At 34.1% G+C, this 70,396-nt stretch overlaps 7 protein-coding genes, 3 long non-coding RNA genes and 4 pseudogenes across 17 annotated transcripts; 8 read left to right on the forward strand and 6 right to left on the reverse strand.

Annotated features, from left to right (window-relative positions):
• The first annotated feature begins 266 nt into the window (after positions 1–266).
• LOC147947008 (uncharacterized) lies at positions 267–815 on the forward strand. The gene has a single exon (XM_087507325.1). It carries the CDS (start codon positions 267–269, stop codon positions 813–815), a length of 549 nt encoding a protein of 182 aa, XP_087363451.1.
• Positions 816–5,152: 4,337 nt separating this feature from the next.
• LOC147947009 (uncharacterized) lies at positions 5,153–5,500 on the forward strand. Its single transcript, XM_087507326.1, has one exon. It carries the CDS (start codon positions 5,153–5,155, stop codon positions 5,498–5,500), a length of 348 nt encoding a protein of 115 aa, XP_087363452.1.
• A 4,041-nt stretch (positions 5,501–9,541) lies between these two features.
• LOC104777458 (RING-H2 finger protein ATL34 pseudogene) lies at positions 9,542–11,167 on the forward strand (annotated as a pseudogene). The gene has a single exon (XR_015593671.1). The product of XR_015593671.1 is annotated as an RING-H2 finger protein ATL34 pseudogene (transcript).
• A 9,561-nt stretch (positions 11,168–20,728) lies between these two features.
• Positions 20,729–23,040, forward strand: LOC104777460 (uncharacterized). The gene is made up of 7 exons (XM_019243830.2): positions 20,729–21,054; positions 21,127–21,195; positions 21,285–21,404; positions 21,498–21,572; positions 22,087–22,224; positions 22,343–22,484; positions 22,623–23,040. The coding sequence occupies exons 1-7, from the start codon at positions 20,878–20,880 to the stop codon at positions 22,781–22,783; spliced, it is 882 nt and encodes a 293-aa protein (XP_019099375.1). The 5' UTR covers positions 20,729–20,877; the 3' UTR covers positions 22,784–23,040.
• Positions 22,622–27,548, reverse strand: LOC147947010 (uncharacterized; annotated as a pseudogene). Its single transcript, XR_015594670.1, has 2 exons — positions 27,543–27,548; positions 22,622–23,549 (listed from the first exon to the last, which is right to left on the reverse strand). The product of XR_015594670.1 is annotated as an uncharacterized LOC147947010 (transcript).
• A 27-nt stretch (positions 27,549–27,575) lies between these two features.
• Positions 27,576–28,674, reverse strand: LOC147947011 (uncharacterized). Its single transcript, XR_015587135.1, has 3 exons — positions 28,245–28,674; positions 27,992–28,153; positions 27,576–27,904 (listed from the first exon to the last, which is right to left on the reverse strand). It is a non-coding gene; the product is annotated as an uncharacterized LOC147947011 (long non-coding RNA).
• A 3,636-nt stretch (positions 28,675–32,310) lies between these two features.
• Positions 32,311–33,318, forward strand: LOC147947012 (uncharacterized). The gene is made up of 2 exons (XR_015593692.1): positions 32,311–32,497; positions 32,591–33,318. It is a non-coding gene; the product is annotated as an uncharacterized LOC147947012 (long non-coding RNA).
• A 161-nt stretch (positions 33,319–33,479) lies between these two features.
• Positions 33,480–34,880, reverse strand: LOC147947013 (uncharacterized). The gene is made up of 3 exons (XR_015593690.1): positions 33,997–34,880; positions 33,828–33,911; positions 33,480–33,742 (listed from the first exon to the last, which is right to left on the reverse strand). It is a non-coding gene; the product is annotated as an uncharacterized LOC147947013 (long non-coding RNA).
• Positions 34,881–37,481: 2,601 nt separating this feature from the next.
• On the reverse strand, positions 37,482–38,900 carry LOC104777461 (uncharacterized). Of its 2 annotated transcripts, XM_010501722.3 has the most exons (3): positions 38,742–38,900; positions 38,411–38,569; positions 37,482–38,343 (listed from the first exon to the last, which is right to left on the reverse strand). In XM_010501722.3, exons 1-3 carry the CDS (start codon positions 38,768–38,770, stop codon positions 37,731–37,733), a joined length of 801 nt encoding a protein of 266 aa, XP_010500024.3. In that variant the 5' UTR covers positions 38,771–38,900; the 3' UTR covers positions 37,482–37,730. The 2 variants fall into 2 exon arrangements, with proteins under 2 accessions (XP_010500024.3, XP_087362214.1); XM_087506088.1 differs by lacking the exon at positions 38,742–38,900 and having other exon boundaries at positions 37,578–38,327; positions 38,411–38,537.
• A 757-nt stretch (positions 38,901–39,657) lies between these two features.
• Positions 39,658–43,512, reverse strand: LOC104777463 (phosphate transporter PHO1 homolog 8). The gene is made up of 12 exons (XM_010501724.3): positions 42,577–43,512; positions 42,202–42,484; positions 42,065–42,113; positions 41,908–41,979; positions 41,688–41,817; positions 41,491–41,611; positions 41,138–41,396; positions 40,915–41,019; positions 40,784–40,828; positions 40,271–40,696; positions 40,056–40,192; positions 39,658–39,965 (listed from the first exon to the last, which is right to left on the reverse strand). The coding sequence occupies exons 1-12, from the start codon at positions 43,103–43,105 to the stop codon at positions 39,866–39,868; spliced, it is 2,256 nt and encodes a 751-aa protein (XP_010500026.1). The 5' UTR covers positions 43,106–43,512; the 3' UTR covers positions 39,658–39,865.
• Positions 43,513–56,556: 13,044 nt separating this feature from the next.
• LOC147947014 (uncharacterized) lies at positions 56,557–57,285 on the forward strand. Of its 2 annotated transcripts, XM_087495881.1 has the most exons (3): positions 56,557–56,822; positions 56,994–57,077; positions 57,120–57,285. In XM_087495881.1, the coding sequence occupies exons 1-3, from the start codon at positions 56,557–56,559 to the stop codon at positions 57,283–57,285; spliced, it is 516 nt and encodes a 171-aa protein (XP_087352007.1). The 2 variants fall into 2 exon arrangements, with proteins under 2 accessions (XP_087352007.1, XP_087352005.1); XM_087495879.1 differs by having other exon boundaries at positions 56,958–57,285.
• Positions 57,286–60,483: 3,198 nt separating this feature from the next.
• On the reverse strand, positions 60,484–63,308 carry LOC147947015 (glutathione S-transferase T3-like). Of its 4 annotated transcripts, none has more exons than XM_087506159.1 (4): positions 63,088–63,308; positions 62,841–62,929; positions 62,371–62,491; positions 60,484–61,595 (listed from the first exon to the last, which is right to left on the reverse strand). In XM_087506159.1, exons 3-4 carry the CDS (start codon positions 62,405–62,407, stop codon positions 60,946–60,948), a joined length of 687 nt encoding a protein of 228 aa, XP_087362285.1. In that variant the 5' UTR covers positions 62,408–62,491; positions 62,841–62,929; positions 63,088–63,308; the 3' UTR covers positions 60,484–60,945. The 4 variants fall into 4 exon arrangements, with proteins under 4 accessions (XP_087362285.1, XP_087362276.1, XP_087362289.1 ...); XM_087506150.1 differs by having other exon boundaries at positions 60,830–61,742; positions 63,088–63,248; XM_087506163.1 differs by having other exon boundaries at positions 60,830–61,595; positions 62,841–62,932; positions 63,088–63,226.
• Positions 63,309–66,543: 3,235 nt separating this feature from the next.
• Positions 66,544–67,025, forward strand: LOC147947016 (putative ubiquitin-conjugating enzyme E2 16 pseudogene; annotated as a pseudogene).
• A 2,192-nt stretch (positions 67,026–69,217) lies between these two features.
• LOC147947017 (uncharacterized) overlaps positions 69,218–70,396 on the forward strand; it is a 1,929-nt pseudogene continuing 750 nt past the window's right edge.

Here is a 70,396-nt window from a genome sequence, read left to right on the forward strand (position 1 = left end):
TCGAAGCCACCTTTCAGCCGAAAAGCATTGGTGGAGGCAGAGGACGCCGAGGGGGATGGCGTGGTGGACGATCTAACGGCAGCCGCGGCACCGGCGGAGGACGAGGCCACAACGGTCCGACCAACGGAGTTCAACAGCCGGCTAACCAAGTACTGGTGAACCATCAAGAGGAGATGCTCCAGGCGGACGAGCTGCCTGGCCCACCCAAGCGATAGAGAGGGCAAAATCCCGAGCGGGCCAATTCTCCTGTCCGAGGACGAATAACCATGATACTTGGCCCACCAGAGGACTGCGCAGACTCCGTCCGCGCACTAAAGAAGAGGGCGCGTCAAGTTTGCAGCCTTCCGGCAGCCCCAAGCGAACCTCCACTTTGCTCGGACCCCATATCGTTTACTTCGGAAGATGCCAAGGGAATCCAACACCCCCATTCGGACCCTCTAGTCATCGAAGTCTCCACGGGCGATTTCGACGTTGAACGGGTTTTGGTCGACACGGGAAGTACCGTCAATGTGATATGCTGGCAAACGCTAGAAAAAATGGGTGTCACGCCGGATCAACTGAAACCCGAATCTCGCACACTGACGGGCTATGATGGGGTCACCAAACTTTCGATGGGCGACGTGAAGCTGCAGGTGCGAGCCGGCGGATTGTCCCGGAAGACCAAGTTCGCAGTATCGACGCGCCTCCAGTCTACAATGCCATTTTGGGGGTACCGTGGATATACGCGATGCAGGCCGTACCATCGACCTATCACCTCTGCCTCAAGTTCCCAACCACTACGGGAATCTGCACACTTTATGGTGACAAGAGGGTAGCCCGAACTTGCTCTGTTATCGAGAAGAAGCAGAGGAAGACTGAACAGGCGTAGCAACTATAGAGCGGGGACCATCTTATCGGTCCCCATAAGCCGGAAAGAGATCGCCTCAAGTCTCCGGAGTGCCGAATCTTACAGGTGAACATCGATCCTGTAACACCCGCGTCCCGCGATCCGAAAGGAGGGGCAGTTTGTTTAAAGGAAATCGATAGCTATATGAGCTTAAGTAGCTAAGCTACTAGCTCAAATAGCTGGAATACAAGCTGAATGAGCTGAACAAGCTCGATGAACAAGTAGTTCAGCTGCGGACAGCTATCGGCCAGCTATGGACAGCTATCGGCCAGCTATGGACAGCTATAGGCCAGCTGTGGACAGCTATGGACCAGCTGCGGACAGCTAGGCCAGCTAGTATCAGCTCGTCCAGCTAGCGTCCAGCTAGCGTCAGCTCGACTAAGCTCGACCAGCTGGACGGTGGTGGACAGTCTCCGGGCCAGCTGGGGAGCTCGTGGACGGTAATGGGACGGCATGACCGAACGGGCATGGCCGGACAGGCACGGACGGACAGGCATGTCCGAACGTGCACGAATGAAGGGCCATGATGGACAGGTGCCTTTTGGAGCCTAGACTTCGGCCAGGGCACTATAAATAAAGGGCAAGGCCTTCATTCCAACACACCATCATCCTTCCATCGTCCATCTAGGCCTAAGAAGAAAAGGGGGTGCGGCTCGGCGAGTATACTCGTCCGAACTGATGCGCATGCTACCTCTCTATCGAAGGTACGATGAGACGAGCGACGGTTCGGCAAGCGGGCCGATCCGATCGTAGGATAGGCGGCGGTTTGTCCGGGAAGACGAACCGATCGCAGGATGATCGACGGTTTGATCAGAGAGTCGGACCGATCGAAAGGTTATCGACGATCCACGTCAATGGACGGATCGATCGAGAGTTGACCGGTGATTCAATCGCTAGTCGGATCGGTGATCAAAGGATCGACGATACGAGCCGTAGGTTGGATTGATCGGTCGGGTGGTCAAGTGGTCGACAAGTCAGTCGGAAGTATCGGCCCAGGTCTGTGGTTGATCAGCGATTCGATTATGGGGTCGGATAGTTGATCGGACCTGGCTCTGATACCAAGACCGACGAGTTAATCGGGGTATTAATGGTATGACCGATGGGTCATTTAAACGGTACGTCCGATACCGAGCTTTGGGTACGCGAGTGGTTCGGGAAGCCGATAGAGCAACCGTTCACCGTGCACCGAAGGGACTATATGTCCCCATCCCTAATATGTGCAAGCCAGTGGGGTTGGTTGGTTGTATGGCTAAGCACAATGGGATGGGTCAAGGTTAAAGTTATATTCCGCTGCGTAAAGGGGTCTACGAAGCAAGGCCATGAGCCAAAGCTTAGTGACCAAATCAAAGGATATTCGGCCGGGAATGGGGCCGAATGGAAGCCGTAACCGCGGACGCTGGGACGTCCGGGTCGGGGTCTTTCAGATCCCTCCGACCCCTCACAAACTGTTGGCATCAGTGCCGAACTGGAGGAGCACATAAAGTCAAAGCTGATCGCTTTTCTGCAATCTTGGTCCTCCACATTTGCCTGGTCAACGAAGGACATGATCGGGATTGACCCTGATGTTATCTGCCACAAGCTCAAAGTCGATCCCACATTCAGACCAGTAAGGCAGAAACGACGACGCCTGGGTCCAGATCGGGCCAAAGCAGTTCAGGACGAGGTCGAGCGGCTGCTCAAAGATGACCAGATAATTGAGGTCCAGTACCCTGACTGGCTGGCCAATCCAGTCGTGGTAAAAAAAAAGAACGGTAAATGGAGGGTATGCGTGGATTTCACCGATCTCAACAAAGCTTGCCCCAAGGATAGCTTTCCTTTGCCACACATAGACCGTCTCGTCGAAGCCACGGCTGGAAACCAACTGCTCTCATTCATGGATGCCTTCTCAGGTTACAACCAGATCGCCATGAGTTCAACTGACCGCAAAAAAATGGCATTCATAACGGATAGAGGGACCTATTGTTATAAGGTCATGCCGTTCGGGCTAAAAAACGCTGGAGCAACCTACCAACGGCTGGTAAACATGATGTTTGCTAGTTTGCTTGGAAAAACCATGGAAGTTTACATCGACGATATGCTGGTTAAATCTTTGATCGCAGAGTAGCACATCGAGCATCTCGCTGAGTGCTTCGATATCTTGGATCATTTCTAGATGAAACTGAACCTAACGAAGTGTACATTCGGAGTCAAATCAGGTGAATTCTTGGGGTATATCGTCACTGAGCGGGGAATAGAAGCGAACCCTAAACAAATCGAGGCCATATTGGGATTGCCGTCGCCGACCAGCAAACGAGAAGTGCAACGCCTGATCGGCCGCATTGCAGCCTTAAATCGCTTCATCGCTCGATCGACAGATAAATGCCTCCCTTTCTACCAACTCCTCCGCGGAAATAAGGATTTTCACTGGGACGAGGAATGCGAGGCCGCCTTCCGGCAATTGAAGGAGTACTTGACTTGCCACCCAGTATTAGTCAAACCAGAAGACGGCGAAACACTGTACCTCTACGTCTCGGTCTCCAGTTCGGCTATCAGCGGCGTGTTGATTCGAGACGACCGCGGGTATCAAAAACCTATTTTCTATACGAGTAAAACATTCAACGACGCAGAGTCACGATACCCCACGCTGGAGAAGCTCGCACTCGCAGTGATCACCGCCGCACGGAAGCTCCGACCCTATTTCCAGTCACATTCCATCGTCGTGTTAACCGATCAACCACTCCGAACTATCCTCCATAGCCCCCTCCAGTCCGGACGCATGGCGAAATGGGCAGTCAAGCTAAGTGAGTATGACATCGAATACCGCTCCCGTCCAAGCTTGAAGTCGCAAGTTCTGGCCGACTTCATCATCGAGCTGTCTCCTGACCTTGACGACCCCAATCCTAGGGAAGAGCATTGGACAATGTTCGTCGATGGTTCGTCGACGAATGAAGGATCCGGAGTGGGACTCATTCTCCGGTCCCCCACCGGTGAAGTTCTCGAGCAAGCATTAAAGCTCAACTTCAGAGCGTCTAATAACGAAACGGAGTACGAGGCCGTCTTTGCGGGGCTTCGGTTAGCACGAGGACTCGGAGTGACACATTTGCAAGTCTTCTGTGACTCCCAGCTCGTAGTCAGCCAATTCAGTGGAGAGTTCGACGCCAAAAATAAGCGAATGGGGGCGTATCGGCAGTTGGTCCGAGCACTGTCCGGGGAATTCACATCTTTTTCTTTGACGAAGGTCCCACGGAACGAAAACGCGTCAGCCGACGCCCTCGCAGCCCTGGCAAATAGCTCCGACCCTGACAATTAGATAACAGTAATCAACGACGACTCAGTTTCGATGGAGGTCAGCGAACCAGTAGAAGATCTGACGGACGTCACGAAGCCTCCGGACGACTGGAAAATTGAGATCAAACTCTATATCTCCGACGGCGTCGTCCCACCAGACCGATGGGCAGCCCGACGCTTAAAGGCTCGAAGTGCCAGATACATCCTCTTGGACGGGGAATTATTCCGCCGAAACGCATCCGGAGTTTTCCTTACCTACGTCACTCGGGACAAGGCCGAGCGAATCATGATGGAGGTGCACGAAGGCGAAGGTGGCAACCATTCCGGCGGACGCGCACTCGCCCTCAAAATAAAAAAAGATGGACACTATTGGCCGACCATGATGGCCGACTGCGAAGCCTTCGCGGCAAAGTGCGAAGCCTGTCAGCGCCACGGACCAATGCGGCACATCCGCCCGAACTGCTAAACACCGTGACAGCTCCATATCCTTTCATACGCTGGGCCATGGACGCTATAGGCCCTCTGACGGCGTTAAAATCCAAGAAATACGACCTGGTGCTGACCGATTTTTTCACCAAATGGGTCGAAGCAGAGTCCTTCACAAGGATCCAATCCTTGGACGTAACCAACTTCATATGGAAGAACATCATATGTCGGCACGGACTTCCATACGAGATTGTCACCGATAACGGCACACAGTTCACCTCGATGATCACCAGACATTTCATGACGAAGTGGCAAATCCGCCTCAGTACTTCGACTCCCCGATACCCGCAAGGAAATGGACAAGCTGAGGCCACTAATAAGTCGATCGTCGACTAACTAAAAAAGAGACTTGGTCGAAGAAAGGGGGCGTGGGCAGACCACCTTGATGGCGTATTGTGGTCCTATCGAACAACCCCGCGGCGGAGTACGGGACAATCTCCTTTTTCTCTTGCGTATGGCCTCGAAGCACTCGCCCCTGCCGAAGCAGGAGTCCCGACACTCCGACGTACCATGATGGTCAGCAATCCCAAACTTAACAACAGGATGCTGATTGACCACAACGATCTTGTCGAAGAACTGCGCGATCAAGCCCTAGTCCGAGTACAGCACTACCAAGATGCAGCTGCTCGGTATTATAACAAATCTGTTCGTCAGCGACGTTTCAACGAAGGCGATCTGGTTCTACGGGAAGTTTTTGAGAACACCAAAGATGTCAACGCCGGTAAACTCAGTGCTCGGTGGGAGGGTCCATACCTCGTATCCAAGGCAGTTCGCCCAGGCGTCTACGAACTTGTAATCATGGCCGGAGAACGGATCAAAAATCCATGGAACGCAACCCACTTGAAGCGTTATTACTGCTAAGTCGTCTTCACGATCCTAACTAGGAGTTTTCGGGAATCCGGACTCCATTCATCTTTCCTTTGTAATACGAACTACGGTTGGCTTGATCCCCGTTTTGGGGTACGTAGGCAATTCCTTGTCTTTTCAAGATTAAGTGAATACAGCTAAGATATTAATAAAGTCTTTATTTTGAATACACTTTGGATCGGCAGTACGCCAAATTACGCTGAAAGTCGTTTGGTGCGGGATTTAGCACCCCCACATACCGAACTAAACCAGAAAGACAATTTGGTTATTTAACTGGAAATCCGGTTAGGTACTTAGTTAGGTCATTTAAGCCCACTTCGGATAGAAGAAGCCCAGCCTCGAGGATGAAGAACCGACTTCCACTTCCCCCGGCGGCCAATCTAAGAGATAGAGTAACTTTTCTTATTTCAGTTCGTCTGATAAGGAAAGTTAATATATTGTGCGATTCATGAATATGTATAAAGGGGGAAGGACTTCTCCATTGTAAGGCATCGATTTTTGAATACAATTATTGAGTTCTTTTCTTGTTCTTAGCAATAGAAACCCTAATTCTTCTAATATCAAAGCTTAGATTAGTTTTCTAAAAAAGTTTATTTACTGAATTTGTTTTCCCCATAAACAAATTTATTATGGAAATCCAGTTTCTACGCTATTCTTTGTCATCACTTTCGTACAAGCTGTAAGCTGTGCTAATCCTCTGTTCTTATCTTGTTCTGCAGGTAGTTGTTGGATGATCTTGGGCTTGAGCGTTTGTTCACTAGCCTTCACATTCTTATTGGCCTTGGTACATGTAAGGCCTTTTAACGAAACTATATCGTTTTAGTTGTTAGTCTTGACAAATATAACATAAATACATAGACTAATTAACATTTTAATTTTTATGAACCTATCATTCAATGATAACGAGACAATCAGACAAAGGCATTAAAATTTATAGAAATCGATTCATATTTGGACTACAAGGAAATTAACAATTATAGGTTAGTTTGCATAATGTAAGTTTAGATTTCTCTATGTCTACACTTTATCTCTTTCACTATTGTATAATCGTAAGAGGGGGAATCTCAATTACTTCGATCAAGAACCTGCAACGTGATCTAATGAATTCCACAGAAAATCTCAGCTCCGGTTTGGAGATAAACTGGTTAAAGTCTCGTGTGCATGTTCTTTCTTGCTTTCTATTTTGTTCTTTCTTAATCTTTGCAACTGTACAAACAAGTGAACGAAACAGAGTTGTGAGGTGTATTCATGTAGAGATGAGGTGTAGGTCATATAAATTGGTATTGGAGCTCACAGTTGTGGAAAAGAATCGGCTTGATTTGAATATCTCAAACACGAAGCTATAGAACCGGATCGATTCGTGTAGATGTTTTGTGAACAATAATTCAATGTTTTTGAAAGTAAAGGATTAAAAACGCTCTCTAGAATTTGATATCATTCAATACCATACCATAAAAGTTCAGACGTTACAATCATATATGAGAACTAAACCAAAGTACACTCACCGTTACAACAAATCCTACTAGACATAATAATACTAACTAGTAGAAAACCGGAAGGACATACTTGTTTGTTACCATTTTCCTATGATATCTGAGGTAGGAAAACATGATGTTTTCTTGTAGTATAAATGAACCTAGCTCGGCAACACCTTACATAAGAACAAAATTATCAGTGCACCAACTCCATAAGCATAACCAAACTAGTTTCTTCTTCATCCACTTCATAGTTTCAGTATGGTTCCGTTTGAGATCAAAATAGGCATTAGTAAACAATTAGACGGATTTAAAGATTTATCGCTCAGAAGACAAGGATGTTCGTTCATATAAGGGTTATAGGGTTAAATGATACGCTTGTTGAGCAAGCTCCGCTCTTGCCGTAAGCAGAAAAGGAAGAGGCAAACTCAGCGAAGAAAGTTCAATGGATTGAAGATAAAGCGACAAGGATATTATAGTGTGATAAAGCGACGATGGACATTATCTTCTTAAACGTAAAAAATAAGGTCTTGAGAAAGATCGATAGATGCAACTTTGCAGCAGAGACGAAGTCGATGTTAAAGCAACTGTATAATGGTGAGAACCTTGCCTAATAGAGTATATCTATGGTTAATGGTATACACGTTCAAGATGCAAAAATCAAAGTCCGTACATACCCACGATCATAGCACTTGGCGGACGTTTTAATCATTTTTTTTAAGAAGTTCCGGGTTTAGGCCCACATATCCTCTCACATCAGGACCAAAACAGTTTATATGGTCATTTCTCAAACGCTGTCCCTCGAACCCGACGGGCTTTACGAACGTAGAATTCTCATATCCCTAGTAATAGACTTATTTTGGGCCTCCCTTCCGCATAACCATGCCAGAGTAGACCATACAACGTGTACTTGACTATGAGTGTAGTAACAGAAAATACTCTGAATCTCGAGATCACTAAGAATTTTTGGAGAATCAAATGAAATTTATAAAAATATCTTAGCACCGACATGACTACTTTATATATAAGTATTCTTGTAGACCCTTAAACTGAACCTTAAAAGATGTGTTATTAAAATGAAGGCCTACTAGCTGATCTGTTTAAACAGAAACTTGGAAACAAAGAATTTTTTGGCACAAAAAATAATTTATTCAGAGAGATATCATCAATACAATAAAACTTGTATGTTTTCACCAGAGCATGACACATCAACTTTAACATTCAAGTTGGTATTGACACATCAGTTAAAATCAATAGCCAATAAAAACATTTGAATTAATACAGCTAAAATTTCTAAACCAATTAAAAAACTATATCTAATAGAGGAGAATAAACAATGAAAAAAGGCCATTGGACCATTATTGTAGTAAAAATACATATGTGTAATAAAAATATTACAATAATAGAACATAAAACATGTGTATTAAATATATTTTCAGTTAGTCAAAAAACTTGTAGTTGAAACAAACATTGCAAACATCATTAAAATTTCCAATGGTACATCATTCATCACCTTCGGTTTGAGTTAGAAGCATATTATGATGTCGATATTGCATGACACTCAACTTTAGAACGACATAATGACATTTTAGTTGGCAACCGATAAAATAATTATACTAAATTCAACTAGATAAATAAAGAAAAAAAATAATTTAAGAAGTAAAATTTACAAGTAAAGATAACTCATCAAATTCTAAAAAAAAATATATATTGTCCAAATTATATTTATACTAAAAAAATATTCAAAATAGTATCCCGCTGTTTGTCATATTTTACATGTAAGAATGTAAAAATTTGTTGTAAAAAAAATGTAAAAATTTGATTTGTTTTTCTATTTTTTCTTTAAGATGTTGCTAGATTAGCATATATAGCTTGAAAAACTTAATCATAAGCTTGTCAAGTGACTGATGAGCTTCCAACTTAATCATAAGCTTTTCAAGTGATTAAATGGGTTTGTTTAGTTTTAGGTGTTAGGTTAAGATAAGAACAAGTAGAAATATGTTGTAATGTTGTAAGAGATAAATTATGTGAGATTTAGGAGGCGAAGGTTGAAGTGCCTAAACCTAAAGTACTCTAAGAGATCTATCAAAAAAATTTACAATATAGACATCAAAGAGTAATCTCTCTTACTGTTCTAAAGGGTTTCTGAGTGAGAAACAAATCAAATATTAATGGTTTGTAATCCCTAAACTTATTTGGTAATAAATTTAAAATATATTCCAAAACTAAATTTATGAAATAAAAAACTCAAGTATCATATGATGATGTAAATAACAAAAAAAAAGACTATAAAATTATTAAAAACTTATGAATTGATTCCAAATAACATATTAAATTATAAAATAAAAAAAACAAAACAAACAAATATAAGAAAAATAAAATAAAAAATCAATCATACGGCGTAGCACTGGTACCAACCTAGTTACTAGTTAATGTATGAATCTTTCAATTTCAACTTAATTAACCATCAGACTAGGTAAAGAAAAAGAAAAAAAATAATAAACTTTTTCGCCAAAGAGTCAAGTTGCTTAACCAACTCATTAGTTAAAGAGGGTGAGGGAAGGTGAAGTTGTATTAAAAGCTACGACCTCTTCAAAGTCAAAACGTCAGATGAACAAAGCCGAACCAATCATTACGACTAAACTAAAATGAAATATTCCAAAATGATAGATAATAGAATTAATACTTTCAGTCATGATCAAACGTGCTAAGCACTTCACCCAAACATTTCATTTTTATGGCATGAAACATGGACTTCTTCCCTACCTTGGAACATGGAGTTCAAAAGATGATTGTGTAGTAACACAGCCACACAAAAAAAGCCCCTTTACATGAGGACAATGGGAAAGACTCCGGTCCTGCCATTGCATCATGTTGTCTTCTTATTTCTGCTTGTTCTCCAAGCCACTAGCCAGCAGCAGCCAGGACTCACCAGTCCATATATTGCTCCAAGAACGAATCAAGTACCCGCGGTAATCATTGGAATGTTTATGTTTACACTCTTATTCAGCATGTTGGCTTGTTGCGTTTGCTATAAATACACAAGCACATCTCCTCCTGGAACCAGCTCTGATGATACCGAAGGAGGTGGTGGAGAAGTAGCGTGGACGAGGAGGACAAGCCGTGGACTTGAACCGGATGTGATAAAGTCGTTTCCTTCCTTTCTTTACTCACAAGTTAAAGGGTTAAAGATAGGCAAAGGCGGCGTGGAATGTGCCATCTGCCTGAATGAGTTTGAGGACGAAGAAACGCTGCGTTTGATGCCTCCTTGTAGCCATGCATTTCATGTTGTTTGCATAGATGTCTGGCTCTCTTCTCGGTCTACCTGTCCAGTTTGTCGTGCTAATCTCCCTCCTAAACCAGGTAGCGATCAAAGCTCTTTAAATCCATGTATACACCCACATGATAATCAAGATATGGATCTTGAAGATGGAAACACGCGAAGAAGTATATTGGAATCTCCAGAAGATGTACGTTTGTTAGATAGATTGACGTGGAGCAATAACACGGGGGCAAACAGACCGCCTCGGTCGAGGTCAACAGGGTTATCAAACTGGAGAATAACAGAGATTTTGTTCCCAAGATCTCATTCAACCGGACATTCTCTAGTTCCACGTGGAGAGAACCTTGACAGATTCACATTGCAGTTACCAGAAGAGATACGTAGGCAATTGAGCCGCACGACGTTACCACAAGCTAGGAGTTCAAGGCAAGGCTATAGGAGTGGTAGCGTTGGGAGCGAGAGGAGAGTTTTACCTTATGGACGCCGATATAATCGACGAAACATTTCTCTTTCTTTCTCTTTCTCTTTTCAGACTGCCTCTCTCCAGTCAACTAAAGGCAGCAAGGAAAAAGAGCTTGGAGAAGGGTCATTTGAACGCCTTAGGCCAGAGATGGTCTAGTATATATTTGTTGATCACTACATCAACTTTTCTTATTGACAAGGTTAGATTATAGAGAACGTAAACACGAGCACAAGAGAGCTATATTGTATGTAGGTGTGTCTTAACCATGAAACAATATATATATATATATATGTAGGTTTTTATACAAATTGTGTGGAGGTAAACACGAGCACAAGAGAGCTATATTGTACAGTTTCTATGTGAATCGAAGGATTTAATAGTATACGATTGTGAACTTTGGATTATAATTACGATTGATATAAAATCCTCTTCTTTATATATAACAATTCTTCCGAGTTGTCCTATGCAGCTATGCTCTGTTCATGTGATAACTAGAATAGGATGCTAATGTTCATGTGATACTAGAATGTTAAATACTTGACTCAGATCAACTGATAACCACATAACAAAAAACTCCTAGAGTAATTTCTGAGATTTTTTTAATTTCTGAGATTTTTTTTGTTGTTAAAAAAAAACTTGGTTCTCAAATAACACACCAGATCGTAACACGTGTTAGTTTTAACGATCAAATATCAAAGTTGAAAACTAACCAGATCGTAACACGTGTTAGTTTTAACGATTAAATATCCAAGTTAGTACGATCAGAAATCACATATCAAAGTTAGTAACTCATAATATCGTGACACGTGTCAATTCTAACGATCAAAACTCAAAATTTCAAGCTTGGTAAAACGATGCATAAGATAATTGTAATATCTTATTATATTAAAAAAAAACTTTGTTAATTCTAAAAGGAAAAAGATTGTAAATACACCACTAATAAGCAAAGAGATGATGACCTATTTTTCACCAAACAAAATAATTTCGACTAGCTTTTTTTTTTCTTGGTAAAATGTTTTACTTTGTTTTTTTATTAACCTTTTGTTTGACATATCATTGTTGTTGAAAAAGTCTCGAAGACAATTTGTTTGTTGTCTAATCGAAGCAACTATATAAAAAGATTCCTAGGTATTACCACGTGTTTTCGTCGTTGTTTCTTTGATTTCATTTCGTTTCTCAATTTCATAATGCATACTACGCAATCTTTGACTTTGAAGTGTTAACAAAGTTTCTTATGCATAATAACTAAGGTTTTTGAGATTAATAAATTTGTCACGGTGTTATTATTATCCCTATATTAGTAAAAGAGAAGTACAATTTTAGTTTAACCCGAAAATATCCCTATCGAAATTAAATATAAGACAAGTCATTAAGGTTAAAATTGACATTCGAACAGAACGGGTCGGGTTTTAATTTAGAAATAACCCGAAAATTATTAATCGGATACTTTACGTAAATCAGTTTGTCCGCCAAATGATTAATGGGCTACTATGGGCTGCAAAAAACTTAATGGGCTGCAAAAAGTTAAAACATTATTTATGGAAAAAAGAATATTAAATTAGTCTCCCTTCTAATCACGTCAAACGATTAAAGCCATTGATTACACTATTCAATCTTTTTACTTAAATTACTTAATTTGACAGATAATCTCTTAATAAAATTCCAAAAATCTTACTGAACCGCGTTTTTAGTAATCTACTTGAATATGACTAAACTTCTTTCCTTAACTGCACCAAAAAATATATATCGTTATTGTTAAGAATATATTACCTAATTAACTACGAAGATTTCCACCCAAATTCCACTAATATACCCTAAATTATACTATAAAATCATACCTAAATCTTAATACTTGAAGACTTCCTATATAAATAGGATGATAGTAAGAAGGTTACATCATCATACCTTCTTAACTTTCTCCCCTTTGTATTCTTTCAAGCCTTCTTCAATGGTTGCCGCTCTCCATAAGACCATTCAAAACAGCCAGGAGAATTCAAGTGAAAAATCATTCATTCTTGAAAGCAATATACTGACTACTCCGGAGGAGACAGTAAGCTTACCGAACTCTTTATTTCAAATTTTTCAGGTCACATATACTTTAGATGATTAGTGTTTTGAAGTTAAATACTTTTTCTTATTAAAATAGTGTACCTTATTAATGCAACTGTTAAGAAACCACAGTTTGGAAGTTCCAGAAAATGATCATCCCTGCACAATGGGTAATCACTGAAACTTTCACATTGACTAGATTAGCGGAATAATTCATCCTTACTTAAGGATAAAGACATTAAAGATCCATCATTTAAGCCTTTGTTCGATCTCAACTTTAATTGTGAAGTTGCAAGACAACTCACTTTCGAGGAGCTGCTTGTGTTTCATACTTAAAAACTTCGAAAGAAGAAAGAGAACAATCAACAATCGGAGAACCTATATTCCAAGTAAGTTCAATGGTAATTTATGTCATTGTTCAGTTGTTAAAGTTTTAAAATAAATGAGCAAAGGATTCGTTTAAATTGTTTATCTAATATTTTAAGATCCTATATTATTCTATCAACCAACAAAAGTTTCATGTAGTCTATGAGAAGTATTAGTAAAAAACATAAATTAGTATGACTTACAGTTTATCTTTATTCTTCTAAGACTACTGCCCTGTCATCAGTATCTGGTCTGTGAATAACGTACAAAACCCTATCCTCAAAAATGTAACAAAACAGATACATAAAACAAGTCATATTGCAAAAGAATGTCAATTCAAATGGAAGGCAAAATAGGACGTATTCATGTATATCTTTGATTAATATTTACACATTTATTTACAATACTATAGTCTTGAAGATATCACAATCGGTTACTTCTACTACTAAAGTAATAAAAGTTAAAGATTAGTAACTAACCTTTTTGGTTATCTCTTCAAACACATATACCGTACAGGAAAGTACATGTCATTTGGTATCCTGCAGTTAAAAGGAAAACAGTTTAAACGATAAATATAACACCTCTTTTAAATTAAATAATCGTACATGTTAAAGAAAACAACTACATATCTAAATGATATTATGATGTCTTCGTTTATATGCTTCGGTTGGATTGGGTGAGAATTCCAATATTTGACCCCTTTCCCTTTTTTTTTTTTTGAGAGCAAGCGCCTAAAGGAAGGGAAGTTTGAAACTTTGGCCTCTCATGTCAAATCTCTTGATAACCTAAGTTGCTTAAACATGTACTGCATTAAAATATAAATGATGTCAAGTATTCATATATATCATAATGTTAATCATCTATAAAGATTACAATTATGCTATGCGAAACATAATTGTCAAATTTGATATAAGAACATGAAGAGGATAGATAAGCAATTCGGAAGCTATAGGATCCGTAAAATCTTAAAAGTAAGTACTTCAGAATAATAAGCAACTTACCAACTCAATTGGTTTGATTAGTCGAGTAGATATACTCATGGGTCCAAACGTAATCCTCCCGACTTGCATATTTTATCAACCCCAAAACACACATCGATTGGATTCGACTATTCAGATTGCTTCTCCCCTTTCCGGATGTAATCGTTTACCAAAATATGTTTGGTTGAATCAAGTAGTGAATTGGATTATATGGTGTATTTCGATAATGTAATCTCTGAAAATTATAACTGAATTTAAAGTCAATAGGAGGAAAAATGGTGGTCGAAACGGAGAGACAATGATTTGAGAATCTGCAGAAGAAATGTTAAGTCAGATCTGTAGAGAGAGAGAGGGGTTTAGGAAGAGGATAAAAAGTCAACAAAAAAAAAAACCCAACGTAGGCCCAAACGAAATTGTAAGTAATTTTTTTAACCCAGACCACTTACTTTTATAAACAAACCCAATTTAAAATATAGGTAAGTTGGTTTTCGAATTTAGTTAATTAATTTTGCCTACCACAAATTAAAATCATAAACTAAAAAATCATTTTATATATTATCATCACCAATTTGTTAGATTACTATGTGCAGTTATATGACGCGTAGACAAAGAACTAAATGTCTCACTATTATATACTTCACTCTCTTTTGTTCTTTTAAATTGTATACAATCCCAAATATACACATATAAAAGATAGTTCCGCTGATTGTCAAAAATATATATATATATATATATATATATATATATATATATATATATATATATAGTTCTGCATCAAATAATAAAACCATACATAATGGAACCGCTAAAATAAATACTAGATTATTCCTCGCGTCGTAGCGCGGATCCGGTCCTAATTTCTATTAATTTACTGGACATATAGCATAAAAAAGATGAATACACAAATGCAAGATAACAACATAGATTATATAACACTAGATCAACTAAACAGAAAACATTCTTATCGTTAAACGATAGTACGTCTTATAAGAAAGTGGGAAGCAATAAACTTTTAAAAAAAAAATAAGCTCATTGGAACAATTTTTCTCTTAAACTAGAAAAAAGATTAAAGAAAATATACATAAATTTATTATTCTAAAAAATTCAAATGCTCACTTCTATATAAACATAGTCTGTCTCATATTATTCATCTAACAAAATAATTTATTCAAAAAATTGTTTTCAGCTTTGTTCTATTGGTCAAACTTTATTTAATGGGAAGACTAATTTTCTTTATTTTTTAAAACCAAAATATTCTCCTACTTTCTACTTTTTCAGTTTGGAAGAGGTAAGATTAATATGTTGACCCAATTTAAAATGGAAGATTAATATATGCATCTTCTTTTTCTAATACTGTATTTTAAAATTTATTGTAGTATAGTTTTAGATTGTTTTATTTAATTTATATTTTCATCTTTGAATTATCTGAGATTCATATATTACTGTGCTTACAATTTTCTATGATTTCATTAATTATGTCAAATTAGTTTTCTTCTAATTTCTCAACCTTGATTGGTTGGTCATAGACATTTTTTTGTGCAAACATAATTGTTACCATTCGTTCAATCTCAAAAGGAGATCGAGAGGAGAAGGTCATTAACCCAATGGTTAGATAAAATATGCTAATCAAACACAAGCCTACAACAAACATAGATATATTGGAAAAACATAAATCATTGTTGATAAAACCATAGGAGCTTGAAGACAGAGGCTACATCATGGTATGTCAAAGAAACTTCCATGAATGCATTGGGAAATATAACATTAGTTACTATCAAAAGATTTTGTGACATTGGAAAAAACTCTTTAGTTTCATTGGTTGCTGGAGAGCAAGCCACTTTGAGATAGCTAAAAGACGTGAATATGTTCTCTCCACATAGGAGGAGAGGCAGAGCCGAGATTCTCTCTATGGTGGAGTAGGTTGAACGCAAGGTTATCTCCCCAAGGGAGGAAGGTGGGAGAGGTTAGACGAAAAGTTATCTCCCCAAGGGAGGAAGGCGGAACGAAGGTTCTCTCCATGGTGGAGGAGGTTGGACGTAAGGTTTTCTCCATAAGGGAAGAGGGCAGAAGCGAGGGTTGTCTCTATGGTTAGACATACACTATTGTGATGTAATTTATTTTTTATTCAAAATGTTTTTTGAGCCACCAATTTTAGTGATTAAAGAAACTATGCAAAAGTAAAAGTAAAGAGATATATAATAGTTAGTTTAATTTGTTTATATAGACATTTTCTAGGTGGTGGTAAGTAACATATTTGTAACATACAATATACCTACGTTAAAAATATACTTTTAATGTTAACATACATAAAAGATTTGTATATGAATATAAATCAATGTATTATAGCAAAAAAAATTTAAATAATGTACAATAAATTTTAATATATTTTTATTAAATTTTATTTTATTTACAAAACTTTAAACCCGCGCATCGGGCGGATCCTTATCTAGTCTTCTTATATAAACCTTTGTTCTCAAAGTTAGTAACTCACGAGATCGTGACACGTGTTAATTTAAAAGATTAGAGATCAAAGTAAAAAACTCACCAGATCGTGACACGTGTCAATTTTAACGATTAGAGATCAAAGTTAGTAACTCATCAGATCGTGACACGTGTCAATTTTAACGATTAAAAATCATAATTTTTAAGATTAGTAAAACAAAGCATAAAAGAATTGTAATCTTATTATATTAAAAATAAAACAACTAATATAAATATACTATGTGCCAAGTTTCACTGTTACAAAGATTCTCAACCACTACATGGTAAAATAAATATATTATGTGTCATCCATATTTGGTCGTATAATTATACTATATAACCTAACACAATAAATTTTATGTCTTTGTTTGCACAAAAAAATAAATAAATAAAATTTTATGTCTCTATGGTTAGCCAATTTGTGAAGGCACATGCGAAGAAAACGAAGATCATTAAGAATCAATTGGGAGTCTTACGAAAAAAGCTTAAATAGAAGTCTGAACTAATATTTTTATTATATTTAAAAATTTAATATATATAGTTGAGTTTTCAAATTACTCATTAACATGATCATGACACGTGTCAAGTACAATGATGGGATGTTGACACGTGTCAAAAAATTATTATTTTTCAAAACAGCTAATTAAGAAAAAAACATCAAATCAAAATAAAATTTACATGTTTTTATCTAAAAAAAAATTAAATCAAAAAAGAAAATTAACAAAACCAATCTATTTTCCATTGTACGTTACTTATATTATACGTGTTTACTCAACAAGATTTTGACATGTATAAACAAAAAAGTAATTCACTAAACATGTATATTATTATTAATAAATAAATAGTGAATAACAAATTTAAAAAAAATAACATAAGTTATGTCAAAAGAATTTTTTATTTGAAACATATTAGGACAGCTAATTAAGAAAATAACATTATATCTACATAACATTACATGTTTATATAGAAAGCTTTGATCTTTGATTTTTTTTTTTCTGATATAATTTTGTCGATATATTGCATGGGTCTTTGATTCATGCGGTTTTTTTAATGGAAGCTATCAGATACAATGAAATGAAATCGAAATATATAAGCCCGCTAATTTAATCGAGGATAGAGACACTGATGGAGGTTCCAAAAGTGATTCTACAGTTAGTAGCATTATAAGTTTGGAAGATAAGTCGGTCGTTGATGTTTTTGGTCAAAATTTAGAGTTGTATTTTCTGAATAATGTTGATGATTCCGGTACTGAAACAAGAGCTGCTTGATCGAGTAATTGAGAAGCGGTTTCAAATTTGAGAAATTGAAACGGTATACCATTTTAAAATTGGTATCAAATTGGATTTGTGTTGTTTTCTATCGGATTAGGTTCGTAAACCGTTTAAACAAGGTATATAAAGAAATATATGAGAAGTTTTGATTTGGGTAAAAATAAGTTGTGAATTTATGATTCGAGAATATTTGAGACGAGGTCATAGCTTTAAGTTGTTTTGGTACAATTGGATATTTCTGAAGAGTAAATAGGTCGTTGATCCTTAACGTGATTATAACATATGTCATGTTTTAGATTGTATATAAAGTTTATTTTGTTGTATATATGAGTTATAAATATACCATCATGATTATAATTTTCAAATTTTTATTTTTATTATATTATATTAAGTTTCTTTCAATTTCTCAACTTTCCTCGAGTTGTTCATCCAAAATATCTTTGCAGTAAAAAAAAATTTCATGGTTAAAGAAATTATGTCACAAAACAATTTTAGTAATTATAATAACTATAATTATGCCAAAATAAAAGTAAATCAACATAAAACTTGTTTAATTTGTTTAGAAGACATTTTATAGGTGGTGATAAAGTGCATACTTTAACAATAAAATAATTTTGGGTATAAGAACATATTTTTAATGGTAAAACATAGAGTAAAATTATATGTGGTTACTTATTAGATGTTGCTTTGATGTATTAGTTGCATGTCAAATATTTTGTGAATAAGTTGTAAAACGTTTTTGAAATTTGACAATAATAATATTTGTAATGATGATTATTTTGCAAAAGTTTAAGTGGCATATAATTAGGCTTTAGATTCTTGTAATAATTTTATAATATATTAAAAAATATAAATATAAATAAATATATGAAGGTAAACTTAAATATTCTCTATTTTAAATTATTTATATATTTACTTTAGGAAATAAAATTTCTTTATATATTTTCAAAAAACTGTTTAAGGTTTAGGATTTATTTTCTTCAACAATTTTTAAACCCGCACGATTTTGGGGCCCTTGTCTAGTTATAATATAAAGCTTGGTTCTCAAAATCAGTCACTCACCAGATTGTAACACGTGTTAGTTTTAATGATCAAAGATCAAAGTTGAAAACTAACCAAATTGTGACATGTGTCAGTTTTAACGATTAAATATCCAAGTTAGTAACTCATCATATCGTGACACGTGTCAATTTTAACGATCAAAAATCACATATCAAAGTTAGTAACTCATAAGATCGTGACACATGTCAATTTTAACGATCAGAACTCACAATTTCAAGCTTGTAAAATGATGCATGTAGACGATGCATAAGATAATTGTAATCTTATTATATTAAAAAAAATTTTGTTAATCCTAAAAGGAAAAGGATTCTAAATACACCACTCTATATAAGCAAAGAGATGATAACATATTTTTTACCAAACAAAATAATTTCGACTAGCTTTTTTCTTGGTAAAATATTTTACTTTGTTTTTTTATTAACCTTTTGTTTGACACATCATTGTTTCTGAAAAAGTCTCGAAGGCTTGTTTGTTGTCTAATCGAAGCAACTATATAAAAAGATTCCTAGATATTACTACGTGTTTCATCGTCGTTTCTTCGAATTTAGTTTTGTTTCTCAATTTCATAATGCATACTACCCAATATTTGACTTTGAAGTGTTAACAAAGTTTCTTATGCATAATAACTAAGGTTTTTGGGATTAACAAATTTTTCACGATGTTATTATTATTTCTATTAATTTGCAGGACATGTAGCATCAAAAAAGATGAATACACAAATGCATTTTGTTCAAAATATTGCTTTTAACTTTGTTCTATTGCTGAAACTTTTTTAATGTGAAGATAAATTTTCCTTTTTTTAAACCAAAATATACTCCTACTTAATATGTTGACCCAAAAAAAAAATGGAAGTTGAGTATATGCATCTTCTTTTTCTACTGTATTTTAAAATTTATTGTAGTAGTTTTAGATTTTTTATTTAATTTATATTTTCATCTTTGAATTATTTGAGATTCATATATTACCGTGCTTATATTTTATATTATTTCATTAATATGTCAAAATAATTTTCTTCTAATTTCTCAACATTGATTGGTTGGTCATAGACCTTTTTTTTTTTGTGCAAACAAAATTGTTACCTATGAGTCCTAGTTTCAGATACTTGCGGAGAGGTTTAAAAGAATTGATTTGGCCACCTATGTCACCAAAGTGCACTAATCTTTTCGGTCGGTCCTGAGGTTTCTATCAAAATATTTTGTGACGTTGGAAAAGAGTCTTTAGTTTCATTGGTTGATTGAGTACGCCACTTATTTATAGCTAAAAGACGTGAATATGTTCTCTCCACACAGAGAGAGGGTAGAACCGAGGTTCTCTCTTTGGTGGAGGAGGTTGGACGCAAGGTTGTCTCCAAAAGGGAGGTGGGCAGAACCGAGTATCTCTTTGTGGTTAGTCATACACTATTGTGATGTAATATATTTTTTTATTCAAAATGTTTTTTGAGCCAACAATTTTAGTGATTAATAAACTATACAAAAGTGAAAGTATGGAAATATATAATAGTTGTCTTAATTTGTTCGACATTTTTTAGGTGGTGATAAATAATATATTTATAACATACAATATATCTAGGTGTAAAAAATACACTTTTAATTGTAATATATGTAAAAGATTTATATATGGATATAAATCAGTGTGTTATAGCAAAAAAAAATTTCTAAGTAATATACAATATATTTTTTTAAAAATTATTTTATTTACAAAACTTTAAATGTGCATCGGGCGGATCCTTATTTAGTATTGATACATAGTTCAGAAATAGTGTTTATTAAAAATAAAATTTAAAAAGAAAACTGGGAAATAAACTAAACCGGTAATGTGGGTTTCTTGGTATCAATTTTACCGGATCTATCTTGTTCATCTTCACCATGGTATCTTTACTACGGCTGAGCTTGTGGCGGAGGAGAAACCAGAATCCGATTACTGCGATTTACATTTCACCCGATGGCTTCCACTCTAATCTCCTCTTCCCTCTCTTCCCCTTTCTTCCCAACCCAAAATCTCCGCCGCATTCGAATCCCGGCGACTTCAATTCCCGGAGGTTGCAGTATTCGCACACGCCGTTCAAAAATTGTCTCCAAATCACTCGATCTTCCACTTCTTCCTTTCAGCATGAGCGAGGTTAGCTAAAAAATCACAATTTCAAGCTTTCTCATAGCACATTTTAGTTGGTTTATGCTTTTTTATACACAGGTTCTTGTACCAACGGAGAGTAAAACTTTGCATTTGTATGAAGCAAGGTACTTAGCTCTACTTGAAGAGGTATACACTAGTCTGTGGATGTGATGGTTACATTGCACTATTAGGTTTTACATATTGGTAGTGAAAAATGTTGGTGTTTTGATTTCTAGTCAATGAAAAGGAAGAAGAATATGTTTGTTCATTTCATTCTGGATCCTATTTCAATTAGTGAGACTGCAACAGAAGCTTCCTTTGCTGCTCGATACGGCTGCTTGGTACTTATTGAAAACGTAAGCTTTTTTTGTTGTTTGTTTGTGTCGTTGGTGTTGAATGGAGTCATGAGTTTTCTTGATTTCTGAAGCTCATGACATATATATTTGTAGGTTGAGAGATTAGACGTTGGTGCACTTGTTTCTATTAGAGGCGCTGGTCGTGTGAAGATTTCGCGGTTTTTAGGGGTAAGATTGCATGTTGCTGGATATAAAGTATGTGTTTGCTGCATGTCTTTGGTTGAAACATAAACTTAAGGTAACAACTAATATGTGGTATTTTGGCTAGAGCTAGACTGCGAACTTCTTTGTTAATTTTCGTTTCTTAGTTCAAGGGTAAGATTATGGATATTAAGTATGAGTTTGTAACCTCTGGTTAAACTCAGACTTGAGGTAACGATTGGACTGTGATACTTTAGCTTGTTGAGTAGAACTAGACCCCAAGCTACTCTGTTCCTTCTCTTTGGCCAATACTGGTTGATTAACCGGAAATGTTGTTATTCAAGCTTAGCTTATGCTCTGTTAATCAATTCATATGCTGTCTTATGTTGTGAAACAATATATATGTGTTGTGATTGTTTTAGCTATTAATTATAATCGTTTTTTCTTTTTTTACTTTTCATTTGACGAGATTATTCAAGTTGTTTTCTTTGTTTTAGAATATCTAAAGTTGATTTTCAGACAATATGAATTGTTGTCTCAGGCAGATCCTTACTTGTCCGGAGAGGTCAGACCAATTCAAGATCGTGTGAATCATGAGAGCATAAATGAATTAACCTCTAAAGTCTCCCAGCTGAAGGAAACTATTAAGGATCTTAACAGCTTGGAGATCAAACTTAAGGTACAAAACCTACCCGCAAAAATCTCTCTTCTTCATTGTGTCATACATGGATGCAACTGTACTTGTTGTATCTAGGGTGTATGTATACATCTTTTACATTTATCTGCTGTTGCAATAGGCTCCAGCAGACTCACCGCTACAAACTCGTCTCATCAACTCTCTAAACTGGGCTGAAGATGAGCCGCCGGTTGAATGTGACGAATCATTCTTACCTTCTCTCCAAGAGCGTCTATCTTTTTCTGCATTTCAACCCATTTCTGGTAATCTCTCACATATTTTTCTCTCTCGTGTTTTCTTGTTTCAAGAAGCTTTTCACTTTGAACTATCAAATCTTACATCACAATAACGCCATTAAGTTCTCAAATCATCCGTTTTGTCGGGTTTTTTCGTGTATGCAGGATCGTCAAAGTCGGAACTATCAAGGTTACAACAAGAGAAATTAAAAGCAATGGATATGAAAGATACAGTAGAGAGGTTAGAACTCTCAATGGCACTCATAAAGGAGAACATTTCCTCAGTAGCAGCCAAACTCGCCATCCAATCCTTGGATATTCGCTAATAGCTAGACCATACAGTAAGTGTCTCGTTGTAAATGTGTGTTATTCGTAAAACTTAGTGAATATGTATTACAGCCAAGAAAGTGTATATCTTGTTCGAAACTGTGATTCATAGGTGTAGAGAAGCAATAAGACTAGAGCATACATTCACTCTTCCTTTGTTTATGATAGGCCAAAACATCTCACTCAGTCTAACCATAAGGTTCCTTTTTGGGGGTGTTGGTACCTTGCAGTCCCACAAATAAAGAATGTTACTTTATTGCTTCTCTCGCAAATCCATTCCCCTTTGAAACATCTTTGCAAGACCTCAACTTCTCCTCTAGCTTCTTCAGCTCTTGGTTGTAGTCTTCGAAATCAGACGGTGGCATGATGCCACCATCTCTAAGAACCAAAACAATGCGCTCCAAATTCCTGACTCCGTAAGCAAAATGCTGGATACACGCGTTGAGCAGCTCTAGTTGAGTTGATTTGCCATCAGCCTGATAAACTCCATTCTTAGGCTTGATATATGTTTCAAACACATATAGCATAACCACAATCAGTCTTTCAACCACTTGGGAGCGAATCTTATTATCTTTTTCCCTTGTAAATTTCAATATTAATTGAGTACGGAAGAATAATAAAGAACGTATGTCATCAGTCATCAGATAGTAGGAACATTGCTTCAGCCACATAGAGTGAGAGCTCAATTCCGAGTCGAAAAACCTCCTCCTTCTGTTTCTTCTTCTCCTTAGTCCTGCCCAAATTGACATTTTCAATTTTTGTAACCTGATCAGTAAGAAAACAAAAAGGAAAAAAAAATGAAAGATGTAACTTGTAAGGAGAATACTAGACTGTGCTAATCTCTTCTTATTATTCCATCTTTATTTTTGTTAAATAATCTAAATATCAAAATCTTATTATATAAACCTTGGTTCTCAAAGTTAGTAACTCACAAGATCGTGACACGTGTTAATTTTAACGATTATAGATCAAAGTTAAAAACTCACCAGATCGTGACACATGTCAATTTTAACGATTATAAAACAAAGTTAGTAACTCATCAGATCGTGACACGTGTCAATTTTAATGATTAAAAATCATAGTTTTTAAGATTGGTAAAACAAAGCATAAGATAATTGTAATCTTATTATACTAAAAATAAAACAACTAAGATAAATATACTATGTGCCATCCATATCAAAGTTTCACTGTTACAAAGATTCTCAACCACTACATGGTTAAATAAACATACTATGTTTCATCCATATTTGGTCGTATAATTATACTATATAACATAACACATTAAATTTTATGTCTTTGTTTGCACAAAAAAATAAATAAATTCATTCTATGTCTCTATGGTTAGCAAATTTTGGACACTGAGTACTGCAACAAGATTTGTGAAGGCACATGCGAAGAAAACGAAGATCGTGAAGAACCAATTGGCAGTCTTAGGAAAAAAGCTTGAATTGAAGTCTCAACTAATATTTTTATTATATTAAAAATCTTATTATATAAAGTTGGATTTTCAAATTAGTCATTAACATGATCATGACACTTATCAAGTACATTGATGGGATGTTGACACGTGTCAAATAATTATTATTTTTCAAAACAGCTAATTAAAAAAAAAACATCAAATCTAAATAAAATTTACATGTTTAGATCTAAAAAAATTAAATCAAAAAAGAAAATTCAGAAAACTAATATATTTTCCATTGTACGATACTTATATTATACATGTTTTCACAATAAGATTTGACATGTATAAACAAAAAATTAATTCACTAAGCATGTATATTATTATTAAATATGAATAAATAAATAGTGAATAACAAATTAAAAAAGAATAACATAAGTTATGTCAAAAGAATTATTATTTTTTTGAAACATATTAGGAAAGCTAATTAGAAAAATAACATTGTATCTACATAACATTACATGTTTATATAAAAAGCATTGATCTTTGATTTTTTTTTCTGATATAATTTTGTCGATCTATTGCGTGGGTCTTTGATTCGTGCGGGTTTTCTAATGGAAGGTATCAGATGCAATGAAATGAAATCGAAGTATATAAGCCCGCTAATTTAATCGAGAATAGTGACACTGATGGTGGTTCCAAAAGTGATTCTACAGTTAGTAGCATTATAAGTTTGGAAGATAAGTTGGTCGTTGATGTTTTTGGTCAAAATTTAGAGTTGTCTTTTCTGAATAATGTTGATGATTCCGGTATTGAAACAAGAACTGTTTGATCGAGTAATTGAGAAGCGGTTTCAAATTTGGGAAGTTGGAACGGTGTACCATTTTAAAATTGGTTTCAAATCGGATTTATGTGGTTTTCTATCAGATTAGGTTTGTAAACTGTTTAAACAAGGTATATAGAGAAATATATGAGAAGTTTTGATTCGGGTAAAAATAAGTTGAGAATTTATGATTCGAGAATATTTGAGACGAGATCATAGCTTTTAATTGTTTTGGTACAATTGGATATTTCTGAAGAGTAAATAGGTTGTTGATCATTAACGTGATTATGACATATGTCATGTTTTGGATTGTATATAAAGTTTCTATTTTGTATATATGAGTTATCTAAGACTTATATATACCATCCTAGTTATAATTTTTAAATCTTTTTTTTTTTTGGACAAACATAGTTTTCAAATTTTATTTTTACTATATTATATTAACTTTCTTTCAATTTCTCAACTTATATTGAGTTAGTCATAAAATCATTGTAATCGAGTATATAATTTTTACCAGTTGTTCATCCAAAATATCTTTGGAGTAAAAAAAACTTCATGGTTAAAGAAATTATGTCACAAAACAATTTTAGTAATTATAATAACTATAATTATGCCAAAAATGAAAGTAAAGCAACATAAAATTTGTTTAATTTGTTTGAAAGACATTTTATAGGCGGTGATAAAGAGCATACTTTAACAATAAAATAATTTTGGGTATAAGAACATATTTTTAATGGTAAAATATAGAGCAAAATTATACGTGGTTACTTATTAGATGTTTCTTTGATGAATTTGTTGCATGTCAAATATTTTGTGAATAAGTTGTGAAACATTTTTGAAATTTGACAATAATAATATTTGTAATGATGAGTATTTGGCAATAGTTATAGTGGCATATAATTAGGCTTTAGATTATTGTAATAATTGTTATAATATATTTAAAATATATAAATATAAATAAATGTATGAAGGTAAATACAAATATTCTCTAACTTAAATTATTTATATATTTATTTTAGGAAATAAATTTTCTTTATTTATTTTTAATAAATTGTTTAAGGTTTATGATTCATTTTTTCTAAAAATTTTAAACCCGCACATCGTGTGGGCCCTTATCTAGTAATTAAATATACTTAATCAAAGGAAAAAAAAGCGTTTTTACTTGACATTTTTTTTTTGTAAAACAGAAGGATGTCCTATATTATGAAACAAAAATACTTCTCTGAATTAAAACATTATATCTTATGAAATGGAGGGAGTATATTATATTAGATCAAAAATAATAAAATTATTATTACCATAATTTACAAATCATACACATGGTTAACAAAATAAATAAAAAAATTAAAACAGAGAAAAATATAACAGACAATGCAATTATCATCTCATGAACAAACCAAATTCGATGATGAAAAAAATGGGCATTTTCAAAAATACCCCTTTGTCACATTTCAAAAATACACATTTTTTTTTGTCTATTTTCAAAAATATTACGTTTTAATCTATATATAATAGCAATCTGAATAAATGCCATCAAAAGTTGTGTCTTTTCAATCGTACCTTTTAGATAATTTTCCAACAAAATCAGTAGAAAATTTAAATTGTGTGTTTTACAAAAAGTTGCGATTGTTCAATATAACATGTTTTTTTGTAAAGTTGCAACTGTCCATTATAGAGTTATGTTTATTCGAATATTCATATCTTTTGAAATCTATATATATTTGTTTGTTTGAACTGTTTTCATTTTTTTGCCATGACACAAAATAATATAAAATATCAATCTCAAAGGTTTTTACAACTTTCTAAATTATTCTCTAGAATTAATTCTTTTAAAAGTAAAAAAATTCCTCCAATTCTTGATTTAACAAAAGATTTTTGCAATGATGAATCTAGAGTTTTTTTCCAAGAGTTAGATGGATTATATAGTGAGTTTTTGGATTTGACTTTTCAATATGGTAATAAAGATGCATTCTATTTAAAAGCAGTTTATATAAGTTATTAGGTATAATCAAGTGCATACACAACAGTTGCAATTTTTCGTAGTAACTCTTCGTAAATTTTGTTTTTATTTGTTTTTTTTTTTAAATTCAAACGGTTGTATCTGTTCATTGTAGAGTTGTGTCTTTTCACTATATTTTATTTATATTTTTTTCATCACAAATTTTATTCTAATAGGTGTATCTATTTAAATAGTCATGTCTTTTGAACTCTCTTTATATTTGTCTTTTCATCAGTAACTAACAAGTTCATTGAAACAAATTTTCTGTTTTATGTTAAATCTAAATAATTTAAATATTAATATTTATTATTCAACATTATAGCAATATAGAAATATAATAAAACTTAATATATAATTTATAGTTGCGTCTATTTATTCTAACTTTTGTTAAAAACTATTTAAATATTTAAAATTTATTTTATATTGTTTTTAAATTTTGTGTATTTTAATTTTAATTTTTCGTTGATATAGTTTCACTCATTATTAAATATATTTTAAATTATAATCACTTAATAGAAAGTTACATTTACTCATTACAACCATTAGTTCAATATTCTCAGTTAGGATCACTTTGTCGTAATGATTTTTTTAATTGTATCTCTAACCATAATTCTTCATAAAATTTCTTATATTTATAATAATTTAAACAATATTTGTTGCAAAGTTGCGTCTATTCTACATAATATTTTTTGTTATAAGTTTTCATTTTGATATTTGTGTTTTTAGTAACAGTTTATGTTTAATTTTTATGTATTCAAATTATTCTATTACATTCAAATGATTTCATAAGTTTTAATTTAAATTTTTTTTTTTAAAATACCTCCCGCGATATTCTTATACTTTGAGCTTTGGTTTGCTGTTTTATGTTTTTTTTTTCATTACCGTTTCATTAGTTGGTCCTAAGCATTAAAAAAAAAATGAAAACAGTCAAAGAAAAAAATAACAATAAGTTACAAAAAAAAAGTTTAAAAAAAAAAGATATATACCATGATGAGTTATTATGGTTCGCTTGTGCCGTTTCCAACAGTAGTATGTGGCGAATGTAGCTAGTGCCGCTCCAACGAGTCCGATAATAGTGATGAATGTAACCTTTAACGCGTCCATACCCTTACTTTTTGTACTGTTGTTCGTCTTCGACTCATCATCACCTGATAAAAATACAAATGAACATAAAAAATTAATCGAAATTTGTTCTATACTACAAATAATAATCGAAGTTTGTTATATAATAAGCCTTACCAAAATGTATAATTATACTTTAGGCCCAAACCAATTTATGAGTGGGTTGTATTAGAGTATAGATGAAACTGGTTTATGTTGATTCAAGGTAACCGGGTTGTTACTCCCGGTTTGGTCAATGTAATGCATATTTAAGAAGAAGTAAATGTAAAATGTTGAGATTAAGCTGAATGGGAATGAGATTTTGATATTGGTTTGCAACAAACTTTCTAGCTCTCTCGTTCATATGACAGGTTGTGGTCGACTAACTTGCGTTGGTGTTATTATTATTACTAGGACTCATAATCCCTGCGATATCGCGGAGAAGTATTTTAGAAAAAAAGATTAAATTTAAAATTGAAAATTATACATTATGAAATCATTTGAATGTAATAGAATAGTTTGAATACATAAACATTAAACGTAAACTGTTACTAAAAACACAACCATCAAAATGAAAACTTATAATAAAAAATGTTATGTAGAATAGACACAACTTTGCAAAAAACATTGTTTAAAGTATTATAAATGTAAGAAAATTTATGAAGAATTATGGTAAAGAGGTACAATTAAAAAAATCATTATGACAAAGTGATCCTAACCGAGGATATTGCAATAATGGTTGTAATAAGTAAATGTAACTTTCTATTAAGTAATTATAATTAAAAATATATTTAATAATGAGTGAAACTGCATCAACAAAAAATTAAAATATACAACTTTTAAAACAAAAAAAAGAACTTTTAAATATTAAAATAGTTTTTAAGGAAAGTTACAATAATCACAATAATATTGAGTTTTATTAAATTTCTTTAATGCTATAATAATTTTTAAAATTTTAGTTAGATTATAGAATAACGTTGAATATTATCTATTAATATTCTAATTATTTAGGTTCAACATAAAACTGAAAATTTGTTTCAACGAACAATGATTTGTTAGTTATTGATGACGAGACAAATATATAGAAAGTTCAAAAGACATGAATATTTAAATATACCAACCTATTAGAACGAAAAGTTGTGATGAAAAAATATATATATAGTGAAAAGATACAACTCTACAATGAACAGATACAACTGTTTGAGATTAAAAGATAACAAATGAAAAAAAAAATTACAAAAAAGTACTACGAAAAGTCGCAACTGTCATTCGCATTTATTCAGATTGTTATTATTATTTTTAAATATTAAAAAAAATTAAAACGAAAAGTTACAATAATTAGACACAACTGAAAATTCTATATTAAGTTGTATTAAATTTCTCTATTGCTATAATCATTTCTAAAATTTTAGTTAGATTATAAAATAGCGTTGAATATTAGATATTAATATTCAATTATTTAGGTTCAACATAAAATAGATAATTTGTTTCAACGAACTTGTTAGTTACGTATGAAGAGACAAATATAAAGAGAGTTCAAAAGGCATGACTATTTAAAATTTTAAATAGATATAGCTATTAGAACAAAAGTTGTGATGAAAAAAACATAAATAAAATATAGTGAAAAGACACTACTCTACAATGAATAGATACAACCGTTTGAATATTTTAAAAAAAACAAATAACAACAAAAATTTTAATGAAAATTTGCAACTATTGTGTTTGCACTTGATTATACCTAATAACTCATATAAACTGCTTTTAAATATAAGGCATCTTTATTACCATATTGAAAAGTCAAATCCGAAAACTCACTATATAATCTATCTAACTCTTGGAAAAAAAACTCAAGGTATTTTCATTAAATTTTTTATATTTAAAATTAATTAAAAGTTGTAAATTAGATTTATTATTCTAAAAATCTTTTGTTAAATCAAGAATTGGAGAATTTTCTTTACTTTTAAAAGAATAAATTCTAGAGAAATAATTAGAAAGCTGTTAAAACCGTTGAGATTGGAATTTTATATTATTTTGTGTCATGACAATAAAATGAAAACAGTTCAAACAGACAAATATATTTAGATTTTAAAAGACACGAATATTCAAATAAACACAACTCTAAAATAAACAGTTCCAACTTTACAAAAAAACCGTTATAATGAACAATCACAACTTTTTGTAAAACATACAATTTAAATTTTCTACAGTTTTTTTGGAAAGTATCCAAAAGATACGATTTCATAATAATGAACAATCGCAACTTTTTGTAAAACACATAATTTAATTTTTTTTGCATATTTTTTTGGAAATTATTCAGAAAGTATGATTGAAAAGACACAAACATATAAAGCAACGGCCGAATCAACCCATCCTTTTGTGCTTTCTGTGAAACATTTGTCTTCAACTTCTCCGGCAATTCATCGGCTGCCCAAACCCTCCTTTCCGGTTGCCACTAGACACAAACTTCGTCCAATCCTCCAGCATTTGTCTTAAATCCTTGACCTTATTATCCTGTCCAATGCAACAATTCCCATGCATTACGCAAACTTTGGTAATATCCCAATCTCGTTGGCAAAAATTTCCAACGTGTGTCATATCGAGAAACCTCATTTTGAGCCCCATATTTTTCACTATTGATCATCTTTGATCCGGTTAAGCACGTCCTGCTCGTTTTCGCCAGGGAATCTTAGTCTGGACTCATACCAATAAATGTAGAACTCGATTGTTCTGCGGTTAGATATGACAAATTTAAATCCGCCATTGGCTGAATTACTGGTGTCACTATGATTACAGTTGAAGAAGACATCGCAAGCGATCTGAAAATCTGCATCCGCAACAAATAGAAGAAATGGATCTCTAAGCCAAATTGTATCCATGTCCTTTCACAAACATTTGACGGGAAAAAAAAACAACAATATTAGCATATGTATATACAAATTCACTTTCAAGATAAATCGATAGAGATAATTATTTAAAAAAAAATAAAAGAACCAAATTTAATCTAGTATACAAAATAACTAAGTTCTAAACCCTAAACCCCAAAGCACTAAAATTTACCCCTTAAAACTGTATACTGAATTAAAATAGAGAATCCAAACCTAAAAGAAATTTCTAAAAATAAATTTAACCTATTATAATTATGTAAAATAGGGCAAAAATGAAAATATTCCAAAAAAGATTATTTTTAAAAGAGATTATCTCAAAAATGATATTTCTAACAAATTCTAAAAAAAACACATTTGAACTCAAAAAGGCATATGTACGTAGATATAATTATATACAATAAATATGTAATGAAAAACTCAAAAATATCATTGATATTTTAAATATTGCAATTATATTGTTTAACAAAACTTTAAACGGAATCAATACAATAAAAGTAGTATGTTTCAATCCAGAGCTTGACACATCAGATTTAAAATTCAAGCATATGTTAATACCTCATTTAAAATAAATAGCCAATCAAATTATAACAATTAATAACCTAAAAAAACCAAGATATATTTTTATGTTCTAAACTCGCCGACGAAGACGAAGATCAATTTTAATTTTATGGGTTTATCTCTTACAATGGGTTCTGGATTCATGAACATATTTTCAAGTCTAGAACCATATATTCGCCTCAAACGTAGAGAAGAAAGATCTTGAAGCTCTGAGACAGAGACGGAGACATAGGATCATTGAGGAAACAGAGAGGAACACATAATAACAAAAATGGATCTCAAGAGAATCGATGATTTCAAAGATCCATGATAAGGTAGGAGGAGCGGCCATTAACTCTCCACGAAGCCTTGTGGTGCCATCTCTCCTTTCGTGCTTCGGCGATCAACTTCTCCCCCGGAATTTTGTCCAATTCAGTTTCCATGTGTTTCAACGAGTTTCGCAGTTTTGCGCAAGCACCCGTAAACCCATCTGTGGAACTCTTCAAACACTTAACTTGAGCCTCAACTTCGTCGAGATTTCTCTGAATTATCTTCACAGTTTGCTTCATTTTGTCTATCTCTTGAGGTGGATAGACGCAAGCTCCAAGCTCATCGATTTGTAAAGTGCACCGCCTTGTAAAAAAAATCCATGTGTGGGTACAAGGATAAGTATATACGTAATCCGAACAAGCTATTAATAATAGACGAAGGAAGGAAGAATAACTGGGCCCTTAATAAGATTATCTTATATATTGGGGTTTTAGGCCCAAATCGTAACACTCGAAAAACACGAACGAACTCCAAAAATTGTAGAAGTTTCTTTCAGAGCTTGAAGGTGATCTGAGTTGAGTAGATGATGAAGATGAATGCTTCTTCTGGCAACAATTTATCTGAGGAATGTATAGGAGGACGTGCAAGATGTGAAGAATCAGCCAAATCGTCTTCGTTTTACCGGATTTTTTACACGAGGTTAGTTTAATCCATCCATCTTGTTTCCTTCTTCTTCTTCAACAATTATCCAATTTTGGTTGATGAACGAAACTGTTGAACTGGTTTGGTTAGATTGAGGAAATTGGATGGGAACCGCTAAGGAGATTAGGTGGAGACAATCTTCTACCGGTTCCAGGTCGGGTCTCAATAGTGACCGGGTCAGGTCTTCTTCTTCTAGGAGAGACAACAAGTTCGAAGATGTTGTGATTCAAGAACACGCTCTTGCTGCTGCTGCTATCTTGTTCCGACAGCAGAATGGTGGAGGATCTTTGCCGTTTGCGGACAAGCTGGCAACTTTTTAATGGCTTTCTCGGAGAGTCTATAACCGTGAAGGGGAGAGAGGGACCATTGCTTTAAGGGAAAAGTGGTTAGACCATCTCCGCGCCATTCTGCTGTAATAAAGTAATAAAGGACCTCTTGATCTTGAAGGACAATAAAGTAATAAAAGAAGTGACAGGGGCTAAGTATGAAGACTTGCTTGCAGCCATTGATGCAGCAAGGTCAGGGTGAGTCTCTCTCAATGACTCATGCTGTAAAGCATTATGATCATCTTCCATCTTAATCCTGTTGAGTCTTGTTTACTTATTTAATTACTTGGGTAATGCAAATCAATCTGATTTTGCAATGATGTTGTCTGGAAATGATACTTGGTAATTGAGAGTCCTTTAGATTATAGGCCATGATTTTATTTGGTGTTCATACAAAAACATGAAGCATACACTGTAACTTAAGCATTGGTTCCAAACAAAACCCAACAACTCATTATTAGTTGTTGTGAATATATGGTGTATTTCCTTGCACTTCTTTCTTATGGTAAATAAAATGTGAACGTACTAGCAGTGCCTGATTCAAATCAAGTGAAGTGTTTTGAGACTTTATGTGATGCCTACGATTAAGAAGCTAGAAGAGATCTGTATACAGAATCATATGAACATCAATAGTGATGCTGCAAGAAAGAGTATTTTTAACCTCATTCAATATGGTATTATCATTTAAGAGGAATTTGTAATCACTGTATTTCCTCACACTCAACTCTAGAATGACTTGATAATAATTAAAATTACACAAGACAAAAAACACACACACAAAAACCCTCCCCAGGGCATAACGCGGATACGATCCTAGTACTTGCTAAAAAAACTTTCACAACTCACGGAGGGTCGTGGCCCGCATTGGGCACAACATCTAGTAAATTATATAAGCCATGATGGCTGCCAACATTAACTGCAAGGGAAAATGAACTATTTAGTTAAATAGTTTTAAAATAAATACTATATCAAAGTAAAAAGTAATTAAAAAAAAAACTTACAATTAAGATTATCAGAATATAGTTGCTTATATTTATCCCATCCTCCGATATCTTCAACGAACCTTCTATAGTAGCTGAAGTTGACTGTATCACTTGAAAGATAGAAAAATTAGCACCATTTTTGAAGAAAATATTTGTCAAAATAAATTAAGAATAACATTGTTTTGACCTTCTTCGTCAAGGCTTGACCTTCTTCCGCTTGATATACGGGCTGGTATTGACCGTATTGTTTTTCTTGATAAAAATGTTGACGTTCTAGTACTTGTGCGTGATACATTCCTCTGCTTGATGTATGGTATGACCTTTCTTTGCTTGGTGAACTTGATCTTCTCCTGCTTGACGCACTGTTTGACCTGCTTCTACTTGGTGAGCGGCTTGACCTTCTCCTGCTTGATGAACGGCTTGACCTCCTTCGGCTTGATGAACGGTGTGAGATTCTTATGCTTGATGCACTGTTTGACCTACTTCTACTTGGTGAACGACTTGGCCTTCTTCTGCTTGATGAACGGTGTGAGATTCTTATGCTTGATGAATGACTTCTTCTTAATGAACGGTGTGAGATTCTTATGCTTGATGCACTGTTTGACCTACTTCTACTTGGTGAACGACTTGGCCTTCTTCTGCTTGATGAACGGTGTGAGATTCTTATGCTTGATGAATGACTTCTGCTTAATGAACGGTTTGAGATTCTTATGCTTGATGAAGGACTTCTGCTTGATGAACCACTTGACCTTCTTCTGCTTGATGAACGGATTGATATCCTTAGGTTTGATGTACTACTTGGCATTCTTCTGCTGGATGCAAGACCTCTACTTATTGAACGGCTTCTACTTGATGAACGGTTTGACATCTTTCTCTGCTTTTATGAAATACTTAGTACTACAATTTGATTGTAAAACCTTTTGAAAAACTGACGAAGCAGATTGATATTTATATTTTTCAATGCAAACCGAAGTGCAATATTTATATATTTATATGCGCGTTGTTAGACTTCACTCGTTTTAGTTTGACCGTGTAATCAAAAATATTTGAAAAGAAAAATATATAAGTGATAAAAATCTTTTGTTTCTAATTTTGTCAACTGCGTATATTCAAAGATAAGTAATACACAATGGAAACATATTGAGAGTTGAAATATCGAGGTCAAACTATCTCCTTCTATGACAGCCACACACACACAAATGCAGATAATATGCTATTTCTAGCCATATTGAGAATATTGCACCCACACACTTTCTCAAACTCTAATAACACACACAGTTTTTATTATTATTATACTTTACCCTTATCAAATTACATTTTGCCCCTTGAAACTCACTTCACTCACTTTTTACTTTCTCACCAAACCAAACACATCTCAACTCTTTCTCACTCTTCTCTTTCTCTCTCTTTTTACGACATATATACAGAGCCAGCCTTGAGGCCAAGCAAGTCAAGCATATGCTCGCGGCTGTTTATAGGATAAGTAATATTCCGACCCTAGTTTTTTTTGAAATGTTCTTTAGCTCAGTTGGTAAAAGATGTAAAAATTAATGTTGAAATAATGGGTTTGAGGTTCGGTATCACATATTTTTACTTCTTTTTTTGTTTTTCATTAATTTGTTAGCTTACATTATTTTTGGGCTTGCGGCCCACTAATTATCAGCGCTGGCTGTGCATATATATATATATCATGTGGATACTATTATATTTTGTGGATACAAGTTATACATGTGTATAGTACCTTCAAATCCATATGGAGTTAGTGCATTAATGTTCACTTTTAATATACATGGTTAGTATTTCACATTTTGTGTTTAGTATTTAGTGTGTTAGGCTTAAAGATTTAGGTGTAGTATTCTACTGATATCCACATGACCATAGATATATGGATTTGATGTTGTCGTTATATCATAAACCCTAAATCTAAGCTCTAAACCCTAACCCCTAACCCATAAACCCAAAATATTGACACATTATCTATATAAGTCCTAAAACATAAGTCTTAAATTATAAAATCCTAAACACTAAAACCTAAACCATGAATTTTTCTAAAAATCCAAAACCTAAAACCCTAATTCCTACCACATGAACCCTAAACCATAAACCCTAAATCATCACATGGTGATGTGTACTAGTATCCGAATTGTATGATAAATCTTAAACCCTACACTTAAAACCCTAAATCATCACATGGTGATGTGTTACTAGTATCCACAAACTTTTTAATTAATTAGGTTTTTATATATTTTAAAAATATTAAAGCATAAGTAAGTATCCACAGTTTACCATCCATTTATCGTCAACCAAATATTCAGCTAAAAATGAATAGCATACAATTTATTCCTCTAAAATATAGCAAAATGCATTTTAAAATGTTGAAAAAATGTAATCATAGTCTTTTGTGTAAAAAAATATACAAAATTTATTAATAATAACTAAATAAATGATAATAAAGATAAAAGAAAGAAAGAAAAGAGAGAGAAAGAAGGGGAATTATCAAATAAGGAAAAAAACAGATAAAATTCCTTTTTTTCTAAGAGCAAACAGATACTACACAATAAATTGTTGTGTATCTCAAATCAAGAATAAAGGGAAACTTGTCTTAGTTTTATTCAGACTCAGCCAAAACATCTCAAAAATACACCACACTCAAAAAATAGGTGTGGCTGTAAGGGAGTTTGGCAAAAGTGTGTCTATTAAAATATATGGCTATCAAAAATCCAACAAGGGCAACTTGAATCGGTGCGGTGCTGGATACTTTGGGGAACCGACATATGCTTGACTCTACTGATCATTGACATAACAAGAAAATATTGAGGGTGAGTAATGTTCGATTAATCATTAACAAGATAAGAATAGATATACTTAATCCGTGATATGGGATAAGAAAATGTAATTTGGATTGTTAAAAACAAGTTTAAAATGTTTAGATTTTAGAAACAATGTCCGAAAATAAAATCAATCCCAATATCAATTACAACACAATGTAAAAGAAGTACGGCATCCAAAACAATTTCAATTCTTAAAACCCCCTGTAAAGTTATAAACTACTTGAAAAGTGAAACTAGTGTCAAATTCACATTCACTCCATAAAATATCAGAGAAGATATTTACTCCCTCAGCTTTCTAAAAATATAATTTTCTAGATTCTTTCTTGTTTTTTTTTTCTTTTCAAAGTAGAGTTTCTTAACTTTTTAATGTATATTTAATAATTAAAAACAAAAACTGTAAATTGCAAATTGTAAATGATAAATCATCACAAAGCTTTGTCACTAACAGAATGCATTCTGATGCCAAGTTAAATATATCTTTCTCCTTTGGTTGGACAATTTTTATGAAGCAGGAGTTTCATTGAGGAGCAGTAGCATCCGCAAGAGGTTCAAAGATCGGCGATATGACAATATGTAGAGACACTTTTAAGGTATATATGCCAATACTAATATTGGTTGTGTATAATTTAAAAAAAAATATATATATATGAAAGTTTCTTACCCATATTATTTTTCTATCTGCCTCAGCATGGTTGCATCTCCCGTCTGTGTGTCAAGCATTTGAATTTGGTTTTTAATGGTTACCAAGTACCAACTTTTCTTGAGAGCTGCCCAATTGAGGTCCCTTATCTTGGTGATGATCGGCTTAACTCTTTAGAATCCCAAGAGGCACTACCAAAAATGTGAACTTGTAGTCCTTTGATTGGTAAAGAATAGAGAGAACATGGTGAGGTTTTGTGATTTTGGATAAAAGACAAAGTGATCACTCTCAATGGAAAACGTAAAAGGAATCTGATATACACTTTAAACCATACTCAATGATGCTTCCTAATGTAGAGCTTCAACGCCTTTCAAGTCTCTTTATGCTATACAACCTTCTTCTACTCAGTTTCTGTTTTTATATAGAATCTGCCAATCTATGAAATCTGATTCATATGTGTAAAGAAGTTAGAAGACGAGAGCAAGCATCACGACTTGCTTCGTTCAAAAGAGGCCTAAACAGCTCAATAACTATAGCCTTATTAGGGCTTATCATTTCCGGTGTTGTTTCAAAGAGTGACTTCCAAATGTGAAAAATGTTAGACTGTATAGCTTCTCTCGCAAATCCATTCGCCTCTGAAACATCCTTGACGGACCTCAAATTTTCCTCTAGCTTCGTAAGCTCTTGGTTGTAGTGTTTTAAACCAGACGGTTTGACGAAGGCACCAGCTTCAAGAACCGAAACAATGCGAGTCAATACTCTGATTCCTATAGAAAAATAGCAGGAAGACGTTTTGAACTGTTCCCATTGAATTGATTTGCCACCATCTTGATAGACTCCATTCTTTGGTTTGATGTATGTCATAAACACATATTGTATAACACGAAACACTCTTCCTAGCACGGGACCGTCAAATTTTCTTTTTCCAGCATACTTGAATAGCCAAAAACAGAAGACTAACATAGAACGTATTTCATCAGATAATAAGAACATTGCTTCAGCCACAAAGAGAGAGAACTCAACTCCGAGTCGTACTGCCTCCTCTTTCTGCTTCTCCTTAGTCCTGAACAAATTGAACTCTTCACTTTTGTAAGATCAAACCAAAAGGGAATAATAAAAAGATCACTGACCTTAAAGTGTAAGGAGAATATCTAGACTTTGGTAATCTCTTGTTATGACGAACAACACGAACATGGTCAGTCATCGACATTGAATCCATTTGTTTCGAGATGATCAAGATGTCAGATGAACTCATGATCGAGGAAGGCTCCAGATGTAACTTTTGTTGGCTATTCAGTGAATAAGGAAACAATTTCGAGGAAAAACAAATCAAAACCCAAACTATCTAAATTTCTCAACGCAGTTAGTTCAAGGAATCAGGTGACAAAGAAAATAACCCTTAAATCGAATCCAAATTCCCAAAAAATAATATTATGCAAAAAGAAGGAACCATGCACTTACCTCATCGTTGTAGTGTGTCGGTAGGACATAATAGTATTTGGTTAAAATCCTTTCCAATTCTAAAGTTAATATACAAAAAAAAGCTTATCGATTGTTTTTCCCTTTTTTTGACGATTGAAAGATGCATGTAGCACAGGAAGCGATAAGTTTCACTCACCCGAAAAAAAAGGAAGCGATAGGAAACTGTTATATTTGTATTAATTTTCTAATTTTATAGTATCTTTATTGCAAATTTGCAATATAAATTTTCTGTATTTTAATATATATATATATATATATATAATTATTAAACTTGTTATTCAATTAGATAAAAAAATGTAGAAAATACTCCATTGGATTTCTGACTTCTGACCACATAACCGCGTTGGAAATTTTGGATGAACGATGGATGAGCAAGATCATGTTATGTATGAAAGCAGGGAACTGAGGGGAGTGAAGAGAAGAAGGAACATCATTCTAAAGATATATATGGTATCAGTAGAAATTTCTTGTACCATTATGCACCGGATAGTTGGTAAATGGAGGAAAAACAAAATCTTGGATAGCTTATTTACTACTCCAAAGCTTTATATAACGGTTTTTTTTTGTTTCATATGAAAATTGTCCAAGAGACGAGACAAAACGGTGGTGGTAACATGGCACCTACGGGGTAAATCCTTGTGAGAAGGACAATTTTTTTAAAAAAAACTACTGATCTAGAAGGAAAAGTCTTGCCTTTCTTAGTTGCAAGATCAAATCAAATATACATATATGCTATGCTTCTTTTGACAAATTATGTTATTTCTATAGTTTGTTGCAAAGTCGAGGCCAACTCATTATTTTAGACTTAGATTCAACAGGTAAAGTGATTTCAATGGAGAAAAATATTTTGTTTGAAAAAAAAAAAGGAGAAAAATATTTGTTTGACAAAAAATAATTGGAGAAAAAATTTAATGAAACCTTTTATGCAAGTTTTAGGAGCTCGTTCGACATATATACGCTAGCTGTCTCAATAATCGCATGCCTCTTATTCTTTTTTTTTTTTACAATTTACAAACAAATACAAGCAAGCCTAGAATATATATACCAATACACAATTGAAAATCCACTCACTGGAAAAACCTTGATTTAGTCCAATCTAATAGCTAACTGTCTCGATCTTCATCTTCGTTGTAGTTGAATGGTAATGGAACTGATTTGAATGCTCTGAACTTTCCAACGTTGTTCAAATGCTCATTCTCTAACCTATATATGTTCATAACCCAACAAAGCAAGAAAATTGGAAAAATGATCTTTGACGAGCAATTAGTTATAGTTTCTTGGTTAAGAAGTTACCTGAAGAAATTCCAGATACCGCGTCGTATGATCTCAAGAATGGCGATAAGAGCAATCATTGTTTCTCTGTGTAAGAACGAGATATTGAAATCAAGCACAGTCTGCAACCAGGCCAACCTCAACACAACGTTTACGACCTAAGAAGACATAAACAAATTATAAGGATAATTCTAAATCAGGGTTTATACTGTTCTATCAATTTTCGTAGTTCTCACCATTGCAACATAGTAGACGGATTTGTGAGGAACAAGAAGCCTTTCTCTGAGCCAAGATTTAGATGGTCTATGAAGCAATCCCCAGTCATAAACAATGTCCCAATATGTGCCGTAAAATGTTGCCAACGCCGAGAAAACAAAGGTAGCTATTCTCCAGGCATTTCCTCTGTTAAGGCTATAAGCTGTTTTTAAACAAACAGCGACAATGGTCAATAAATACTTGAGAGCATTGAAGCCTTGGCTTGAATCTTTCTCTTCGACTAATCTTCGAACACATTGAAGGAAACGTGACCAGTAAGGAATCACAGCGACGATAAAGTAGAATGTGCTGTATACATCGCTTGATTTGCAAGTGTTTTGCCTCTGCTTGAAGTCTCCCCAACCATAGTAACAGATGTAAAACTCCAGACTCCTCAGTGCTTGAACCTGAAAAATACGGTTCAAATATAAGTTGAAACATTTTGAAAACGTAATCATGAAAGTTAGAAGAGTGATATGAGAGAACACACAAACCTGGCTTGTTAATTGGTCTGCTAAGAAAAAGTCTGGAAGATTAACCTGCAATTTTGATGAGAACATATATATTGAGAAATTGATGGATGTTTTCACTTAGCGAAAGCAGAGGATGTGCTTGAGTAAAATACCTTGTAGAGCGGCGCAGCAATGCATCGAAAAAGAACCATGATGAAGAAGAAGCGGCTTGATCGATAAAATATGTTGAAGGGACATACGGAAATAGCTATCACCAGCTGAAATACATTGTACATAAGAAATTTGTTACAACATTAATAACAGAATGATAACATTAACATGAGATTCTTGTGGTTATTATGATTAAACGGAAGAGAAAAATAAAACAGAACTTACAGCGACAACAAACAGAGGAACAAGTTCAGTGTAGGTCTTGTAGTCATTAGTATTAGGATCCATCTCCATGTCAAGGTTTACTAGAACAGCGCAGAGAGCAAGCGTGCCGAGGCCAAAGCTTAGAAGCAGGACATGTCTGTAACCAAGCTCTGTTCCTTCTTTGAATTCAAATATAAACGGATAATTCACTCGATATCGCTTCCAAAAGTATATATTTGAAGCATACATGATCATGTGCAGAACCACAAATGCAAATAAACTGAAAAAGAAAATATACAGTTTAAGAAACATTCTTGTCAGTAAGAAACCAGTGGTTCAGTTTGAGAGCAATCTATATATGTTTTGGTTTGGACCTGTATAGAGGGAACATTGTTTCCATGTAGATTTTTTGTCCCTCTGCACCCATTATATTACGAGCATGAACAAACATGCCAAGAGCAGTCAGTAGAGAGACTGTGCAACCGACCAAAAAGCCTGAGAAAAATAATAAAACATAGTGTAAGGATTCTGACTAATTCATCATGAACTCGATTTCAAAATTTTTAGTTACCAGTGGAAAACGTTATTCGATGTCTTTCTTTCGTCACTTTTGGTCTTAAGAGATTCATTCCTTTGCTTCGATTTGAACTTGCGAAATGCTCGACGAAAATAGACTCAACTCTCAACATAAGCTTGTTGATCTGTTAAAGGGTCATCAAGGGTTCGTTTTAATTTTGTAGTTATATTGAAACTAAATAATAAGTTGGTTTGTAGAGATATTGTGTTATAACCTCATCAGAGCTGGTGAGGTAGGACTTATCTACCATCTCCATGTATAGTTTTGCTGCATTTCTTGAACAAATCTGATTGAGAATAAATAGCATAAAAAACATATTAATAAGTCTCAAAAAACATATATATATTTTTTTCTTAATCCAAGTATGTTACCTTATCATACTTCTTCATGATTTTGGAAATCGCTAATGTGTTCAAGAAGCTGAATTAATCAAGAAAAGAGCATAGGTTAAATCTAACAATCTTTTTAAACTTGTTTTTGTACCCTAAGAAACAACAACATACGGTACCTGTAATTCTTGAGATGTCGAAGCTTGCGATAAAAGTCGATAAAGACATCCTTGAGCCTTTCCTCTATTTTCTTGAGATTCTCTCTTGTGAATTTGAGCTCTTCCTGGTTAGAGAGCTTGAGGACGTTTCTAATTGTGTACAGAGGAGTTTCCTGATTTTTGTTTAATCTGATATGGTCAAGAACACTTAACGCCTCTGGTACACGCTCTTTCGTTGAATCTCCACCGTTGGATCCATTTTCCTCTATTTTGATTCCCATCTCTTCAGCTAATGTCTTCCCTCCTTCAAAGTCAAACACACACAAAGACAAAAATTATTCAAACAGTGTGTCCTTTCAGACTAAACAAGTAACAAAAAAATCTCAAAAAACTCACTGTGTTTCTTCGAATCCAAGGCATTGATATCGACTGATACGGTTTCAGAGCAGCTCAAAAGAGAAGAAGGTTGATCGAGTTTGATTCTGAAAGCAATCAGAGCATCCATCTGTCTGTTCAGAACCACTGCCTCCTTCACCAACTCCTCCACTTTAGACCGGTAAAAATGGTTTACTTTATCAAACTCAAGATCTAGGGTTTTAAAGAACACAAGCTCTGACTCTCTCCCTGCTTCCGCAACTTTCAAGATGGTCGTCTCGTATTTCTCAAACCCGTCATCCCCAGTCGTTGCATGAACCAAAATGTCGTGGTTTTCGATATCCCGAGACGAGGAGGCGCGGCTGTACCGCTTTGTCAGGCCACTGAAGTTGCGGCGACCCGATAGCTTGTGTTTCAAGTCACCTTGTCTCTCTGATCTTTTCTTCGAAGTTTGGATTTCTCGAAGAATGGTTTTGAGACAATCATAATCCATGTAAGCTTGTTGCCATTCTGGAACCATCTGTGCGACATACTCGTTTCCAAACTTCATCTTTGGTTTCTTCTTTAAATTCTATGTAGAGTTCAAGAATCCAGATCAAATTTGAAGCCTACTTTTATTTCTCTCAAATGGCCAATCATGAAAAACTCGGAGTCTACATATAACGCGTTACTTATCTATACAGCATATATAGACTTAGTTTGACATCAGAAAAATCAAAAGAGTTGAATTGAAATTGAAAAAGACATTTGGTGTGGTTGGCTCTTGGCTGGACAACTTGTTTTGTTTTTGATTCTTCCTCCTTCTTTTTTTGATAAACTGAATGGACTGCTTGTTTTTCACTAAAGAAGATATTTGTTCGGAGTGACGACGAAAATGAATAATTGCTTGATAACGCATGCACGAAAAGTATTCCCTCTAAATTAATTAGAGAGTGGGTTGTTTTCAAAAGTAACTATAGAGTGGTTGGCCGGGCCTTGTAATATTTAAACCATGTAAGCACAATTTATCAAAACAGGTAGGTAGACGGTAGTTACACTATTATGTGGGGCGTTCAGACATTATGTTCGGTCTATTCTTTTCCGATTCTTTTATTTCTAAACTTTACGATCCATACAGACACGAAAAGAAATTGGTTCGGTTTCAGTTCGGGTATCATTCGGTTCGGATAGTTAATTCAAGAACCGATTAGGAAACAAAATATTTGGATTTTCGGTTATGGTTGAAAAATAACCAAAGAATTTAAGGTATTTTTGAGGTATTTTTATATATTTATTGGTTATTTTGGTTTCAGTCCATTCATTTCCAATTTAGCCATGTTCTTTTTGTTAATCGTCGCGATCACATTAGCGACACAAATATAAATGAAGAAAAAAGAGGAGAGATGAAAGTTAGATGAGTAGAGAGTCGCTGCGACATATCTAAAGTTAAAGAAAAGAGAGAATCATCATAATAGTCAATGCGACAGACCTGAATGAGGGGAAAAAGGGAAACGAAGGAGAAGCTAAAAGGCCTTTTCTGGATCGCTCAGGTGTTTCTTCTCTGGACAGGACCGTTTTCTACTATTCTCATAAGTTTCATATATTTGATTTTACAATTAACTATAATCTTTTTCGATAAATAATTATATTTTAAATTATTTTGGATATCGAGACCAGTTCAGTTTTCTTTTCTTAATCTAGGGTTTAATATCCAAATATTTATGTTAATTTTGCCTCGGTTCGAGTCCTTTTCTCCGGTTTGGGATATTTTGTCCAGAGCTAATGTGGATGACACACTCACTAATCATGGTGATCAATTCACTGGATAATATATGGATATACATGGTATTATTGAAACGATACATTATTGATGTGGTCCATTCCGTCGTTCACGGTCGTGTACGTTGTTGGACAATACATATTACATCATTTACAATAGCAAATTTTTCTCTACTTTTTAAAGGTTTATTAATTTTTTCTAACTTTTAAGTTTTATTAATTTTCTTTAACTTTTAAGTTTTATTAATTTTCTCTAACTTTTAAGTTTTATTAATTTTTTCTAACTTTTAATCATTTATATGTCACCTATAATTTTACCACGGATTCGAAGTTTCAAACACCGAAAAACATACCCTAAGTTGGGCAAAATTATCACTTTAAATTTTAAGTGTTAGAATTTAAAATCATTTGGCTATAAGTCCTTTTAATATTTAATGTAGAATTTTTAAAACAAAAACGAAATAGAAAAGAAAGTTCCACGCATCATGCGTCGGTGTAGATATACATAATGGATCCAACAACTTTATCATACCAAATAAGACTAACTACACATTACTTGAGGAAAAAAAATAGGCTACGTTTATGAAATTTTGTTTACATATGAAATATAATACAGTTTAGTATGTTAAATTATCCACTTAAACTTTAATTCTTCGAGAAACCAAAAAGAAATCTTTTTTTTTTTGTCACTTTGAATTTTCTGCGGCCACTTAGTTGGAGATATGAATTTTTTTTATCCTACCAAATAATAAAATTATTTTTCTGTTTTCCTTTTTCATTTAATATCTATTCTTGAGTGTTTTAAAAAATCAGTGTATTCTTTGAAAGAAGTTCTTTCAAAGAACTCAATCATATGAAACTTAAATACAATATTAAATTACTCAGTATCACATTATTAATCTACTATACTAATCTAATAGTATTTTAATCTATATATAATAACAATCCGAATAAATGCGACCAACAATTGTGTTTTTTTCAATAGTACCTTTTGGATCTTTTCCAAAAACTCGTGATGGTTCACTAAAACGATTATTTATAAAAAGTTACAATGATTCACTTTAGAGTTGTGTTTATTGTAACATTCTTATTTTTTGAAATCAATATATATATATATATATATATATATATATTTGTCTGTTTGAATTGTTTTCATTTTTTTGACATGACACAAAATAATATAAATTTTCAATCTCAACAGTTTTTACATCTAAACTATTCTCTAGCATTCATTCTTTTAAAAGTAAAAAAATTCCTCCAATTATTGATTTAACAAAAGATTTTTAGAATGATGAATCTAATTTACAACTTATAGTTAATTTTAAATATAAAAATTTAATAAAAATACCTAGAGTTTTTTTCAACAGTTAGATGGATTATATAGTGAGTTTTTGAATTTGACCTTTTCAATATGGTAATAAAGATGTCTTCTATTTAAAATCAGTTTATATGGATTATTAGGTATAATCAAATGCAGACAGTTGCAATTTTTCGTAATAGTTTTTCGTAAAATTTTTGTTTTTATTTGTTTTTTTTTAAAAAAAAATTCAAACGGTTGTATGTGTTCATTGTAGAGTTATGTCTTTTCACTATATTTTATTTATATTTTTTCATCACAACTTTCGTTCTAATTAGTGTATGACGTCATTGACGTGTATCTATTTAAATAGTCATGTCTTCTGAACTCTCTTTATATTTGTCTCTTCATCAGTAACCAACAAGTTTGTTGAAACAAAATTTTCATTTTATGTTGAATCTAAATAATTGAATATTAATATCTAATATTCACAATCTAACTAAAATTTTAGAAATGATTATAGCAATAGAGAAATTTAATACGACTTAATATAGAATTTACAGTTGCGTCTATTTATCGTAACTTTTCGTTAAAACTATTTTAATATTTAAAATTTATTTTATTACGTTTTGAAAGTTGTGTATTTTAATTTCAATTTTTCTTTGATATAGTGTCACTCATTATTAAATACATTTTTAATTATAATTATTTAATAAAAATTACATTTACTCATTACAATCATTAATTCAATATTCTCAGTGAAAATCACTTTGTCATTATGATTTTTGTAATTGTAGCTCTTTACCATAATTCTTCATAAAATATATTATATATATTTATAATATTTTAAACAATATTTTTTGCAAAGTTACGTCTATTCTACATAACATTTTTTGTTTATAAGTTTACATTTTGATGGTTGGGTTTTTTTGTAACAGTTTATATTTAATGTTTATGTATTCAAACTATTCTATTACATTCAAATGATTTCATAATGTATAGTTTTAAATTTTAAATTATTTATTTTTTCTAAAATATTTCCCCCGCGATATCGCGAGGGGTATGAGTCTTAGTACTATTTTAATAGAATACAAAAATTTGTCCTACTTTTCTGGTCTGGATACATCAACCCGAAAATTTGAACCAAACTTCTCTATGTACTCACTACTCTGCCACGGGACATTAACCACAGGTCCACAGTTATTTAATTAGCGTACAGAAAACCTGGAAATATAGATTCAATAGTTTAATTCATCTTGTTAATTAAGCGCAATCTAAATGGTCTTCAAAAGATATACTTATTTTAGAAGGGAAAATAGATATAGAATTGAATAATACAAAAATGTATATATCTTAGTTACAGCTAGAGAACAGAACCGGTGATGACTACAATATATATTGATTTTTTAATTCCCTTTTGGTGGCTTTGTACGACATCGTACATGACTGACTACGTACGCGTCAAATATTTTTTCGTTATATCTTGTTAAATCGAAGCTTCTTAGCACTATCGTCTTTGCTAATTTCTTTTTGTCAAAGTCGTCTACGCTAATTACTACACAAAATTGAATAACCCGTACATTGTTTTCATTGGTGAATGATTTAGTTAACGTTTGTTATTGCCCCAAAAAAGTAAAAAATAAAAACGCCTTTATGAATGCAATTGAGTCGCCCTGGGAGTTCGGCTGAAACAGGTTGTTTGGATCGGGTTATTCGGTTTTTTCTGAATTCGGGCTTTTTAAAATTTCACCGAAGTAACTTAAATTGAAATACGGTTCGGTTCGGACAGAACTCAGATTAATCGGGTCGGTTATCTGATTTAATTTTTCATCCGAAACTAATCTCAAATTTGGATTATTTAACCCGAATTAGAGATTTTCTGAAATCAACACCAAATAGAACCTGCTAAATTCATGTACGCTTAAAAGCTGTGTTAAAGAGTTTAAAAGCTTTAATCTACTAGTACATACTACATACCATTACAGACCATTAGAGAAGCTGCTAAACTAGCATTTTATCTAGTTTAAGCTTGCATTACATCAAAAAATCATTCCATCAACGAAAGCATGCTACTTCACATCAAAAAGTGTCAAAAAAGCAGCTTCAAAGTCAGTACTACACCATCCATTGTTAAGGCTGCGTTCCGCATCAAAAAGGACAAAATACGCAGCTTCCTACCTGTAAAAATCATAACAAAAAAAATGTTAATCAAACACAAAAAGAAAAGGCATATGAACACTTAGAACAACAATCATACCTGTCATACTATGAAGAATCATGGAATAGCTTCCTCTGGATTATGAGAATCTACAGAAGAAAACAGAGACAAGATATTAGTAAACTTACAGATATAAAAAGATTTGAAAGGATTACTAAACCTAGAGAAGTTAAACTTACCGAGAGACTCAAAGAATTCAACTTCTTCCAACATCTGGGCCAAGTTTGCTACGACTGCTTCTCCTTTATAAGAATACTTTAACCATTGTTGGGTGCACAACAAAACCTCAACCATGTAAGGGGTGAGAGAACTTTTGTAAGGATCCAAGACCCTCCCACTTGTACTAAAAGCCGATTCTGAAGCAACTGATGAGGCTTGAATGCCTAGAACATCTCTAACCATTTCTGAAAAGACTTAATACTTTGAGCTACTACGTCTCCACCAACTGAGAACATCATAAGCCATCCCCAACTTATTCTCTACTCTGGGCTCAGGTTTTTCTGCTAGATATTGTTGTAACTCATTGCAGCTATCTGCATTAAGCTTTAACCCAACCACCTTGCCGAAAATTGCAAGTATCCCCTCACAACCATCTTCATCATCTGATAACTCAAAAACGTAAGACTATGGCTGAGAAGCAATGGTGTCTTCTATAGACTCTGGTGTGCTGAGCTTGCAGCTGTAATGATCATACATGTTCTTCATTACATCAGAAACTTTTGCATTGAGGTGCCGAGTCTCAATTGTGTCCTTACCATACAACTGGTCGATGCAGAAAGAAGCAAACTTCATCTTGTTTCGAGGATAAAAGACACTAGCCACAATAACCAGAGGATTCATGTTATTCAACCCATCCCAATACTTATCGAATTTATCCCTCATTACATAAGCCTGCTTTCTGATCTCCGCATCAAAACTGGTACACTTACTCATCAAATTCCTCTCAGTGTCCACAATCTCATTGTAGCACAATGTGAAACTAACCGAATTGGAAGCAGAGAATATCAAAGTGCACTTATAGAAGATTTTGAGAAACTTTACCAACCTTGCAATTTCCTCCCAAGTCGAATGAGTTGGCGGTCCAACTCTTTTAGCCTTTGTTTTCTCATCCTCTTCCTCAAAATAATCACAGTACAACTTGTCCTCAGCTTCCATCTTTTCAAAAGCCTTCCTTAGATTCAAAGCAGAACTCAACATCAGATATGTTGAGTTCCAGCGTGTGCAAACATCGAATGGCAAACTCCCTCTACACATCTTACCAGTGTCACACCTCAATGCGAAAGACTTAAGCCTACTGAACGATGACCAAACATATTTTACTGCATTTCTAACCGCAACAATATGATGATTTGCCTTCTTCAAACCATCTCCAACAATCAGATTGAGGATATGTGCACAACAACGCATATGTAGATAGTCACCATCTTTAACTAATGCTTCTCCTCCTCTCAGCCTTAACTGATCTTTAAAAGCATCCAAAGCCTTGTCAATTTTCTTTGCATTGTCAACTGTAACTGTGAAGACTTTCTCAATCCCCCAATCGTCTAAGCAATCCATCAACTAGCCTGCAATGGTGTCTCCTTTATGATCAGCGATGACCTTGAAGCTCAGAATCCTCTTATGCAATTCCCACTCAGTATTAATCCAGTGACTCGTGATCACCATGTAGTTGTAAGAAGTTGTAGGACACGTCCATATATCCGTAACTAGAGAAACCCTTTGTTTCTCTACACTGAACAAATTCTTCAAAGTTGTCTTCTCTTGTAGATACATCGCTACAATGTCTTTACTACAAGTTCTTCTAGAGAATGTCTTGTACATCGGCAAAATATTGAAACAGAACCGCTTCCATCCTTCTGATTCTACAAATGAGAGTGGCAACTCATTGACGACTACCATCTCATTAACTGACCTTCTAAACAGCATCATATCATACTTGATCACCTTCAAATTCCCATTGTTATCACCAGTTATAACCTTCTGATTTTTCTTTTCCACCCAATCCTTGTATCGTTTGCATCTACTAATGTGACATATCATTGGGCTAGTACCCACTGCTTTAGTATCACAAACAATCTCTGCTACACAATACTTATAGTAGCTCTTATGAGTCTCTCCTTCCCTTTGTAGAAAATGTTCCCAAACAGGAGCTCTTTTTGCATACTTCTTTCGTGGTTTGGGAGGCTTATCAGCACCAGATGCAGGTCTTAGGCGTTTCTTCTCGGTTTGAACCTCAACATTCGCAGTTGAATCTTCTTCTTGTTGTCCAGGTTGAACTGGACGCTCCTCGTTCTCATCAGTCATCTACAAATCAATTTAATGCTCGCATTAGCTTAGAATAACATTCATAAACAAAGTACATAAAAGATAAACCGGCAGAAACCTAAACTGTCCCAAATCGAATCCTAACCTAAACTGTCCCGAATCAATAAAACTATTGAAACTATATCATAAAGAAAATACATACAAAATAAACCCTAAATTGCATATAGACCAATTGACGGAGACAAACCCCAAAATTTCATACTGAAATTGGAACCCAAACCCTAAATTTTTTAATTTCCAATTTCTTTCTGAAATGGTTGCTAACGAATCGGAGATAGACCAATTGACGAAGACAAACAAGTAAGGAACAAAACCCCCAAATTTCATACTGAAATTGGAACCCAAACCCTAAATTTCTTGAATCAAAAAATTTAGGGTTTGGGTTCCAATCTCCTAAAAGGTTGCGAATCAAACATATAGAAATTCTGAAATTGACTACTAAACACATCAAAAGAACACATACAAATTCACTATGAAGAATAACAAAAGAACAGACTTTTACGAACTTATCAATCCGGGTTGTAGATCGCGAAAGACTGAGAAGAAGAGGAAGTAGAACTCTCTAGAAGAAGAAGAAGATGAGTTGATGAAGGAGAATAGAGGAGATTATGATTAGATCGGAGAAAAAGGATAAACTGCGGAATCGATTTCAAAATCGCATGATACCAACTGATGTGTCTCTGAAAGAAAGAACAGAGAAAACTAGGGTTAATGGAGATGGTTAGGGTTATATACTTATTCGGGTTTTAGTAAACCGATCGGTCCGATTACCAAACTGAACCGAACTGAAATTCGATTACCCAATCCAATTGCGCCGAACGGTTATGATTTCTTCGGTTTGATCCGATAACCAAAATTCTCAGGTTGTCCGGTTCGGTTTGTCTGGTTTCCGCCAAACGCCCACGGTGACAATTGAGTATACCCTCCCCTCCAAAAGAAGGATTTATGAATGTTTTTTTTTCTTTTTGTGGGCATATTTACATGTTCAAATATTAGATTTAAAACAGAAATATTAAAACCGTAAAAAAAGAAATTCCAATTACATAATAAATTTAAGGGAACTGTTCAGAGTTTGACACCTCTGTATGTCATATTTATTATTTATTTCCTTTCTTTTCTTAAATTTAAGCCAATTGAATTATTTTATTAACTCTCTACTAGTGATCAATTTTTTGTGATATATGACGTATTTATTGCATATATAAGTCAACTATTAAATTTATTTATTTTCCATTTTATAAAAAGTATGCATAAACATTAAATCAGTGGAATTTTAATCTATACTAAATAAAAGTAGGAGCTATAAGTTCCTAAGGCTGTCCACGTAAGATTTTAAACATCCAATAAGGACTCGACATGTCATTAATTAACATTTTTTAAAATTTCCAAATTTTGAATATTCAGATTTTTTAAACGACTAATCAAAATTAGAGATCTCAATATTTAATATTTTTGATATTATGTAAAATTTCTATATTAAAATACTTATAAATAAGTGTATATACAACGTCCCACATCGGCTAGAAAAGTTTTAGACAATAGCTGAGAACTATTATAAATAAGATTAACATGTTTCCAACTAGGAATGAACAGGAAGCGTCCAAATTTAAAGATTAAAAAATATAAGAAGATTTAAATATTACAAATTTACAATTACAAACTTTTAAAAGGTTCAAAAATATTATAGTTTTAAATATTACAATTATAAACTTTTAAAATGTTCAATAATATTACAAATATTAAAACTCTATATAATATTTAAAAATGTTATAAATACCCCCATAGAAAGTTTAAAATATTATAAAAGTTTCAATGCATATGAATCTATAACCGAATAAGTATACAAGTGAAAGAATAATTGAGTTCATGTGTTGATTATGCTGATCCATAAATTGCACAAATTTCACGAAAAAGAGGTAATAATTTTGGTTTTGGAGTTTGATGGGTTACCAAGTTTTGTGGTAGTTATAAAAAAAATAAATTGAAATGATTATTCAGTGGAAGAATGTTAAATAGCTGAGGAGGAAGAGGAAGAAGAACAGTATAACGAATAACCGGACGAGAAAAATAATGATGACAATTATCACAAAAATTTGACAATGAAAATGACGAGAATAAATATGTAGGATAAGAAAACAGTGCAAAAATACACAAAGACATAAATGGTGGTGGTCAATTAAATAGGAGAAAATGAGATTAATTCATTATTCTAAAAATGTTTCGTTTGTCCCATGGTCAAATGATTTAGTATATGCAACATCACCAGTTTGAATGTTCAGTCCCCCTCGCCTCAACGTCCAGTTATATCTGATTTTTTTTTTTAACACAAGTGATTTTAAGATTTATTTAAATAATTCTGTATCTAAAATATTTTTTTTGCCTTAACAGTAATTTAAAGTTTTGTACAAGATCATATGTCATAATTGTCATCAATACAAAATTAATCAAGTGAACCCACCCATAGTTTTAAAGAAAGTACAAACATTAAATATCATGCTATCAAAATTCCGTTTGTTGACCAAAGAAAAAATTCAGTTCATATTATTATGCATTATGTATAGATATATGAAATCCAAACAAACTTCCCAATTAAACTTAGATGAAATGAAATAAAAATTCAAGAAAGATACAAGGTAACAGCAAAAAGTGATAGTGTTAGAATTATCTAGCAAAAAAAAAAAAAAAAAAAAATCAAAGATGTAAGCTTATGGTCTCTTGAAGTATCAAATCCATGAAACTTGGGTTTGAAAGGTTTTACTAAAACTGAAATTCAGGGACAGTCATCATGACCTAAAACCCAACACAAGATTTTAGACACTAATGAAGGTATTAAATCAATAAACTCCTATTTTACAGCGGTTGTTCCCTAGTTTACAAATATTTTTTTCGCTTAAGCGGGTCCATTAGGGCATGCTCTGTTGAGACCTGATACAGAACCTACCAATCAAAGAATGGTCAGATAGTTGGCTTCTGCTTCATGGTCACCATTGGGTCTCTTTTGATACTCTTGTTCTTGGGCTAAATTGATCTTTGGCAACTTAGACACCAAACTCTTTGGTGTAACTGATGCATGTGACTATAATAGGTGGATTCTACAAGCCTCCCATTCGCAACTAAACATGCACACTTTCTTTATAACCACTACTCTACCATCTAGGTCCAAAGATAAAGACATACTGTTGAGCACAAGCTTTGACCATTTTCAAGAAGGCTTAACCCGAGAATCATTAAGGCCTCGTGAATATAAAGTGACATGGTCAAATGATATTTCGTTTGAAGAGGAGAACCCTAAGATTGTAATACCCGAACTAGATACCCGAAACTGGTCAACGGGTTGACTCTTTGTCCCGGCCCAAGACGCTCTTTTAACTTCAAAACCACCAGCTAACAATGTAAACGAACTCTTAACTTAACCAACCTGCAAAAGAGAGGAATGAGTAATTGATAATTACTTAGTGAGGGAAAGCCTCGGGGCTCTCGAAGTCTCCACACCCAAACACGCTTAGACAATCACCAAGTCTAAACCTAAGCCAAGCAGCAATCACTGTGTCCTAAAACTTGTGACACACAAACATACCCACACATCACACAAATGGAACTACGTCCCAAAACCGCCCTATAGACGGATTTGATACAACGTGTCAACACACGCTATCCTCGTGCATTATCAGATCCCTCATGCTTTCGCACTTCTTCATGCACCATGCTTACGGAACCTCCATGCCTCTTGCACTTCGTCCTAGCATCACTCACTCGTGCTCATGCTTACGGACCCCAAGCGCCTCTTGCACTTGTTCCTAGCAATGCACACACGTCGGCTCGTCAGCCATCCTGATCTACCCGCATTCCGCGCCCGTAGACCACCACACAACTACAAAGAATTCTCCTTGAAGGACTCTCTGCGGCTCACCCGCATCTACGTGCCCTTGGCACCTATCTCCTCACACAAGCACTTATTTTACCATAACAAAATATGCATTAACACAATCATCAAACAACACGCATAAAAAATCCATTTTAGTTCAATATCCAACTCTAAGATACTAGTTCTCTTTCTTATACTTTATGAAAATATATTTATATACTTATAAATATTAATACACTCAACAAACAAATACGATTAGTTATAATATATGCAACTCATAGGTATACTCAACTTAACCCTAGACTAAGCAATTATCCAAACACATCTGTAGATGAATCAAATCCTTTATAAAAGGCCAGCAACAACAAAACTCCGATTCGATGCCGATCTCAAACTGCAATGATGTAGATTAAACGATCAAAGATTATATTCCAATAATAATCCATGATTTAATCTAATAACCAAACCGATCTAATTGTGCTGGTATTTTCCAACTAAATTAATTAGATGTAGTTTAATAAATAAATCAAACCAACAATCTAATAATTCATAACTCCACAATTTAGTCCACGTACGATCACATGCTCCCACAATACCAATTCCTAAACCAGCCACAATACACAATTCACCAATATTTATATTAAACAACGTTGTCGACAACGTACGTAACCATGCATGACACCACAAATCAACTCATGCACGTTCCATAAACAAGTTTCGGTTCTGGACTTAAATCTCCTGGTTAACTGGTTAAATACTGGTTAGCAATGAACGAACAACACAACAACAACACGAGACGTTACGCTTCATCGTTTACCTCTCACGGTGATTAGTCTCGACGCACTGTTAACACGGCGGCAATACTCGTCGACGGACTACGGCGGATCAAGCTCACGGTGGTTAGGTCCTCGTGCCACAACAATATACAACAACACAAAGCGACAAATCAGACAAAGCCAATAACTTCCTACACAAGTTACAAAGAAGATCTAGGTTTCCTTACCTTTAATGGTTTAGACGATGACTACAACTACTCCGGTAACAGTGGTTGCCATCTCCGTTGACACGGTGGTGTCGACGGCAAAAATCTTGTCTCGCTTCTCAACGTTCTCGGATTCTTTCAAACACAACACCACGACAGAGCAACAACAAAAACCATAGTGGCTCAGCTGTCTCTCTCCCACTCTCGGTGGCTGCTGGTCTGGTTTTAGGGTTTATGTTTTGGTTTCTCTTTGACGGCAAATGAAGAAATACATGATGCACAAATACAAACGACATGACCTTTGTCGTTTCACATAATTGATTCTTAATGGGCTTCAAAAGAAACAAACCGGCCCAAATCCCAATTATAAAACCGGGATGTTACAAAGATACTCTTTCATGATGTGGATTACCCAGCTAAACATGCTACCCACTCAAGTAAGACTTGCTTCATGGAGATTAAATGTCCCAACAAAATGCAGCATCTACTCACAGAGTGATGAAACTTGGGAGCACCTAATCCTTTCTTAGCTTTTATGGAATTTTATATATGTGGCATTATGGGCAACTATGGCTGGGGATTTTTCTCACCATGTACCTTCATTACTTGGAGGTCTCTAATCGCCTGAACAGCTCTCAAAAATGCATCCTCTCCCATCATCCTTCGAGAGTCATTGCTCAAACATATATATACCAAATTTGGAGTGAAAGGAACAATTTCGTTTTCACTAGTATATTTATGTTTGACGAATGACTTCTCTTAGGAGCTAGTATGTTAAATACAGAGGAATCAAATGACCCCCCCCCCCCCCAATCTTGTGGCTTTTGGTTTTTGTTGTCAAGATTAAAAACCATATTTTTATAATAATAAAATGATGATATTCGGATTAGTAGGAGTGAACCAATTCATTCACCTCTCTTATTTAATTCTCTTTTGTAAAGGGAAACAAATTATAACTCCACTTGATTGTAAAATCTAAATTTTAATTCTCATTTGTCAATCCAAACCGACATCTAATAATCTTTTTTAATTGTAAAATCTAAATCCTAATTTTTATTTGTCATTCCAAACCGACATATAATTTTGTATAATTGTAAAATATAAATCTTATTTACAAACCCAAACCAACATATAACATTGTAAATGAAAACTTAATAATATGTTATTAGTTTTTTTAAAATAAATAATATTAAAAAAATTTCTGTTATTAGATGGTATAATAAATATTCTCCATAATAAAAACTAAAAAAAAGCCTTTATTGATCTGCACTGGTAACATTAGAAAGCACTCCAAATCCAAATCCAAATCAAAATCCCAATGGGTTATAATAACTTATAAATATTTCCTTTTCCTTAGAATTTATTTACCTTTCCTTTCCTATATAATATACCTTTAAACCGTCTGAAGTAATTATTACTTGTCAAAGTTACCATCTAGGGTTCTTCAATTCTCTCAATTTTTCTGTTTTTGTTTTGAGGTTCTTCTGTCACTGCATCCTAGACCTAGAGAGCCCTCCACGATGAATTCTTCAGACATATCGATCATCTCGAAACAGATGGAATCATTATCAATGACTCACCGCGTTGTCCGTAACAACAAGAGATTACCACAATCTAGGTATTTTCCTTACACTAAAGAGACTAATCTTACCAATTATGAAAAGCAGAAAAAGGAGGCTGTGCGACTCGGAGTTGACCTCTCGCTCTTTGTGGCTGAAGCAATGTTCTTGTTATCTGATAACATGCGTTCTATGTTACTGTTTTGTCTTTGGCTATTGAAGTATGCAGGGAACAAAGACATTAACGCTCCTGTGGTAGGAAGGTTGTTTTGTGTTATCCTATATGTGTTTGAAACATATATCAAACCTAAGAATGGAGTCTATCAGGAGGATGGTGGCAAATCAAACCAATGGAGACTGGTCGTAAAGGCTGGCCAGAATTTTACGTTTGGAATCAGAGAATTGGATCGGTTTGTTTTGATTCTCAGAAACAGAGAAAGCACTCATGGTGGAGTAGTGAAACCATCTGATTTTGAACATTACAACCAAGAGCTAAAGAAGCTAGAGGAGACGTTGAGGTCTTCCAAAGATGTTTCAGCAGCGGCGAATGGGTTTGCGAGAGAAGCCATTAAGTCTAACATTCTTTATTTGTGGAAGTCTCTATTTGAGACATCACAACACAAGGTGATAAACCCTAGGACTAGAATTCTTGAGATGTTTAGGCCTCTCTTTAACCAACCAAGGGAGGATGACTTCTCTAGTCTTTTTGCTTCTTTACACATATGAAATCTGGGTTTCTTACATATGCTGTCAGTTTTAGATCTATACATCTTTTTTCTTCTTTTCTCTGTTATAAACTCCACTATCCAATGTCACTCAACTCTTGTTCATTTACTGCATTCATAATCATATATAGTAGCATGTTGTTTTAATTATTTTCTCAAGAGAATTCAATATTTTTGGGTATACCTATATAAAGCATTCTTAACATGTTGAAGAGACGTACACATATGTGAATGCTGATCGAAAACACTGATAAGTGAAGAGAAGAATCAGTAGTTTTTTGGTCAAGATTACATGTTGGCTCTATATAAAGCAATCTTCATATGTTGAGGAGCCTTCTGCAACAAGTTGAACAAATTTTGTGTCAGGGGACATTAGAGACATGTGAACCTACAGATTCAAGTGATCTTGATAGGGAAAATTTTAGAAAGTATGTCTAACGGCAGAAAATTTAATATCTCATTTGTATCACTCTTGGTCACAGAAATCAAAGAAGCATTCCCCTAATTGGTGGGATAGTCCCTGAAAAGTTGCAAGTGTATTGCAACAATGCAGAAGCAGAACATATATAATTTAAGATCACAGTTTAATAAAGCGATTCAAGATCTCAATTTTGGCAAAGGATCTTTGGAATCTCGGGTAGAAATAAACTTTGTTGTGCCAAAATATAAATCAACTAATATCCAGGCTCTATCCATTTTGCAGCAACACTGAGATAAGTGATAATGTTTCTTTAACACTAATTAATTAGCTGATATTGAACCCTCGTTGCAGAGGACCAAGATTTGTGTAGTGTGTGGATGTACAAGTCTAAAATTGCTATGAAAAAAGTGGAACATCGAATTCTTTTTCTTTTCCTGCTCAAAAACCTTTTGCATTCTCTAAATCTTGTGCTGCCACTTCTTCAAACTCTCCTTCATTGATCACTTCAAACTCTTCTAACACGAATTCGTAGCTCGTGTCAACAGAGTAGGATAGCTCGCGAGACTCCCACAAGAACTCAACACGCTTCTTGAATCGTGAAGAAGAATAGGAGTAACTCCGTGCCTCGTGTCAATGAAGTACGATAGATCGAGAGACTCTAACAAGAACTCAACACCGCTTCTTGGATCCGTAACGATGAAGGATACGAGAATTGCCCACAGAATCTGGTGATGTCTCTGACTCTGATAAGCTTTCCGGTGGCACAATGTACTGTAATTTATACTGTACATAAGGATAGTTTTAAAGTTGTGTTCTGATTTTTTTTTATTTTTTTTTAATCGTCTGAATTTATATTAAAACTGAACAGATTACATCTATTGAATACAAAAAAGTGAAAACATCGAAATCACCTAAGACTAAGCCCAAACAAGAGAAGCATAAGCTCGCAAGTTACACACTTCCAAAAACATAAGCTGACAAGTTACACACTTTCGAAAACAAAGATACAAAAACTAACAACCTAAAAAACAGGTGACTAAGGGCAAACCCATTGGTGAAGTCTTAGCAAAGTTGCTAAGAACAATAATTTTGAATAAAAGTAAATAAAAGTGAAGTTAACAACTTTTTAAGAAACTTTATACTTTTATGGGTCCATTAGTAGTATCTAAAATTGGGGTCCTTAATTCAAAATTTTTATTTTGAAAATTATTAAATTTTAATAAATTTTTGTTTAATATTTTTAATATTATATATTTATAAAAACTTGAAAATAAATATATTTCATAAGATTTTAAACAAACAATACATAAAAGGATATTTAAAACACATTACAAACACAATTAATTGTAATCTTGATTGGTCCCAAATTTCTGCCATATATTCTCAACCAAATCAGCTTTCAATCTTTGATGTATTTTTCGATCATGAACTTCATTTTGTCTCTCCATTATCATTATGTTAGTGAGATTTGAAGATATATCTGTTGAATATGCGAGATCCACTTGTGAAGTTCTGCTTGATTCTGCTTGTGCGAATGTTGCGGCATCAAACTGAGTGTATCCATCTCGTTCGTCTTCTACTATCATATTGTGCAGTATGATACACGGTCTCATTATCTTTCCAATTTTTACCTTATCATGGACAAGAGCTGGATTTCTTACTATGGCAAATCGAGCTTGTAAGACGCCAAAAGCACGCTCGACATCTTTACGTGTGCCTTCTTGATATGTAGCAAATAAGGATGATTTTGGATCTTGGGGCATTGGAATTGATTAGATAAAAGTAGCCCAATTAGGATAAATACCATCTGTAAGATAGTAAGCCATATGATATGCTCGTCCGTTGACAAAGAATTTCACTTTAGGAGCTATACCTTGTAATACGTCATCAAAAACTGGTGAGCGATCGAGAACATTGATATCGTTCAATGTTCCTGGAGGTCCAAAAAATGCGTGCCATATCCAAAGGTCTTGTGAAGCTACAGCCTCTAAAACAATTGTTGGCTTTCCAGATCCACGTGTGTATTGACCTTTCCATGCGGTCGGGCAATTCTTCCACTCCCAATGCATACAATCTATGCTGCCTATCATCCCGGGAAATCCGCGCAACTCTCCAATATTGAGTAGTCGTTGAAGATCTTCTGCTATGGGTCTTCGGAGGTACTCATCTCCAAATAAATTAATGACTCCTTCAACGAACTGTTCCAAGCATAACATCGCAGTGCTATCAGCAAGCCGGAGATATTCGTCAACCGCATCAGCTGCACAACCATATGCCATCATACGAATTGCTGCTGTAGATTTTTGTAGTGCAGAGAGACCTAACCTTCCAGTAGCATCTTTTCGTTGTCGAAATTATGGAACTTCAGCGGAGAGTCGTTCAACGATACGCAAGAACAAGTTTTTGTTCATTCTAAAACGGCGACGAAAGAGGCGAGGAGAATATGTTGCATCTTCACTGAAATAATCATCCCATAAGCGTTTGTGACCACCTTCACGGTCTCTTTCAATGTAGGATCGTTTTGGCTTCTCCGTTGTTGCTTCTTGCTGATCACCGAATCTTCGATCAAATCGATTCTCGAATGCTTTATCAAAATAATTATCAAGTGTTTCATCAATGTAGTTATCCATCATTTCCTCAATATTATTAGAAGAAGATGCCATTTCAGCAAAGTAAAGATCAGAATTTATTTTGAACGTATTTGTGTGGTTAAAGAAAAGAGAAGAAGATGCTTTAGTTAAAGGAGAAATCTTGATTTTTTTGGTTGAAGAAGAGAAATTTAATGGTTAAAGGAGAACGTATTGCGACTTATATAGAATAGCTTGTGGTGATACAAAATTACAAATCTATAAGAATTTTGTGGTGTACATTGCTTGCTACACATGCGGTTCCTAGCATACAAAGTACATATGGTACAAAAACTTGTGGCTGGCTTTTCTTCATCTTGTCTTCTTCTTTTACGTCCTTGACCATGTCTTGAACTCACAAAACTTGTGGCTGGCTTTTCGTTTCTCTTGTTTCTTCTTCTTGTCTTCTTTTTCCTCTATTCTTATTATACGTCCGTGACCAAACACCAAGCTCATATAAAATCTCCAATTCAAACTGTTAACAATTAAACATAACATTGCTCAAGACCAACAAATTCATAGCAAAAAACAGACATACAACTACTCATAACATAAAACAGAACTGAAACGACAACATAGAAGTAGAAAACATAAACATAAAATGAAACTCAAATTAACTTGACAACATGTCACTAATTAGCTTATTCTTTAAAGCAATCTCCATTTCTGTAAGCGGATCTGTTTTAGCAAGGAGTCGGTCAAGCACTTTATGCATTGTTTGCTTCTCTTTGATCTTACTTTGCTTCTCTTTCAAATCAAATTCATTTTGCCTAATCTCCCACATGCTCTGAAACTCCTCAAGCGAAGCACCTTCTTCTTCCACAGTCTTTGGCCTGCTCACAACCCTTTTACCCCTGGCCTTTGCTGCCTTAGCCTTTGCTGCCTTAATACCTAAAGGACGAACTTCTTCTTCTACATTGGTTGGAACTGAGGTTGATGACTGTGAAGGTTGTTCAGCACTCTTTCTTCTCTTTGAAGCTACAGTACCTTTCGTAGTAGAAGCTCGACACCATTTTTGATCATGGCGAAGCTCCCTCCAAGCATGCTCAAGTGTGAAATTCACCTTGTAATCATTGTGGTATATCTCGTAAGCCAATTTAATCACATCATCCTCATTCTGGCCACTGGATTTTGCTTTTGTTGCAGCTTCATAGCTTCCAACAAACTTGCACACTGTCTCGTTGATCCTCTGCCACCTTTGTTTGCAGTGCTTGGGCTCTCTTTTCTCGATACCAGCAAGTTTAGGACTTGCAACATAAAAAGCTGCAATACGTGACCAGAAAGTATTACGTTTTTGGCCATTTGAAATAACTGCATCCTTACTTGTATTGAGCCAAGCACTAATGAGAGAGACATCTTCAGTGTGAGACCATTTTCTTCTTTGTTGACGCTCCTCAGGTTGGTGTTCACCTTCGTTTGCAACCTCATCAGTTTCATTGGTTTCGACAGTGTTGGTTGTGGTTTGACTACTTAACAGATCCATAAAACCCAAAGTTTCACTAAATTGATCCATAGTCAAGTTTCTGGTTGGTGTTTAAAAGAGAAAGAAAGAAGGTTGTGATAAAAGGGATGGAAGAGTAAGAAGAATCATTTATGTTTAAAGGAAGAGATAGAAGGCGTGTTTATGGTTTGTGTTTAAAGGAGAAGGAAGAGCAAAACCTAAATAGTAGCAATCAATGGTGCAATTGGAGTTTATGGTTAAAGGTCACATAACTAGCAATCAATGGTGCGATTGGAGTTTATGGTTAAAGGTCACATAACTAGCAATCAATGGGCCTAATAAGTTTTTACCTAATGACACAAAACCAACCATTTATCACAGAGCACAACCATTTATCACATAGCAAAACTATTGAACACAAAGCAGAAGTAATGGTACACTAAATAATGATTTGACAGTTAGCTACATAGAGTACAAAATTAAATAAGAAAATCATTCAAAGCTCTCCTTAGGTAAGCATTCAATAAGCTAGTGAGACTATTTCCAATTGGTGTGTTAAAGGAGATTAACATTGACAAAAAAGAATATAGAGGATACCTTGAACACGACAAGAACAGCACAACCACCTACGCATCTTCCCTCTCTTGCCTATATCAAGATCGTCTACAGCTCTCGGTTTATCCAATCGAACAAAGTTGCTTTGTGTACGATCATTCGCCTGAAAAGTTCATCAAAATACATCAATGAGCTGATCTAACAATGTTGCATGAAAACAGAGGACTCTGCCTTCATAATACAACAATATTTGTCGAAATTGTTGCAGCAAACATAAAGGCAAATTACGCTTCTTTATTAATACATTCGTAGAAACACAATTCTATCTATAAATACATGATCTTAATTGACCTAATAATAAGGTGACATATGTATTAATAATCATCAAATTGCGTATAATGCTTCCTTTAAAGTTTTGAAATTTATTTTTTTATGCAGAGCTCTACTTCAATTAAACAAATTCGAAGCTAAAAAAACCCAGGAAACAAAATAAAAAGAGAGAGAGGACAAACTGGGTCGTTGTCAAAGCAGATGAAGAAACACCATGGAAACAAACAAGCAACGCCCTCCAGCTCCTCCGATACTCACTTGGCACAATATCCTGCTAAATTCAGCAAAGATACTCAGGTTTAGAAAACAAGAAAAGAAGAGAATAACAATTTGCAATCCCCAATCAACTAACAACATATAACCCTAATTTTGCTAACATCAATTCCCAAATTTATCATAAACTACAAATAATACCAGAGAGATTCTTACCCATAGAGACAAATTTAACCAAACTCTCATATCTCACGTTCCGATTCGTGTTTAGATCAACCGATTCCAAAAGAGAGAGAGAGAGGAAGACGCAAAAATAATAGAGAGAGATTTGAGCAGAAGAAAAAATAAAAAGAAAATAAATACTTTCTTCACCCAATAAGAAAGGGACACGCAAAGGGTCCTAAACAATTCTAAAAGTCTTTCAGTAAACATCGACCATTAACAATTTCAGTCACTTTTGTATATATTTATTCAACTTTATTGTTTAGGAACTTTCCCTTCTCCATCTAAATACCACCGATGGGAATGACCTAAGGAAACAAAAACTAAAGCACTAAAACTGTCCCGCTGATCGAGATAGAAACTCACAAGCTTTCTTATAGAACTTGTAAACGCTGGAGAGTGCCAATTAGACCGGAAGTGCTATAAACCATGGTAGCACACCGTCGACAAACCATCATCAGCACCGGTAGGAATGAAAGCAAGCTCAAATGATATCAGAGAAACAAAAGTTACAACCATCTAGTCGCACAAAACCAGTCGAAAGAAGGAGAGCCAAATTAGGGCCAAAGAAGATAAGCCAAAGAGGACTAACAGCTCTTACACGCGGACCCTCGTCGACCCAGCTTTAACCATCTATAGAATCAAAATTGGTGACCTCGTCGCAAGAGAACAGCTGAAAGACGATTCCACTACTATGCCTAAAACCCAAAACCACAACTCAAGAAGAACTAAGGATTGAGTACGAACCAACAGAGAAGGCAGGTTTTAGAGAAGACACAAACCACAAACTTCTCTTTGCAACCTGAAATCATCGGTTGAAGCCACACTAACACCAACAACACAACCTTGTTGAAAACCCCGCAGTCTGAAGAAGAGAGAAACGAGATAAGATACCATACCAGTCCATGAAACGACACGAGGGGGTGGGTGTCGATCGACACCAATGATGGTGTCAGTCGACACTAACAATTCCTGGTTTGACCGATTTGTTTTAAACCGTCAAAATTAGAAATTGGTTGGGTTTGGGAAGCCTAAACCAGGGTATATAAGTGAGAAATCAACTTGAGGGTTCCGGGAAAGCCTCTTTTGTCAATTGTAGAGAGAAAACAAAATGGAGAAAATAGTTCTTGAGAGTTTTAGAGCTTTGGGGAGATTTCTTGGCTTGTTTTGTGAGATCTGTTCCTGTGGAGTAGAGATCTGGTGCTAGGAACGAATGAGAAGCTTTCTAAAGGGTTGGATTTTTTCGGTTTTGGTGAGAAACTTTCTGCAAAAGAGGTGAGTGCATGACTATAGCTGATCTAAGCTTGAGATTTCCTTTGTTTTGCTTTTTAATGTTGTTTGTGGTGTTTTCTTGCTTGTTTTGGTTGCTACATGGTTCCCACGGCTTCCTATGGCTTTTGGTTGAGTTTTGGACGGTTTGGAGGTGGAGAGAAACGGTGATTCAACTCTCGGCTTCGTGCAGATCGCGTAAAGTCGGTGTCGATCGACACCAGGTGGTTTTCGGTCAACACCAACGAGTTGAAGACGTGGATACTTGGCGAGGATCGGTAATAGGGTTTTGGGTCGAGGAAGGGTGTCGGTCGACACCAACAAGCGGTATCGACCGACACTGAGAGACAATGTTGGTCGACACCAACCCTTTTCAGTAGGCGGCTGATATTTGTTCTCTTGTTCGTTTGTGTTTGTTTGTTGTTTGTTTGTTGTTTGTTTGACATTGGAATTCTCAATTGCTTTTGTGTATAGCCCGATAGATGGGAGGATTACCTCAGTGAGTGTTTATGACAATACTCATGCATCTCAATTTTTGTTTGTGGTGCAGGTAAAGGCAAAGTGTGATTGTGGAATCAAGACAATGAAGATTAAGATGTTCTAGAGGCTCGGTTGTTTTGTTCTATGTTGTTGTTAGGTTGCTAGAATGGAATGTAATGGTCTAGAACGAATGATTAGGTTGTTGGTTCCTTGTTCTATGACTTGGTTTATGCTATTGGTTTTTGTTGGATTGATGATATTGATTTATTCGTTTGGTTATTTAACTCATTGGTTTAATGTTTGGTTATTTCTGCTGTTTGGTTTGAATGTGGTTAGGGTATTAGTGAGTATGAGATCACTTGTTTTAAGATTAAAAAAAAAAGATGGGATTGTTTCACCCGAATGTCGAGACCTAGTAACTATGAATCACTTTTTTTTTTCTATCTACGAACCACATTCTTATTACATGCCTTTAAGATGATAGTACCTACTTTGAACAATACATATTGAAATAAGTAGATTATTGCTCTCAAAACAAATAAATGGAATATACTTTGAATTTAAACAATAAAAAAAAAAGATGAGATCCGAATGTTGCATGAAAACTCTTTTTGAGGTCCCCCATTTCTGAAACATTATGGATAAATAAATTCGTAGAAATATTGAAATAAGCCACAAAAGTGCAATTTTTATAAATTTCTGTTTGGAAACACCATGAAAACGGATTTGGAAATAAGATGAAATTTTTTTTGTAGTTTGGAAACTTAATAAATAAATAATTTAAAAATTTAAGAATTCATTATACAGGTAAATTTATAATAAATACTGTTTTAATTAAACAATGTAATACTTATGTTATGATGGATATATGTTGTTTCATAATATAATGCTTGATAAGTTTTTTTTGTTTTGTATTCAACTAGAATTATGTTTTTAAAAAGTAGTTATAATTATACAATACCATTATTAATAGTGTCATAGAGTTATAATTATGTAACATGTTTTAAAGAGCAACTAAATAAGTTACATTACTTTGTTGATTAATCAAGTTGATTATACAATTAATTTTTATCTGGAATGTTATTTGATGCGGAGCGGGGGTGTATTGAACTGAGGATTTTAGGAGATTTGTTGGGATTTTAATATTTCAGAATTTTGGGAGATTTGAGTGTAATTTTAGAAGATTTGATTAGAATTTGTAGAATTTGATATTTGGGTTTTGAAATTTGGTGAGATTTGAGATTTGAGATTTGGTGATTTGGGTTTTGAGAGAAACTTGATTTAACTTCATGTGAAAAAGCTTGATTTCTTGGTACAGTTGTCGGCACCTTCTACAAGCTCCTCTGACTGATTCTTCGACAAAATGTGTAATTGTAAATAGAAACACTTTGCTTTGGACTCTGAATAACTTCTCTAATTCATTACGAAAACAAGACCATGGCTTATATAGGGTAAAAAAAACTCAATAAAAACATAAGACTCAATAATAAACAGAACAACTACGCACTACTACATTTAAACATCAACAAATGTTTTTACAATAGCAGTTCCTACTACGAACAATCCTTAATTAGTAGTGCGTACAGTAAAAACAATTATGTGAAGAAGGGTAAAAACAATCACAAAATGATTATCAGAGAGAGTCTTTTTGTAGTCTTTAGGGTAAAAACAATTATGTGTAGTCTTAAGGGTAAAAACAAAATGACTAGTTCCAGTGTTCCTTCTCGCAAGGCTCTGAGCAAGATCGCGACGAATAGGCTTCAGAAAGAGCATGTTGAATGGCAGATGAATCCACCCAATAGCTTCAAACACAAGGTCACTGATAATCTCCAGAGATGGATAATTGAAGTTATTGGAGCTCCAGGTACTCTGTACGCCAACGATACCTATAAGCTTCAAGTTGATTTTCCTGAACATTATCCTATGGAGTCACCACAAGTGATATTTCTTCATCCAGCTACTATGCATCCTCACATTTACAGCAACGGGCATATTTGTTTAGATATTTTGTATGATTCTTGGTCTCTGTCCATGACGGTGAATTCCATCTGCATCAGTATCCTCTCTATGCTGTCAAGCTCAACTGAAAAGCAACGACCAACAATGACCGCTATGTGAAGAACTGTAAGAACGGAAGATCTCCAAAGGAGACCCGATGGTGGTTCCACGACGATAAAGTATAAAACCTCTATCTAACAATCAACAAATGTTTTTAGGATTTTTCCAGAGTAAAGAGAGAAAGAGAGAACGAGAGAAAGAGAGAGAGAGTCTGAAAAAACAATTGTTACTAGTGTCGGAGAAGTTTTTTTAAACAGATATTTTAAAGTTTCACCTTTAAAGGTGTTATTTTGGAAGACATCATTTTAACTAAAAATGTTAGAAGAGTCTCCTAGAATCACATTCTAGAGATTTTTTTTTTTAAATTGTGATCTTTTGAATAACAGTAGATTTGAGATGAGATTTATAAATTATTGATTGAATAACAAGAGACTGTAAATGATTTTTAAAAATTTCACATTCAATAACATAGGATTTCAGATGATTTTTAAAAATCATTAATTGAAATAACAGGGAATTTAAGAATACCCCAAAATCTCTTAAAATCGTCAATTCAATACACCCCCTAAGGAGTGGATAGGGATGAGAGTCCCCCTCTTAGGTCTTACTCAAGGTAAGATATTTATGGGTGTGAGAGTCCTCCTCTCTAGGTTTATACAAAGCTCTTTTCAAAATAATTCTTTATTCAATTCAAAGTTATCTATACATGTGAGGATTCGATCCCTTTTATAAGAGATAATCAAATATAAAACTAAAGAAAAAAAGATAAACACCAAATATTCTAATCCTAATCCTAAAATTAAAGAGTATATCTTCTTCCAAAATAAAATAGAAAATTAACATAAATCTTAATTGAGAGCTATGTAAACACCGACGTCAAATCCGTAACTTGCTGGGCAAGAAACACAACACCTAGGCCCAACATCACTATTATAAATATGTGAAACAAATGATAAAATTTAATAACCAAATTGCAAAAATCTAGAGGTTTCAAATCTTATTTAAACCATCTTAACAATCTAAACACTTTACATATAACCTGTCGTCTATCATATGACTTGCAAGCTCTTAAACATTTTCTTTCATTTTTAATAAAATTAAAATATCACAAAAATTTAAATATTTTCATCACAAATACATTTCAAATATTTTTATATTTATAAAATAAAGTTAGATTATTTCTAATCTCAATTTATTTTTAATCTGTTAAATATTTATCATATTATTTTCAACATATCAAATTGAACTATTTTTAAATTACATTTAATATATTTTTAAATTTTCTTTTATTTTCTATAATTTTGCTTTTCAACTAAATGAATGTATGAAACTGAAAATAAATAATCAAATTCTGACGACACATTTTAAGTAAATGTTCCAACTCTTCAAAAAAAAAAGGATCTTGTAAATTTGTTTTTATTTTTTTAAATTACCACTTACTTTCATACTCGACATGGAATTTTTGACACTTGCTGTTTTCTGTTATTAAACAATTATATTAGTACTATTATTACCACCCGTGCTATGCACGGGAATAACTACTGATATCGTACATACTACATCTTTAGTATAACTATAAAGATAGAATCTTATTTTGATTATTCAATAATATTGTTTGTGTTGTTTTTTTTTTCTACTTTTGTAAACCAACTTTAAAAAAGAAACACTTAATAGAGAAGCTGACAATCTCTACGGCCTCATCTCTCTATTTCGCTCTTATGGCTAGAAATAATGGTCTGAGACTCCCATTAGTCATATGGTGATGAAAAACACTATTTAGACATCGATGATTGGTTCTCCGATTGTAAGATTGTGCTTCACAGCCCGTGGTAAGTCAAAGAGCTCAAAAACGTAAAGATTCCATATACATTTACGTTGTATGATGCACCGGAGAAGAAGAGCGCCTTGGCATATGTTCTCGCCTGCCACACACAATCACAAAGTGAACGGGTATATATTGGGTATTTGTGTTCAATATATGGATTTGTTTCTAAAATCTAATTAATTATTTCATATCAATTGTTTTTCCACATAGAAATGACTTAAAATTGAGTAAAAACAGTAAGGAAATGATTATTCTGCAAGGAAATGTCCATTGCAGACAATGAGGAAAGCTGAATGAACTAATCAATTATAATAGTACCTTCGAAAGATTATCGACTTTTTATTAGTACGTAAGAAAATATACACCATTTAGATTAGATAAAATGCGATGCATTTAAAATGGGGGGGGTCAGTTGACGACAATTCTTCGCCGCAATCATCTTCCAACCATAACACAAAACTCTTCCTACCGTGTATCATAAGAGAGCATGAAATGACAGTTTCAGTGGTCACAATCAACATTGGCTACCGTGTTAACACTTGTTTGTGTCGTCGCCGTTCCACTTATCGTTGCAAGTACGTTAATTTGTTAACTGCAATTTGTTTTGAATTCGATTATTCAAATGTTGTGGTCTAACAAGAAAATCTAATCTTTTCTGGTTATGTAGAATTATTTCTTGAACTCAATATTAGACACATATAGGCTTTGTTTTGGATAGGTCTATTACAATTTCAGACATTGAGTTGGAGTTTCAAACGTTCAGCTTAAGTTTTACTCTTCACTTATGTTTAACTAAACAAACTCCATCTCTTTAGTGTTGTGTAATATTTAATATATTGGTCTCACAATATGCTATCGACATTGCTATTTTACCATGCATTGAATCATGCTTTAAAAGAGACCATTTGAATATGCAAGTGAAATGAAAGCATAAACTGATCATGATGACTCCTCTTTCTATTGTGCTTTGCAACTCAAGACGATGTTGCTTGAATTCAAGCTTAATTATGATGCAAATTATGAATATATCTGAAGCCATATACATATTGGATACATTCATAGGAGGAAGAGTAGTATAATGATTATATTCGTTGGGGAAGGGGAAGGGGAAGGGGAAGGTACAGCTGTGTTTGTGTAAACCCAAAAGACTTGCAAAAGGAGAAGGGACATGTACTTTTGTTGACCTTTACAAGGGCTGTCCTAAATTAATGCACACTTCCATTATCTCTATTTGAAGTAGACCTGCAAATATGTTTGTCCAACTTTTCTAAATTCATATACAGAGAAGCCTTTGATTACTCAGACTTTGCTTACTACCATTATACAATATAGTCTTCAGATGTGTAGTAAATCTCTCCCATCATGAATCACAAATTAAAAATTCAAAGAAAATGTCAAAAGGAACTTAACTTGTATGTTTATTTGTCTACCAAAGTCTCTTAGCATTAACTTTGTTCCATTCCACCAATTTTTTACATGGCAAATTGGCAACGATAGTGTTTTGTTTTCTGTTTTGATAAAAGGACCGATGATGTGAATAAACTCAACTTTTCTTTTTTTTTGTTCTACAAATCTCTCAGAATCACCTAAAATCTCAACAAATCACAAGCTAATTTTTTTTTTCTTAAAAATAAAAAATAAACAATTCCACCAAATAATCTAAAAACTCAC

The sequence above is a fragment of the Camelina sativa genome, chromosome 3 (assembly GCF_030686135.1).
Source record: "Camelina sativa cultivar CO46 ecotype springtype chromosome 3, ASM3068613v1".
NCBI lineage: Eukaryota > Viridiplantae > Streptophyta > Magnoliopsida > Brassicales > Brassicaceae > Camelina > Camelina sativa.

What these genes read in the sequence shown, in the direction of transcription:
- LOC147947008 (XM_087507325.1), top strand. Translation starts at nt 267, where the DNA reads ATGATACTTGGCCCACCAGAGGACTGCGCAGACTCCGTCCGCGCACTA.
- LOC147947014 (XM_087495879.1), top strand. Translation starts at nt 56,557, where the DNA reads ATGGAATCATTATCAATGACTCACCGCGTTGTCCGTAACAACAAGAGA. An exon ending in AACGCTCCTGTGGTAGGAAG is followed by an intron (nt 56,823 to 56,957) that starts GTTGTTTTGTGT and finishes GTTTGGAATCAG; the next exon opens with AGAATTGGATCGGTTTGTTT.
- LOC147947009 (XM_087507326.1), top strand. Translation starts at nt 5,153, where the DNA reads ATGGTCAGCAATCCCAAACTTAACAACAGGATGCTGATTGACCACAAC.
- LOC147947015 (XM_087506150.1), bottom strand. Translation starts at nt 62,407, where the DNA reads ATGCGTAGGTGGTTGTGCTGTTCTTGTCGTGTTCAAG. An exon ending in CTGTTCTTGTCGTGTTCAAG is followed by an intron (nt 61,743 to 62,370) that starts GTATCCTCTATA and finishes TTGCAAACGAAG; the next exon opens with GTGAACACCAACCTGAGGAG.
- LOC104777460 (XM_019243830.2), top strand. Translation starts at nt 20,878, where the DNA reads ATGGCTTCCACTCTAATCTCCTCTTCCCTCTCTTCCCCTTTCTTCCCA. An exon ending in TTCCTTTCAGCATGAGCGAG is followed by an intron (nt 21,055 to 21,126) that starts GTTAGCTAAAAA and finishes TTTTATACACAG; the next exon opens with GTTCTTGTACCAACGGAGAG. An exon ending in TGCATTTCAACCCATTTCTG is followed by an intron (nt 22,485 to 22,622) that starts GTAATCTCTCAC and finishes TCGTGTATGCAG; the next exon opens with GATCGTCAAAGTCGGAACTA.
- LOC104777461 (XM_010501722.3), bottom strand. Translation starts at nt 38,770, where the DNA reads ATGTCCTACCGACACACTACAACGATGAG. An exon ending in CGACACACTACAACGATGAG is followed by an intron (nt 38,570 to 38,741) that starts GTAAGTGCATGG and finishes TTCACTGAATAG; the next exon opens with CCAACAAAAGTTACATCTGG. An exon ending in TATTCTCCTTACACTTTAAG is followed by an intron (nt 38,344 to 38,410) that starts GTCAGTGATCTT and finishes CAATTTGTTCAG; the next exon opens with GACTAAGGAGAAGCAGAAAG.
- LOC104777463 (XM_010501724.3), bottom strand. Translation starts at nt 43,105, where the DNA reads ATGAAGTTTGGAAACGAGTATGTCGCACAGATGGTTCCAGAATGGCAA. An exon ending in CCGTCTACTATGTTGCAATG is followed by an intron (nt 40,193 to 40,270) that starts GTGAGAACTACG and finishes ATGTCTTCTTAG; the next exon opens with GTCGTAAACGTTGTGTTGAG. An exon ending in GGTATCTGGAATTTCTTCAG is followed by an intron (nt 39,966 to 40,055) that starts GTAACTTCTTAA and finishes GAACATATATAG; the next exon opens with GTTAGAGAATGAGCATTTGA.